The sequence below is a fragment of the Pantherophis guttatus genome, chromosome 1, assembly GCF_059756535.1.
Source record: "Pantherophis guttatus breed Tessera chromosome 1, ASM5975653v1, whole genome shotgun sequence".
Classification (NCBI taxonomy): domain Eukaryota; kingdom Metazoa; phylum Chordata; class Lepidosauria; order Squamata; family Colubridae; genus Pantherophis; species Pantherophis guttatus.
Window position 1 is genome coordinate 63,099,705 of NC_142063.1, and position 72,089 is coordinate 63,171,793.

Sequence of the window (72,089 nt, forward strand, 5' to 3'; positions counted from 1 at the left end):
TTCTCCAAAGTCCTCTGACAATTAACTTCTCCATCACCTTTCCAAAGAAGGGACATTAGATACTGGGTGATAATTGTCCAGTGTGGTGAGGTCCAGTAATGGCTTCTTGAGGAGGGAGTGAAGCAAAGCTCTTTAAGAAGTAGAGGAACAATCTCCTCACTCAAAAAAGAATTGCCAACTGCTATAACCTGCTCATATGATAACCTCTGGGCCACTTCAATCAGCCAGGAAGGGCATGGATCTAAATAATAGGTGGCTGAGTTCACAGTCCTAAGGGACCTCTTCACTTCTTCTGGTCCAACAAGTTCAAAACTTTCCCAGATAACCCTCCTAGACTCCTCCCTAAGCATCTCCTCCAACTCTGCAAAAAGGCCAGCATCTAACTGAGAATGCATCTGAATAACATTATCCAGCAGATGCTGCACAAATGTCTTTCCATGTCCATGTAGGAGATCCTACACACCCCTTTTACCCAAAAGGGCTTGCATGACCCAAAATAGAGCTTTGGGGTGGCAATCTGTGGATGCAGTAACAGCAAAGAATTACTAATGCTTTACCAACTCTACTGCCACAAGTTAGGCCTTAATAGCAGCTCTAACTCATGTTTGGTTAAGTTAATATTTTGATAAACACGATCAATACTCTAGATGTCTCTTCTACCTTTTCATCTCTCTCAGCAACTCTGTGAGCCATGGGGATTGACAAGATTCCTGAGACAGGAGAGGTCTCATGGGTGTGATCTGATCCAAGGCCTCAGCTGCCCTCTTATACCAAGTGGCTTTGGATGAAGCATGCAGCAGACCAACAGGGACAACCTCCACTCCTTTTAAAATTCCTTTGGGACCATCAATTGCCATGGGTGGACCAATCTAATGGGTACAGCCCATTAATATGAATGTTATATGAATATGAATAGTGACACTAGAAAATTCTATAGAAATTGGGGTGCGATCTGGCCATGATAAAGGTGACACTTAAATCTCCCCAATTTCAGATCATATTGCCACTGGCTTAACAGGAACACCAAATCTGGAGTGTGACCACTGTCCTGAGTTGAGCTCTGGATGACCTGGGATAGAGATAGACCCAAGGCTGTCCTGGAAGTCATGAACCCCTGAGACACCTCAGTTCCCATTCTTAGGAAAGGCAGTTTAAAGCCCCCCCCCCAAACCATGATTCTGGGGAACTCTACTGCCAACCCAAAAGTTAAATTATGGAGGATCAGGGAGGCTGCTATGCATGGGGGGGAGGCTGATACAACAGCAACAATCCAAATTAATCCCTAGATCTCTACTTACTGAATACAATCTTACATCTGATGACCTAAGGGGCAGAACCTCTGAAAGCTATAAGAGGTTCTCTGATGACAATCACCACACCTTCACTCCTGTTCTCAGAATCTTGACAGATGCCCCACTTGAAACCATCTGGGAAAATTTCGAAAGGACCACACTCCCAATTTTAGAACCCAAACAGATCTTAGTAATACATGCCTGGTTGGCTGTCTCGTTTATGATCAAATCATGGATGATGTAGACTTTATTACAGATGACCTGGCATTCAGTAGCAGCCCTGGTCTCTGGCTGTTGAAGGTCTGCTGGTATTGGGGCTGACATCAAGGAGATGGAACTCAGAACCATTATGAGACATTGATTCTGTGGTCCCGAAAGCAGTCTACTCCCTGACTTTTGCCATATCTCCCTATGTTTGATATCACCGAGAGGTTATAGCTTGCCACCACCCCACAATTATAACCTCATTCTCCAAAACAAGTCTGGGACTGAGAATGTTCTATGTCCTAACTGTACATATAGGGGGAGAACACTAAGCACCCTGAACAATTTTGCTCCAATGACTCTTAGCATCAGCAAGGCACCCAGTTTTCACTTCCCCACCCACTACCATGCATGTACACACATTAAAACCCATTCAAAACCTCCCTCCCTATAACTCCCATTAGCAAGAAGAGGGCTCTCTTCATTTATCCCCCACCAATTCCTCCTCTGGCTGTCATCCAGAGGGAGGAATCAGATCATTCATCAAGGCACCCAACAGAGCGAGATTTTCTTTTTCTTTCTTTCTTTCTTTCTTTCTTTCTTTCTTTCTTTCTTTCTTTCTTTCTTTCTTTCTTCTTTCTTTCTTTCTTTCTTTCTTTCTTTCTTTCTTCCTTCCTTCCTTCCTTCCTCTCTCTCTCTCTCTTTCTTTCCTTGCTTGCTTGCTTTCCTTCCTTCCTACGTTCCTTCCTTCCTTCTCAGGGCTACCCAGAGGGCAGGCAAAGATGATTGTCATAGGGAGAAATACTCTAGCTACTGTTTTACTCTATTGCCCCTCCCCACAGGTCACTGCTCATGCCTTCTAAGCCCCATTGTCCTACCAAAAAATAGAGGATATGATATAGAAGGGGCATTGCCTGAAGTCCCAAATATCCTGCAGCCACCCACAGATGCCTACTTGCTTTTGGACTTATGATTCTAAGTGTTCCTAGGCTGCAAGGTGGCCTGGATGTTGGACTAAATGCCTCCTGGGTGATGGTAACTTTGCCCAGCAGAATCAAGATCACGGGAAATGATGGTAATGCTCTGTACCACACTGGTGAGGCCATATTTGACAACCAGTTCTGGTCATCACAATACAAAAAGATGCTGAGAGCCTAGAAAAAGTACAGAGAAGACACCAAAAACAATAAGGGGTTTGAGGACTAAATCCTATGAGGAACAGAACTAGGTATATTTAGCGTAATAAAGATAAAGCTGAGGGAAGATATGATAGCAGTTTTCCAGTACTTCAAGGTCTGCCACAGAGCATAAATTTATTCTCCATAGCTACTGAGGATAATAGGTGGAAGCTTATTAGAGGTAGATTCAACATGGAAATGAGGAAGAATTTCATGACAGTAAGAAGTATTAAGCAATGGAACAGCTTGCCTCCCAGAGTTCTTGATGCTCCATTGCTGAAGGTTTAAAAAAAACAATTGGACAACCAACTGTCCCAGATGGTATAAGGATTCCTGCCTCTGGCAGAGAATTGTGCTAGAAGACATCCAAGGTCCTTTCCAGCTTTATGATTCTATGATTCTGTGTATCTGTGATTTTGTGATTCTATGCAACACATTATAGATGACAGGCAAGGACCACAAACATCAATGGAAGTCTGTACATCTGGTAAGAAAACTGCTGATAAGAGTACTGCAACAAAAAACAACGACACACATTACACATAATTGGCTAGCAGATCAAAGTTCTACAATACTTGTAAGTGAAAGATATACTTCATGATTGTCACTGGAGATAATATCTTTAAAGCTGACCTATCTGAGAAAAAAAATATTCCAAAATCCTGCACACATTATATTACAAAAATACAATATGCACACATATTTATACATAATGTACCAAACTGCAATAAAACTAAAACAAGTATGATAATGGAATCTGATTGGGTATTCTTCTTTTAAGGATAGGGGATAGGGTAAATTAAATTCTCAAATTGATTTGAGAAAGAGAAATCTCTTTCTCTCTCTCTCTCTCTTTCACACAGAAACATTAGTTAAGCAATGTGAAGCACTCTTGGAAGCTAGCATTTGTCTCATTAGGAAAAAAATATATGCATCCAGGGATTGAAAATAGTTCACAGGATTCAAACTTGTTTGACCTTAAGTGGCAGCAAAGAAAGAATGGGGGCCAATCTCCATTCTCTTCTCCATTCTCTGTAGAGGATACCACTGTGTTAACATCTGGACAATCTGTCCTATCCTCAGCACAGACAAAGCTAGTACAGTATTAGCAGCTGGTTCACAAATGCAATGAAACAAACCAAGTGGCTTGAAATCCACACTCCCTGATGGGACTCTGAAATGTACAAAAAACAACAAACATATTTATTGAACATTCTACATATCTACTGTAACAAGTGTGATGTAATAAAGAAAATCCCCTCCCTCCAGTTTTCAATCAGGATGAAATGGAGGGATTTAAACTTTGTTCCCTGAGGGAGGGTTTTTTTTTGGCATGGTTGTTTGTTGTTGTTGTTATTGTTGTTGTTGTTGTTAACCAAGACTTCAGGGTATTCTTCCCCCTGTCCATGAATTTTCATCCTGACCTGCTGGATGACCTTGGATTTCATTACTATAATCTCCAGAGCAGTCCTACCATTAGACATGGTGAATTAACTGCCTCCAGCAGATGTTGGAAAAGAATAGCAGTGATAATTCCCCACCCATATCTTATGAGTTCCACAGCTCTTCTTATCTGTGTAGGGAAGTAGGGAGGGGAACTATACTTGCAATGGAGTAAGCTTTATTCTGTCTTTCAATGAAGAGGCAAACTATACTAGGGCACTCATATCTGCCTCAGGTTCCATGGCTTGGCCTGGATAAGTTTGAATAAATCATAGAGATGGAAGAACCATTTGGGCCACAACATCCTACCCCATTGTCAGTGGTGAAATCCAAATTAAAGTATCTCAGACAGATGGTTATTTAACTACTGATTCAACACATTCAGTGAAGCATAGCCCACCACTTCTCTGAGTAATTGTTTTCACTGTCAAATTGTTCCTGCTGTTTGGAAGTTTCTTTTAAATGAGAATCTGACTTTCCGTAACTGAATTATTCTGTAGTGTTAGAGGAGAGAACACATAGCTCAGAGCTGAGATATTGGAATCTTCGTGCTTCCTGATCATGATTTTCTTCTTGCAAATATTTTACTACCAATCTAGGCAACATTTTCAGTGAAGATAACAAAAGGGAGTAGAGATGACACATAAAAAGTCACCAACTTTACTTCCAGTATTGATGATGTTACTATATTGGTAATGAAATTTATGTAAGAAGATAACCAAGATCCCAACATCATTATCTGGGTCCTGTATTCCAAAACAAAAGATTTCTGTCTTGCTCTTCCAAAAGGGAACATACTTTCAGATATTTGGGATCAGTTACCACATTCTCCTTTCAATAGGCTAAAATGAAACATCTCTCTTAATGTGCCTTCATTGGACTGTTCTTAGTTCTTTGACCAGAACTAAATCTCTTGGCCTTCTCTGAATTGTTTCCAAATTTACTAAATCTTTCTTGAAATATGTTGCCCAGAATCACTCTCTGAAATAGGGTCTGACCAAAGCCAAAATAGCTGAAACAGTTTCTTCCCATAATTTAGAAATTATAGTTCTGTTGAGACAGCCTAAAACTCTATTTACCACCTTTGAAGCTACATCATACTTCTACATTCAGTGAGCAATCAACTGCTATTCCAAAATCTTTTACAAAGTACAATCACCAAGGTAGATTTCTATCATCCTCTACAGATGAATTTCCTTGTTGAGGAAGTTTTCTGAGTTAAGAACGTTCACCTTATGTCCATTAAAATTCATTCTGTTACTATCAGCACATTTCTCTAAAATATCTTTCAATTTCATTTGTGTTCTCTAGGTATAAGCTACATCATCAGATTTGTGTTATTTGCAGCTTTGATAAGCATCCCCTCCACCTCTTGATCCAAGTCATTAATGAAAATATTGAAAAGCAGAAGACCCAGGAAAGAGCCCTGTGGGAGCACACTTGATTCCTCTCTCCAAATTGATGAGGAACCACAGATAAACACTCTTTGAGTATGATTTTCAAGCCCCCTAGGTATCCACTTAATTATCGTGCCACCCAGGCAACCTTTAACTAGTTTGATAATCAGTATATCATGGAGTACTGTTGTGAAATGCTTTGCTAAAGTCAAGGGTTATTATCTGCACAGCATTTCCTCAATCTATTAAGGAAGATGCCCATTTTTGTTTTTGTTTTTTAAAAAATTCTGGAATGACCTTAAGAAATCCGTGCTGACTGATGGTAATTATTATTTTGTTTTATGGTGCTTATAAACTGATCTCTTTCTCGTGAATTAAGGCAAATATACATGTCTTGGAATAATGTTGCAAGATCGAGCCTGAGTCGGTCATCGGGACCAAAGATTTATTCTTCCAAGCTTTCAGGCTCATGCTGGAGCCCATCTTCGGGGAACTTCTCTCACTCCAGAAGTTCTCTTTTTGTTTCAACTAGAATCTCCTAAAGCATCAGTGTCTGACTGATTGGTGTGTAATTCTTAGGATCCTTCTTTTTCCAGTTTTGAAAGTAATTCTTAGGATCGCCCTATTTCCATTTCTCCCCAATCTATCCATACTTCACCACTTCTAAATTTCTCAAAGATAATAGGTAAGATTTCAACTAGATCACCAGCTACTTTCTTCAGTAGCCCCAGATGCAATTAATCTCCTCCTAAAAATTTAACACATTCAAAATAGAGAATTCTCTGACAATGTTTCTGTCAATCTTAAACTGCAATCCTGTCCCTTCATCTTGTTCTTTATAATATCCTAGCTTGTGTTTAGTTCTTTTAATTGGAGAAGACTAAGCCCAAGTGGGAACTGAATAGCTTTTGCCTTTGTATTTTGTATAGTCTGTATTTTACTCCTTTTACAGAGCAGCCAGTGTACCGGTTCTTTTTATTGTGAACATATTTGGTGGCTTCCTCTTTCTTTCCGTCTTCTTACTATTTTTATAATCCTTCACTAACCTAAGATTACTCATTCACCAGGGTATGCTTACATCCTGGCTGTCTGGTTCTCTTTTTTGATCTGGTCTTTTTTTTTTTTTTCATTGTCTATATGTGCCTGTTTTTATTCTTTCCATTCCTGCCCAATGGAATTTGGAAGGAATTATTTAAAGCATGCTGGGACTTGTCTATCTGGCAATCTATCACCAGAAGTGAAACAGAACAGGACCACATAGGGGTAGTGGGGAAACTAGGAAAAGAAATACAAGGGGGGTGGGGAATCCTTCAGTGCCTTCTTTCCTTGCAAGAAGCTCAACTCCCATCATTTTAAGTTCCCTTTCCTTCTGATCATCTGAGGCAGAAATAGTATATGCAGCCCATTCTGTGCTTTCCGGCATACAGATATATTCAAATACAGAGAGATACAGCACACAACACAATGGGGGGCAGTGGGGGGGGGGCTAACAGACACCGAGTAGAGCCTTGCACTGACATATAAACAGAGCCAACACATATGAATTCACCCTCATCAATCCCTGGTGAGAAAGTGTGCACATACACATAAACATCAAACAAACAGGTACCCCACACACTCATATGCAACAGCTTACTTGGATACACAAAGGAAAATATCTCAGTCTCCTATGAACTCTGATGAACCTTCTAAATATTAGTGGGTACATTGAATGTATAAGGCTTTTTTCACCTGAATATCAATGAGTAATTTAAACAGGCCCATTTAAGCAAATCTTCCATTTTCTACCATGTACATATTTTATAGCTGAAATCCCTATTTAGGTTTTCATTTTTGTACATCCAGTTTCAATTTAAAGCCCTCCTAACCAAGCTTGCAGCACTTTGCCCCAAAACATTTGCCCCATTTGATTCTTAGTAACATAACACAAACTAGGATAGTTTGTGTTATGTTACATAACACAAACTAGGATCCCAGCAACTAGATTTCTCCCATTGACCCCATTTGTGTAGACAGTTATTGATTTGCAGCATTCTTATTTCCCTTTTAGGTCCTCTTCCATGGACTAGAAAGATGGATGAAAATCCTATCTGTATTCCCATTAGTTCAAGATTTTCAAGCCTGTGTTGATATCATTGATGTTCTTTGCAGGATTTTTAGTCTCATGTGTTAGCAATGAAGGGATAATTGTCAAGGGACCAGATAAATCTTGAAAATTATGTCAACATCCCTGCTCCTTTTCCTTCACTTTATGAATTAATGAGTCTGGTCAGCATACATTTGTTTCAGTTCCTTTTAGAAACGAGTTGTGGGTTATCACAACTCTTCCTTTTCTTTCTTATAGTGCTCAGTTGTATCCTTTTGCCCTGTAGGAATCCATTCTCCTTTCTCATTCGGCAGCATTTCTTTCTCATCTCTGAGCACTCAGAGCTAGTTTAGAGTCTGAAAATTGTTTTTCAGTTCCAAGGATGTAAAATATCTTCTATGCCTCTTGCTTCTAGTTATTACTCTCAACTGTTAGCCTTGCTGCTCTATCTGACTGTTTTCCCTACAGAGAGTTGTGTCTACCGACAGTTTCTGTAATAGATCTTTGTTTGAATTGATAAACTTTTGTTCTTTCTTACCAGCTGAAGTATATCTATTTGCTGCTCCAATCCTTTGACTTTTTGTTTAAGGACTGCTACAAATTTCATTTAGTATAAATATATCCCAGATTGTTTTCAGGCAGAAAAACAAACTTACTATAGGCCTTGCAAATTACATCTGCTGATGTACTTTCACAAGCTAAAGTTGAATTAAACAGAGAAATAAAAGCCTCAGATTTTCAGAGGAGTCAATTACCAAATCTTGAGGGAAAAAATTAGGGATTCCTTTTTAAACTTCCCTGACAAACATTTGCTTGGGTAATTCTTTCCTTACTTAGTGAGTTACTCCCTGGAACCTGGCTGTTTTATATCATTCTTATAGTCTCTGCAAGTCAGAAATTCCTTCATTTTCAGTGTTAGCTTTGAGACACTAAAAATCCAAGACAACTTTCATCTTGAACATTTAATAGATTTTGCTCTATGTTTTGTTTTTTTAAAAAATCCTGATCAACTTGCTCTTTGAATTATCTCTACTCTTAGTCAGTATGAAGAACTAAAGAAATCCTACACCAGGGATGTCAAACTAGATTTCTTCTAGGGCCTGATCAGCATTGTAGTTCTTCTCCATGGGCTGGCGGGGGGGAGGGGGGAAATGGGCCAGCCACCTCCTGTGGCATCCTGCCAGCCAAAATGCCCCATTTCAGCTAGCATTGCAGGAGGCAGTCCAGGCCAAAAATGGGATGCAGGGGGCTGCACACAGCCTCTTGTGCCCCATTTTGGCTGCCAGAGGCTTTGTGGGCTGGTCCTTTGCTATTTCCAGTCTGGCCCCATAGGCCAGATTTAAGCATCCCGCAGTGTGAATCTGGCCCACGGGCCTTGAGTTTGACACCCCTATCCTACAGGATTGTCATGACCAATACACACAGAGAAGCCCACTTTAGCTGTAATATATGACATTCTCATATATCCGTGATGGTGAACCTATGGCACGTATGCCCGAAGCAGCACGCGGAGCCATGTGCAGCATCACCTGTTCCTCTTCTGGGTTTCTGGCACACATGCGCACGTGATGATCAGCTGGCCTTTGTGCGTGTGGCATTGCCAGAAACTGGAAGAGCTGGTCTGTGAGCCGGGAATGGGACTTCCTCGAACTTCAGAATTGGGAATGTCCAGAAAGAAGGAGGACCAATGGGAATTCTCCCTTCTGCAGCGTCACCAGTCTCCGGGCAGAGTCTGCCTTGACTTCTCCCACTGGAGGAGAGAGTTCCGCACAGAGAAGAAGCCCAAGTTGGTTATCCAGGCCAAAATCCCCCCTCCCACTTTCTCCGCTTCTCTCTCTTCACAGAACTGTCTGCCGTCCTTCAGGTGAAGTCCCAAAGGACTCTGCCTGCTCAAGCAGGGAGAATTCTCATTGGTGCTGCCCCTTGTTCTGGCCCCTCCCATCTCAAAAGTCCGAGATAAACACTTTCTCCCCCCAATGCAGAACTGTAGATTCCTCCTCTGGGGCTGAAAGCATCTGGCCAGACACACATGTATGTGAGCATGTGGGCCACCAGCTGATCAGCACGTGCACATGCATGGCAGTAACTGGAAGACTTGGTGGCCAGCGCACATGCACACCGGAAACCAGAAGTACCTTATCCTGCACACAAATGCCTCCTGGACAGTTCCTCTTCCTGGTCGTGGCCCTGATGAGCGTGCATTCATGAAGTGCTCCCTTTTCAGCATCAGGGCCGCGACCAGGACAGCTATCACTGTCATATATGGTTATCTAAGCCAGTTTACTCAATCCAGTTTTCTGGATGCATACAATATACTTATCAATAGATTAACCACAAGAATTTAAGAAAACTCTTGCCCAATCAAGCCACTAGCCCATCTATTTTTGGTATTCTATGTCATATGGTGGCCATCTGGATGTTTTGGGGAAACTTACAAAGCTGGCTTGCAAAACTATACAAACCCGCCCCCCCATAAAATGTTGTCTCCCAACAACCAGAATTTAAGACATACTGCTGTGAAGAACATAACATTTTAGCCATTGGTAGATAAATCCTCCACAAACCTGTCCATTTTAAAATCAAATTGACAAACATTACTGCAGTTATTGGCAATGAATTCCATAATTTAACAATGTAGTTATGTGAAACCAGAATTTCCATCTGACTGCCCTGGACTTCCTATGACTCTACTGATTGGGCTGGGCTTGGATAACACGGTAAACTAAAGTATGTTTGACTAGTTTGTGGCTTGTGCAAAGACAGCCATTATTTCTTAAACCAAAAGCCAAGAATAGGAGGAAAATAAGAGATGTAGATCACTATTTTTGAACAGAAGTGTTTTTTTCCTTTACATCTGACTCTGCATATGAGTTTTTATGGCCATTATCTCATTTCTTTCAGTCCAGGTAGGCTAAGTGCAAAGCAATTTAGTCACATCTCAGAAATGGACAAGTTGTCTAAGAATGCCAATGTGATTTTACATGGTGAAAGTTCATAGAGATGTTATGGAAGGGTGCCATTCATAGCCTTTGTTTCCTTATAATCATCCATATTTCACTTCAAATCCTGCAAGGGCAAATGACATTATTAATGTTTTTTAAACAAACCAGGTGAGTGATATAGCCAAGAAATAAAGTGTTAATGTGGGAAATCATATCTACATACCTGTTTGCATGGTTGAGTCTTCTGAAACTGATTTCAAAAATTGAGTCCTGCAAACACTCATTTATTCAAACAAATGTGTTATTTACTTTCAAAAGGGAGAGAAAAAAGAGAGATGATGGTTATTTAAATTTTCTGTCTGAAAGCATTGTGTAAAGTAAATCTCCCTTGACTTGTTACTGTCAGTTGCCAATCTCATTATTTTAAGCTCAGACTGCTGAACTCCTGCTGTGGCATGATGAGTGCTAGGAGAGATATTAGGAAAATAAAAGGAAGAGTACAAAAGTCAGCAGGAATCCCAATTCGAGAAGCGTTCAGAGAAACTCCATCTGGTCTCTGCAGCCACAGCTTCAAACCCTGATAGTAGGTTTATAGCACCTCTCTGTGGCCTCTTGTTGAGCTGCTACTTTTATTATGAAATGAAAATACGGGATCTTTTCCTTCCTTTTCTTTAGGAAACAATATGTGTCTTTTAAATCCAGAGGGAAGACTCCTAGTCCATTTCAATTTGACTAATTATTTTTGTTTAGGAAGGAAGGAAGGAAGGAAGGAAGGAAGGAAGGAAGGAAGGAAGGAAGGAAGGAAGGAATAAATGTGGCATAGCAAAGCGAGGGAAGAAGATAGTGGGTGTTATGTCGTTGTATAAGTTACTATCATTGGTTAACTGCACACATTAATGAAAGCAGAGAATAAATTTTGGAATCTTTTTTTCAGGAGACAATGAATGTGTTTTTATCATTATATGATGTTTATCTGTACCTTCCTTTAGCTAGCTATACAGTCTGGCATGCTGATATGGAGTAGACTATTCAGGTTGCGTGATAAAGCCTTGAGTAACCTAGGTCTGATAGAAATTGCAGTTAATAGATATATTCTGGAAATGGCCAAATGTACTCCAGAATTCAATATGGAAAGAGTGGTTTCATCACAAAATTTCTAATACTAACCATCATGCTCCAAGTACAAGGTAGACCAAGTACCTTGCTCTAAGGCAGCTTAAATTACTATGACCAGAAGGAAGTTGGATGGCACAATTTGTTGGAAAGAGAAGAACAACTGGGATTCTTGAACACCATGGCCAAGGACGTTCAGTACCTCTGCTAGATTGAAACAGAACACTCCGAATTGGTCCAGCGTGAAACAATGGATTTTTGAACATTATGCTAATCTAATACTGCAATTCAAATTGGAAGACTTCCTGAAACTGTTCCACATTAGGCCACCTCAACTGAATTCAGAAATAAATAGAGTTGACATTTTATATTCAGCTATGGTTTTTTTCAAAAATTACACGTCTAGTTTTGTGTGACATATAAGTATAGCTTACCAACCACAATGGCTAAATCTACTCAACTTTGGATAGTTAGGCTCCATTAAATCTGACACCTAAGAAATGGACAAATATTTGCCATTTCAATCTGCCTACAGAAACAACCTATAGCTCCTCCAAGGACATTTCAGTAACATCTTTGATCCCATATATCCAACTTATTTGTTGCCTGTTCCTACTATCCTTAAACTTGCCAAACATAATATTTTTCACTAAACCATTATGTGCTCAAAGTATATGGCATTCTGTTTGCTTCAGGGAAGCAATCAGTCCTGCTATGGTCCACAACTGACTGATTAGTTCCCCTTGCTGTCCATGGTATTCTTAAAAACTATCTCCAGATCCATAATTCAAGATCATCTATGCCTTTTCTCAGTCTTATTACCTAGTTTTCCTATAACAATCACTCCTTGAGCTATACTCAACTTGTCAATGAAATACCCTTTATTTTCTTGTTTAAGTTTGCAAAGTATTTGCTTCTTTCTTAAGAGTAATCTCCTCTTTAATTCTCTAACACACTTCCAACTTTATTCTTGGGCTCCAGGAAATAAAACTCTCTACAACCAACATTTCTTTACCATCAACTCTATATTATTAAGCATGCAGATTGATATGAACTTGGATTTTTTTTTTTGTTTCCAGTTTCATAACGCGTTCCCTTTAATTCTTCTTTGCTGCTAGCTAATAGTGGTATTATCTGCATACTATCTCAGATTATTAAAAGAATTTTGATTTCAAAATTTCTTTCAGTCCTATCATTTTTATAATGTTTGCCATATAAGTCGCATAAGTACAGAAGCCAAGTGTCACCATGTCCCATTTCCTTTTCTATTGCTATTTTAGATGCGTCACATTTTATATCTCATAAATTTAACATTATTGGAATGAGCATAATTTTTCTGATCTTATGCTGATCTATAATCAGAATAAGATTTGAATTCCAAACTACTCTGTTTTTCAAAATTCAGTTCTTACTGACACATCTTATTCTACAGAATTCATATAACATACTAAGTCAAAAACTAAAGAAATCACAGATTATTCAGCACAAAAAGTGAACTAGGTCAACATGAAGTGATAAAATTGGGAAATAACCTCTAGAAAGGGTTTATTTGAAATTTTTTAAATGGTTTCTAAGAATGCCCTAGGGAATCATGTTAAAAGACAAGGAATACATTAAGTACAGGAAGACTATTATGTTTTGTTCACTCTAGTTCTTCAGACAATGAACACTCCAGAGGTACAAACATTTCACCCAGGGGTTAATTTCCTAGAATTGAGTTACTGGAAGCTTATGTTATTTAATACTATATCATTTATTTATACAGGGTTTTTTTCCCCACTGTGTGTGTGTTTTTTTTAAGAAACTGTAGTTGGTTTTTTGGTGTTGAATTTATTGTATTGTAAGCCACCCAGTTACTTTGGATAGTGAGATGGGTGGCATATAAATTTAATAATGTTGGAGAGAGACTGGCCAAGCCAGAGGGAGGAGTCAAATGAGGAATTAGTCTGGAATCCCTATATAGCCACAAGAAGACAATGTCTGACCTCCCCTTGAATGCCACAGAAACTTATGTAACCTTACTCAGGTGCAAACTGTCAGTCTGAGAAGATTCCTATCCATACTCTTCAGCAATAAAACAGCTAAGCAAACTTTTTACATGTGGATCTGGTTGTTTGCGCCTAACAAACAAACAAATGAGTTTAGGCTGTATACTAGAACATTTTACAATATGAGAATACAGGTGGGATAAATAGATGTCCATTCAAATATTTCTTGTGAGTTATTTATGAATCATTTTTGTAACACAATGAGTTATCTGCAATGCTATATTTTTTCAACCAGTGAAAAAAAGATTTTTTTACAATCAGAAATGTCCCAAATTTCTTTGAAAATTCAATGACAATAGTTTGGATCAGGATAAAATTGTCCTTACTGAGATAATTATTGTGATTTAATGCAGCCCACCCCAACTTGATAGCTTCCAGATGTATTTCTGACTTGGAATTGAAAGAGTTGCAGTTCCAACATACAAAGAAATAAGTGTATGTTAGATTATGTCCAGTACTGGGCTTCTTTGAATTAATGCTTACTTCTTATTAGTACATCTAACCTTTCTTTGTCATATGCCTTTTCAAAAAGAAGATGATACATGGAAGGTATCTCTAAGTAAGCATTACTGCCTCTACTGACATTTACCAGGAACAATTTTTATGGCTTTCAGAATCTGAATTTTACTTACTAGACTTACTGCACAGAAAATAGAGTAGAAATAATATTTGGAATTGTTTAATAATCCTTCCTTCCTTCCTTCTTCTATATAGCGTAAGTACTATCTTGTAATTGTCAAAATTCAAATGTGCTTAATATTGTAAGAAACTGGATCTTTGGGTATGTATAAAAATGATACTCAACAAAGTTAAAATAATTCACTTTAAAAGTTCAGATATTCATTATTAATTTAAAAAGAAAACCTCCTGGAATTTCAAGATTATAAAGTTAAATAGTTCAGAATATGTCAAGGACCATTAACAAAAGTTCTCTCACCTTGAGCTTAAAAAGATTATACAAAAACCTTTGTACAAAGAAAAGGAGCATAGGTCAGTGACCTCAAAGACCCCAAGTCCTTTTTCCAATAATGAAACATTCCTACTGAAAATTCCTGCAATTCAGATGAAAAATTATCATTTTAAATGCTCAGAAGTCCCACTAATTTAGTAGAATTAGTTCTAACTCTTATGAGTTCTTTTTTGCCTGCCATCTCTAGTTTCTTGTTTTTGCAGAGGTCACTCTTCAAGGAGTATAATAAATGACTACTGTAATATGAACAGATAAGAGATTTTTGTATTTATTTTAAAGCTGAAATCAGCTTCTCTATTCTTTGAACTGTAAGCTTCTTTATGAATTTCATCCAGACAATTTATGTTAAAATGACTTATAAAAGCAAAGAGCTGTGATATGACCATAGAATCCAAATGGTATTTACTGTCCATTGGGAATTTTCTGAATGGGATGGGGGATAGAGAGAAGACTTCAGCTTAATAAGTCATTCTAAAAACGGATTGTTGGATAAGCTGTTTGCTAGTTTTATTGGTACCGTACTTCTTTCATCTAGAAACAATGTCCTTGATATGTTCCATATTTTTAGCAAGGACTAGGACTGGAGTCTAATTTTAATTCTCTAAGGCAAGTGAGCGACAATGAGAACTGAGACATTAAGCCAAATGTTGCATCTTCCTTCCCACAGACTGTCCTTGTTGCCCTGGAAATGTGGTATATAAGAAGCTAAACCATTAAGGAGTTATCTCAGCTTGCCAAAGCACAATCTTTCCCTATGTTAAATGGTTTTCTTTTCCCTTAGCAATCTAAATCAAATGCTTAAAAGCAGTTATTGGAGAACGCTAACCAAAATGTAAGTGGGCCATATAAGACAGATTGATGACACCTCAGTGCAGCTGTGCAAATAACCATAAGCAAATGCCCTCATTTGAGGAGACACGCAAAATTTAAAATGTTACTCTGTTCTTTGCAAAAAAAATACTGTGGGAAAAGATTTAATTCTCTTTGTAAACAACTGAGAGAATCTTTGTTTTCCAATCTAAAGTTACAGTGCAGTAGGAAGAAGGTTATCTTCACCTGCTTAAGAGATAGAAATATCAAGTAAGGCAGGACAAAGGTGACAAAAAAGAACTAGAAGTCAATAAAGAGTTAGCTAGAATGGAGCAAGGAAGGATTATTTTGCATCACGGTTGTGAGAAAAAAATAAGTCTCTACTCTTTTAAAGTTTCATGGGAGAAGCAGAGACTTAAAAGAGAACATTGGAAAAATAGGGAACTAATAGAAGAGATGCTTTTCTAGCCACAAGAGGGTGGCACTGGGAGTAAAAAAGATGTAACTAGAACAGATCTAAGAATTTACCTTCATAACCAAGAATGTCAGCCCCCCCCCCCCATCCCAATCAAGAAAGGCACATGGAAGTTCTTGCAAGTAGCAATAGCGATAACATTTAGACTTATATACTGCTTCACAGTGCTTTACAGCCCTCTCTAAGTGGTTTACAGAGTCAGCATATTGCCCCCAACAATCTGGGTCCTCATTTTACCAAACTGGAAAGGTGTTCTGTCCCCAACCACACGCACACACACCAACAGACGTTCAAGAGTTAAAGACCAAACCAGCCAGCAAAATCCTTTTCCTTATGATAACGGAACTTGGCAACAACCTAGTGGCTGCCTGCCAAGAGTTTATTATTTATGAAGAGGAGAGATAACTTCTCCCCTCTCCTGGTACATCAAAAGAAACAGCTCAATAATTACGGAGTCAATCAAGTCCAGAGATAATCCAGCAAAGTCTATAGCAAAAAGTCTGGCAATGCAGAATGGTGTGGAAGCTTTCAGCTTGGTTCGTCACAAGGTTGGACTGGCCACCACGCTCCCTTTTATATCCTGTGGGATGTGGTCCAGTGACTCAGCCTAATCTCGGGCACGCCTTTTCTTCTGTTGCGCGCGCTTATCTCTGCGACGCTGGTGTGGATCCAGCCAAGACTCATTACCCTCATCACTGTCCATCTGTGGCTGCGTGGAGGTGCTTGGCCCCGGCCCTATCTCTTGCCCTTCGGCGGACACCGAAGGCATTGCCAGAGAGGAGGGTCCTGGAGAGGGAGACCTTGCCAACTCCTCTCCTTCACTCTCGGAGTCCTCTCCTGCCGATGACACAGGCTCAGGTAACAGAGCCACAACAAAAGGATGGAAGGCTGAGTCAACCTTGAGCCTGGTGATATTCGAACTGCCAAATTGCAGGCAGCCAGCAGTCAGCAGAAGTAGCCTGCAGTACTGCATTCTAACCACTGCACCACCATGGCTCTTACATAGATTTCTTTATTGTTCCACACCTATAAAAAGAATCTTGCCAAACTAAAGCAGTCTTCTACTTGAACAAGCCTAAACACAGAAAACTATTAGAGGGGGTGTTCTTACTCTCTTTCTCTCATACAAACTATCTGAGTGAGCTGTCTCTTACTCTTCTGGAATGCATTCCTTTTCTCCTGGGAAACCAGACCAATCAGTCCACTGCACAGAGCAAATACAGACTCCAAACCTTTAAGACCAGTCAGCTAAATGAGCTGTTCAGAGTTGCTTAAGATAAGTGGCCATATAGGTCTTTTAAATAAATTAAGAAAACATACAAACATACACACATACATGTGTGCCTCTGTGTACTTCAGGAAAGCAACCTCTTTAATTTCATTTTACATGTCAAACATGTAAACATGTGACTTGGCCAGCAAAAGAGGTGCTGTCTGGTTCCCCTATTAGACTTCATTATAGACAAATGCCTGCATTCTAATTGGCTAAACAAAGGAGATAAAGAAGCATGGGAATACACAAACCAAGAGTCACAGTAAGCACAGGATAAATACCAGGTGTCGAGTGTCAAGTCATCCCTCGACACACAGCCATCCCTGGCGAGGGGCCTCCGAAACGAATGCATCAACAAATCATGGTGGAGGGGGTGTATTGCGTTTAGGTATATTTACAAGGTGATATCAGATGGCAACTGGTATGCGGAAAGAGGGGGATCACGGTTGGTATTTTGAGGCTTACATTACGAGCAGAGAGGCGTAGATGGCATCCCACCCCAGTGCCCGATGTTGACTCCTCGAGCACAACCACAGAGCCGCAGATGATGTCATTATCCTGCGCAGCTCAGAGTACCAGGAAAAGCAGCAAATTCAAAGCTGCGCAGCTGTGAAGGATAGAGGGTGGAGCCGCTCTATAAAACTCCGCGAACAGACTAAGCGAGCGTCTCCGACTTTGTCCTGTATGGGCTTCAGCGCCTGCTGTAAACTGCCACATAAGCTACAATTAAACCAGGCTTTGGAGAAACTTTCTTGTGCATCTGTGGTGTTTGCCTGGTGGAGCACAGGCGGTTCCAGAGGAGCTGATACCAGGCCACTGTTTTGATCAAAGCTGAGTACCAAAGATGCTTTACTGGATCTTTATGAGGGTTCACAGTAGAAATGCCACTTTGCTGGAAGATCCAAAATGCATACTTCCGTATTTCTCCGAAAATAAGACCCTGTCTTGTATTTTTTTTTTGAACACTGAAATAAGCGCTTGGCCTTATTGCCATGCGCTCAAAAGCGCGATTGGGCTTATTATCAGGGGATGTCTTATTTTGGAGAAAACAGAGTAGGAGAATTAATGTGCTCCTCCTAGCTCATTTTCCAGCAGCTTTCTGTAATGGAACCCACCCAAAGAGACATTTAGACTTGGCATCACAATGCTTTACAGCCCTCTCTAAGCGGTTTACAGAGTCAGCCTATTGCCCCCAAGAATCTGGGTCCTCATTTTATTGACCTCGACAGGATGGAAGGCTGGGTCAACCATGAGCCAATCAGGATTGAACTAGCAGTGGGCAGAGTTAGCCTGCAATACTCCATTCTAATCTGACAGCCTGGTGCAGGGGCGGGCATGGAGGGGAAAGAGGGGATGGCTTTGAGTGAGGAGCAGGCACGCACACATGCCTGTGCACAAAGCTTCATTTGTGTGAGCAGCAGGCATGCATGCCCACTGCTCACACATTCACACCAGCCCATTACTCACACGGCACAGTTTTGAATAGACCACAACTCAGTAGTGGGCTGTGATCCACAGGTTGGGGGCCCCTGGTCTAGATAGCCTCTCTCTGCAGTTAGTCACATTTTTCCTACTATCCTAGTGCAGCTGGGGAGGTCTGCACAAAGTAGAGGGGATCAACATATTCTCCAAAGCACCTGAAAGCAGGGCAAGAAGCAATGGATGGAAACTAATCTAGACCTAATACTAGGCTCGAAATTCTCAGTTTGGATAATTTAGAACTGCGTTGCTTGTGGTCAGACCTAGGCACTGCATACAAAATTATATATAGTAATGTTTTACCTGTAAATGACTTTTTCTGTTTTAATTGCAATAATACGCGGGCAAACAACAGCTTTAAACTCAATGTAAATCATTCTAAACTTGTCTGTAAAAAAATATGATTTCTGTAATAGAGTTGTCAAAGTCTTGAATGCCCTGCCTGATTCAGTTGTCTCAGCTACAAATTTTCACAGTTTCAGTCGCAAATTGACTTCTGTGGACCTTACTTCATAGTTAAGTGGTCAGTAGAGGGGGCATGCATAAGTGCACTAACCTGCCTATCAGCCTGTCATTGTATTTTTATTCTCTTATTCTTGTTCTCATTTTTGTTTGACAAATTCAAATAATAAATAAATAAACAAACAAACAAACAAACAAACAAACAAATAAATAATCGAGGAGTGAACCAACCTACAACTAAGAAGACATTTCCTGACAGAACATTTAATCATGAAACAATTTCTATGAGTGCTCCAACACTGTAGGTGTTGGACAATCATTTGTCTGAAATGATATATGGTTTCCTGCTTGATCAGGGGGTTGGATTAGAAGAACTCCAAGGTCCCTTCCAACTCTGTTATTCTGTCTTCTCTGTAATCTTGTAATCCAAAATTTCAGCTGCTGTGACCTAGAGGTGGAGCTCTTGCCTCACAATCAGGAGGTTGTGAGTTCAATCCTAGGTAGAGGCAGATGTAGGGTCTCCTACTTGGGCAGAGTGTTGGACTCGATGACCTGCAAGGTCCCTTCCAACTCTGTTAATCTGTTAATCCTTGGAGAAGACACAGTTGTTTAGGGAGGTGTAGGAAGGTGTTACATGTGTGCTACCACACTCTCCAAAGCATCCTACTTATTCTCCAAAGTGCTACATAAATCTAAAATAATTTCTCTTGGGGGAAAGGAATAAATAAATTGTATAACCAGCAACTCCATTTATTTAGAGCACTTTTGGAAATGTTCCTTAGAACATTAGAGATGAATGAAATAATATGTATGTACATTGGGCTTTTACATAGCTAATATAAAATTGTATTCACTAAGTAAAATCTAAATTTGCCTAGTGTAGCCTTTCTATTGTTATAAGTTCTAATTATACTGTACCTCCATCATTTCTATGGGGGGAGGGTACCTTTGTATAGTTGGACTCAGAAAAAGAAAGTATGTACTAGACATTTCCAAAAACACCATAGCTCTGCTCAGTTCATGTACCTCATTATCAGTATATCTTAATGTTTTGTTCCCAAAATGCTGAAGCAGCATGCAACTTTCCATCTGACCTTTTAGCTACGTCTGCTAATTAAGTGCTCATTGGGGATACTTTTATGACAATATCTTTCCATGTGCAAAGCTAAAGATCTTGGCTGTTCACATATTGATTGTGAGCTATAATCTTCATTTGCCAAAACAGGTTTTTTTGAAGTGTGATTCCCCGCCCCCGCAAGAGTTACGAGGGAAAAAATGGAATTCTCAATAATGACAATTGTCTAGTATCATGGTTAATATTCTGGGTCAAAGCACATAGAAATCAGAATGAAGCATTGTGAGCTCTTATACTGTATTATGTTGTTGGGGGAGTTTTCATACACAGCTGAAATTGCACAGAAGGTGTGGGGAATGAAGGCTGTCTTAATATATCTCAGGGCTATCTTTTGTTCTTTTTCTTAGATTCAAGGACATGACATATAGAGAAATAACTCTAATGCTCTTTCCCATGATTCAAGCAGCCTATATAACAATACCTGTGCTTCAGATTCAGAGACTAAAAAAACCAAGAGGTGTTTGAGAGAATATCTCAATTTGCTCCAGATCATTCCAGAGGCAGTCTTCTTTAATTCAGTGCTTGAACCAGGAATGTGATTGGGAAAAATGGAGCTTTGTTCTGCTATAATCTGACACAAAGGAAAAGGAAGAGACTATTTTCCAGCACAACTGAATCATATTTGCAGGCAAACTAGAATTTTGAGTGAGATAAAGTATAAATTTGTTTTTCGTCCTAGGAGAATTTTTCCACCCAAAACCAAGAGTTCTCTTTTTTCTCAAAGTGAGATTGGGTTACAAATGATGCTACAATCAGAAGAATTACTTTGGTTTAAGGACAGTTCACTCCCTGCTAAAACCAACAACATCCCCACAACTACCATTACCACCATCACATTTTCTTTCAGTGCATTTCTTTTACGTGACTACACATCAAAATTTACCAAAAGGGATTTCCTCAGGAGGTGAAATAGTAGACATTCAGTCTTCCTAATCCTTTCAACTAGGATCTTCAGTTTGTTTCTGTTTAGAACAGTGGTGAAATCCAAGTTTTTTTTACTACCGGTTCTGTGGGCGTGACTTGGTGGACGTGATGGGGCTTGGTGGGTGTGGCAAGGGAAGGATACTGCAAAATCCCCATTCCTTCCCCACTCCTGGGGAAAGGATATTGCAAAATCTCCATTCCCACCCTACTCTGGGGCCAGCCAGAGGTGCTATTTGCTGGTTCTTTGAACTGCTCAAAATTTCCTCTACCAGTTCTCCAGAACCTGTCAGAACCTGCTGGATTTCACCCCTGGTTTGGAAACTGAATCAGTGTCACCTAAATATGCCTCCTGATCAATACACAAAGGGAGAGAGAAGCTGGAATACTCACCACTGGCACTTGTTTTCTCATTGCCATTCACATCTTCAGATAGCATATCTGACTAGCCAAGTTGCATTATAATGGCTTCAGCTGTGGTTTATCTTTGACTTCAACTTAGGCCATAAAAATCATTTACATAATTAATTACACAATTAATTATTCCAGATTTATTTAGAAACGGCAGCAGAATCCATTTCCTGATAGGCAACAAGGTGACTTTCTCAGTACTCATGTTTATTGTTTCCATTAACTTGCCTGAGTAGTTTCAGATCACATTTACAATTGTCCTCATTTCTAAATGGTAAGCATGTCTTTTTTCTGTTGTCTTGAATTCTAAAGATATAGAAACCATTCTTAACTTCAAAAATAATCCTAGGAAAATTCTAGGCATTTTCATTTTTTTTCACAAGAAAAAAATATATTTCATTGTTTAAAATATATATCATATAAACACTATTCTCAAAACATGCTTAACTTGGCCACTGAAAAGGGGGATTTAGCCTGCTATGGGAGTACATTCGACCTAGCATAAAACAGATTCAGTCTTGCTTAAAGTTAGTTAAATTCATTGTGTTATACAAATACCAAATACCAACCTACTATTCTGTATGGACTATCTAGTCCTGCAAGAAAAGGTTCTTGAAAGTAAAAGCCAAAAAGCAAATATCTCCTTATTTTATTTTTATTTACATCCCACATTTATTCTTTTCATAAATAATACATATAATGCTTATTCTTCGTTCTATTTTTCCCCACAACAACCCTGTGAGGTAAAGTGAACCAATAGAGAGAGTATGTGGTTGGCTCAAAGTCATCCAGCTGATTTTTCATGTCTAAGGAGAAACTAGAACTCGCTGCCTCCTGGTTTCTAGCCTGGTGCCTTAACTACTAGATCAAACTGTCTCACAGTGAAGCTGTTGGGACGGAACTAGAGATGCAATGAAGCCTTGCTACTCTTTTTCTGGATTAAGGAATCATGAGATGGATACTAAGCACTTTCCTGGTAAAAGTGGATGAAGGTTCTATTCTCTGAAAAGTGATAAAGCAGATTTTATCAGGTTACCAACCCGGCTTGCTAAATGTTTGATGAGAATATAGCCACAGAGTTGAGGGATGATTAATAAATACATTGAATCAATAAGAGCTTCCAAGCTTAATGAAGTTTTCTACGCACATACAAGGTAGCAGTGCATCAGCATATCAATAATCCAGCAAGCAGCATCACACGCATGAGTAAGCTTCATATGGAATTAAAAGGAATTGCAAATTATCACGCTTAAAACAGAGTACTAAATCATTCAGAATTAATTCTTCTGATACAGCAATCATTTTGTTTTTCCTCTTTGCCCCCAACTTCCTTATTCTGAAGGAATTAAAACTAGAGATGTTTTTAAATGGAGTATAGATTTTATTAATGGGCACCATCCCTCCCACCGCAATACTTGTCCAAGTATTATAAATGTTTTTAAAAAGAATACTTGTTATAAAAAATGATAAGGAGAAATAAAGGATAAGTCATGCTGGTTGGTGCTCTGTTTAAAACTAATTACCATAAGCTGCAGAGTACAGGTAGCCTTGACTCATGACCATTCATTTAGTGACTGCTTAAAGTTACCACAGTGCTGAGAAAAGTAATTTATGACCAATCCTGGCAGTTATGAGTGTCACAACATTTCCACAGTGACATAGTGGTTAGAATGCAGTACTGCAGGTTACTTCTGCTGACTGCCAGCTGCCTGCAATTTGGCAGTTCTGGTCTCAGAATTTCCCATTTTCTTCTATTGAGGAGACATGACAGAAAAAGAAATCTGAAGGAAATGTGTCCCAAATGATGCCCATTTTTTTTTAATCTTTCAAGGTTACACATTCTGCTTTTAAAAGTGAAGATGGAGCCAGAGATCTTTGCTGATGTATGTTATTTGCAACCATTAATTATTTTCTGTAGAGATATGAAAGGTAGTAATCTGCCTTCAAGGATTAACATAAGGATTTTTAAAAATCTGCTTTTGAATCACATTTTATATAATATTTTACTCAATGTGACAAATACGATCAACATATGCCCTTCTAGTCTTCCTAGCTAAACAAACTGCAGAGGTGGAACTGGAAACAGTAAAGGCAAAAAGGCAAAAAATAAGAATAAAAAATAATATAGTTTATACTGATACCATTCCCTATCCCTCTCGACAAGCTTTATCCATGGAAATGATTCTTGCTTCTTCTATGTCCACATACTATTTCAATATTTTCTTACCTTTTTTAGTTCTTACACCTCTCTTTTTGAGGATTTCATCAGTTCCATCCAGTACAACTTTCTCTTCTGTGTCTTCTCACCCTCTCCATTAATTTTTCATGTATGTTTTTAAGAGCCACAGTGGCGCAGTGGTTAGAATGCAGTACTGCAGGCTACTTCTGTTGACTGTCTGCTGCCTGCAATTTGGCAGTTGAAATGTCACAGGCTCAAGGTTGACTCAACCTTCCATCCTTCCGAGGTGGTAAAATAAGGACCCAGCTTGTTGGGGACAATATGCTGACAATATGCTGTAAACTGCTTAGACAGGGCTGTAAAGCACTATGAAGCAGTATATAAGTGCTATTGCTATCTCCACAGCCAAGTGATTGCAATTCAGGTGCTTGGGAATAGGCCTGTATTCACAATGGTCAAAGCCATCCCGAAGTCAAGTGATTCCCATTTACAACCTTCCTAGACAGCTTCCAAATAAACAAAGTCAATGGGGAACACCAAATTTGATTAACACAACAAAAAAGATTGTAAAATCAGGAGCAACTCACTTAGCAGCCACCTTTCTTAGTTATAGACATCCATCAGTACCAGTCTATCACTTGTGGTAATTATGGTAATAAGCTGAGAACTACCCATATTGTTGCTGCTACAAAATCCATAGAATCAAGCTTGACTCCTGATGACTTCATAAACATGTCTATGAATATTCTTATCCCAGAAAACATTTGTCATTGTTGTCTCCAAGAATATTTTTAGACCTTCAGACTAGTCTCAAACCTTGGTATTTCCGAATTCCAATCCAAATATTAATTAGATCTGACCCTGCTTAGCTTCCATATCCAGAAAATGTCAGCCATATACTACTGCCTGCTGAGATTGCTGTAGATATGGATTAATGTTTGTTTTTTTCTGGACAGATTACTTTTGTTTATTTTTATTTCTTATTCCATTCCTTTCCATTTCATTTCATTTTCTGCATTAATTTGTGATTTTAAAAAGAGCCTCTCAATATAGCATTTCAGTTCATGGTGTTCTGTATAAAAACTTATAAAGATTGCCACCTTTAGCCTGAAGAGGTTCTCCTGACTACTAATGTGTACTAATGTTCTTCAGCTTGAGATCACAGGTCCACCTGAATCTCTCAAATATGCATACAACTCCATTATAAAGATAAGCCATTTTGAAAACATGGATTCCATGTTAATCGGTATTTGAAATTGCACTACAGGGATTGGAGCAAAGGTTCAAGATTCTAAATGAAATGCATTAGTTTCTTGATTCGCAATGTTCAATCAAGACAGAACAGAAACAGTTTTAGGTCTAAAGGAACAAAGAGCATAAAGGACAATATATACTGGCAGTACAGTGGAAAAATCAACAGCTCAGAGCCGTGTTTCTCAACCTTGGCCACTTTAAGATGTATGGACTTCTCCTTCTGGCTGGGGAATTCTAGAAATTGAAATTCTACCCAAGTGGCTAAGTTTGAGAAATACTGACCTACAGGTATAACAAATGAATAGAAAAACATTCTTGCAACAATATGAATTTTAAAAATCAGCATAAGAATGGCATAAGAACCCAAGCTAATAAAAGCTAGAAGAATGTAATTATGTTCAATGCTATCACGCCTTCTGCTGCCTGCTACTATTAAATATGTCCAGCCCAATTAATTCAATGTATCCTAAACTGCCTATGTTGTTCTAATAATATATCACTTTACTATTAAGCCCAAATAAATTCATAACTGTTTGATAAGTGTCACTTGAACAGGAGGTCCATGGACTGTGTAGCCTGGTACACTTTTGTCTTCTGTTGTGTCACTATAGCACTTGTTACACAAATATGCAGGGAGACAGCTATTGCAGACTGCTTATCAATTGAACAAAAGGGTTTATGGAAGATTCTTCCAGGATTAAAAGTGGATAGCAGTTAGCAAAAGATGGCAATTGAATTGAGGCTTTCAGTTGATGTAATAAACCTCAAAGGAGGTGGAGGCAAGATGGTACAAGTCAGCAAAACCCACAAATGTAATTACTGTCAAGTAATTGCAAGAAGAACCATGCATTCTTTCCACTATACTGGAAAAGAGAAAGTTCATAGCCTTAAACTATTTATGGCAAGTAATAGACTTTTCATTAGGTCTGAGAAATGAAATAGGTATCTTCAGTCTTTTCAAAACAATCAAAGGAGCAGAAATACAGAACACAAACATTAGTAGGAAGGACTGTGAAATAGATGATTCTTTTCTTATTCCTACACAAAACATTTAGCATTGGTAACTAAAATTAAAGAAGAAAATGCCATGGTCAAAAACAAAACAAATATTACTTTTCCCTTTCTCCTATCCCCTCTTCTTGTTTACTTTTTGAAGGCTACAACAATGCAGTAGGAATTACTTGATATATTTTCTAAAGTCAACAGACTTTTGTTCTGTTCGGTTCTGTTTTCAGTTTTCATCAAAAGGAAGAGTAACAAGGAGGCCACAAGTAGTAGAGAGGGTCGCTCTACTCCAGGGGTGTCAAACTCACGGCGTCCCAGCATCATATTGGTGACATATTGGGACTTTTTTCTCCTTTGGTAAACTGGACGTGGCCAGCGCATGATGCATCTGGCCCGCGGGCCAGGAATTTAACAGCCCTGCTCTAGTCTATTAAGCAAATAAAATAAGTTTTAATTTAACCAGATCTTCACTAGAGAACTAAAATCTGAGAATGATTTTGAGGTCCCTGAGATCCCAGTAAAAAGCAAAGACATTGTCACTACAGTAGCCCTTGCTCAATAACTGGTCACTTAGCAACTGTCCAAAGTTACAGTAGACCTCCCAATAGCTACTTATGGCTCATTTGATTGAAGTTTTTGGTGTATTCTGCCAATTTCTGGTGTTTGATTCCAGTTTCCAGAAAAAATCCCAATTATTAGAGAAAACAGGTTTGCTTAACAACCACCATGTTCATGTGGTGACCCACTTATTGACTGCCATAATATACACTGTAATTCTGGGTTCGGTTATGATTATAATTCAAGGACTACTTGTTCCCTGGCAACACTACAGATAGGACTTGGTTCAGTCAAAGGAAATGGATCCCAAAGATCTAACATCCCACACATAGCATATTGTTTGATAGATGACTTCTTCTCTACTTGTAAATATGGATTTGACTAATTTTTTTTTCTGATTTCCATGTTTACATTAGGATTTTTGTTTTCAGAGATGGTGTCTCAGACTATATTCCATTTTCTTTCTAATGCAATTAATCAGCACCGTTCAAACGTTTAAATTAAGGAAACGTGAACAAAGGTTAGGGGGAAATGTAGGGTTGCTTTTCATTTTCTTTTTAACAAGTAGGGGATAACAGAAACTTAAACAATTGGGAAAGAGAAATGAAAAATTTTCCTGGAAAAAATATATATAAAAAGATCTGGGTGTTTTTCCATCTTAAAAAAAGATAGGCCTTCAGTATCAGAGCTTGTTATGAAGGGAACCCTTTCTAAGGAAATGGAACTGTTGTGTTGGCTGAGGAACTGGAAGAACATTCATTTTGCCATTTTGATTCATAATTTAAAGATTCAGGCAGACCTTGAAACTGTGTAGAAGAAAATCTTTTAAAAATATATGATCTTTCCCAGATATTCACAACTGGACACATATTCATTAATCGTCCTGGCTCCCAAATGATGCCTCCCCCCCCCCTTTTTTTTTTTTTAATCTTTCAAGGTAACCCATTCTGCTTTTAAAAGTGGAGCTGGAGCCAGAGATCTTGGCTGATGTATGTTATTTGCAACCATTAATTATTTTCTGTAGAGATATGAAAGGTAGTAATCTGCCTTCAAGGATTAACGTAAGGATTTTTTAAAAAAATCTTCTTTTGAATCACATTTTATATAATATTTTACTCAATGTGACAAATATGATCAGCATATATGTCCATCATGTTATCCCTTCTAGTCTTCCTTGCTAAACAAACTGCAGAGGTGGAACTGGAAACAGTAAAGGAAAAAAGACATAAAACAAGAAGAAAAAATATAACTTAATGTAATTTATATCAATACCATTCAGTATGCCTTTCTATAAGCTTTATCCATGGAAATTATTCTTGCTTCTTCTATGTCCACATACCATTTCAGATATTTTCTTATGTTCTTTTTAGTTCTTACTCCTCTCTTTTTGAGGATTTCATCAATTCCATCCAGCACAATTTTCTCTTCTGTTTCCTCTCACCCTCTCCATTAATTCTTCATGTATGTATTTTCAGAGTCAATTCTCCTTTGTTTTCTGACAACCGCAGTACAGTATATATCTTTCATACTGGTTACTCATTTTGATATTCAGTTCACATTTTCTTAACACCCATTCATTCTTGACCCTATCTCTTCTTGTTTAATTTCAGGGAGACCTGAAAGAACATGTTAGGCATAGATCTTCATAGAGAGAATCTATCTATGTGGTTTGTAGGACTCGAAAATAACTTGATGGCACATAATCTATCATATCCACCAATTTGGTGCTGTACTGATACTTAGATCAATATAGGTATAACATAAAGGATGAGTGATTACAAACATAGAAAGTTAACAGGCAGGATACAAATCTAGTAAATAAATAAAAATTCCTCCCTCCCAGCAAGATCAGTGAATGGCCAGCAGCATCCCATAAGAACTCAGATAAGTACCAGACAAGGTTAGGTCCAAATTATAGAGGCAATATACTATATATGAAACACTTTTGAATACTTGAAGTTCAGTGGACTAATGTGAACCAGATGACAGTGGTTTTGGGGGGGGGGAGATTAGTGACCCAGCAGTAGCAGAGTTTGCAAAAGATAAATTTGGAGAAATGATTTGCAGTTATGAAATTGGATGTCCTTCAAAAAAAGCATAATAAAGAAATGGAAGGTATCCTAATGAGAAAGCTGCAGGTACAAAGAGAAAAAGCAGCATCCCAAGACCTTATAATTACCAAGTTTGACAACATGCTCCTTTAGTCTCTCTCCCTTCCATATAGAAAGATGGTCCTCTTTTGCTGCTTCCTTTATTCTTCTGATTGCCTATATTTATCATTCAAGAATGGCTGCCAAAAATACTCTCCTCCCCCCTGTCCTCCTCCCGCCACTGCCACTTTAAAAAAGAAAGAGAGAGAAATGGCCAAGAAACTTAGAATTGTTTAGTTTCATTCATCATTTATTTGTTTGGAAGAAGGGAGAAAGAAAATTGCATTTGTTTGGTCCTGTCTTATAACTATGAAAACTGGCAGATTCATAATACATAATCACATGGGTAGCACTCCAAAATACAGTGCCAGTAAACACCATGCAAATTGTTTGTATGTGTGAAGGTTTTATTGCAGCTCCTGAACATTTGTGTCATAACAATTAGGATTTTTGGAGAATTGTTCAAAAATGAGGTAAAAATAGAGTATTATAATGAGTTGCTTTGTTTAGCTAGTATTCTTTATCACAGGAACTTGTCCCAGTTTCCCAAGAAGGAATAGGTATTGTAATGTAGATACTTTAATTCTTGAGCAAAATGAAATACATCTCAACTGCAATTACTTATTGTTTCTGTTAAATTGGGTGAAGGACGACACAGCAAGCCAGGCAGTGAGTGACAACAGCTCTTTATTGTAGGGTGAGAACCCAGCAACTGACCTGGGGAAACAGCTCCCCTTATATACCTTGCAGCTGTGGTGGTCAGCCAATCAGCTGATGGCTAGTTAATTCAAACTTCCTGCCAAAACCTATGTACATAACACTCCTCCCCTCCCAGAAGTCACTTGGGGTGGACATTACCATACGTAGTCCCTCAGGTGACCAGGGCGTGTCCGCACCCTAGTTGACCTGCGCAGTTCAGTCGGAGGTGTGGCATCAAGCGGGTCGGAGGAACTCCGTTTCTCCCTGCTCCGCCAATGGAACCTCTGAGAATTTGTTGTGGGAGGCGACTTCTTCAGCTGGTCGATCTTCCGCGATGGGGCGGCGCTGGATCTCGGAGCCGACAGCTAAATCCTCTGCTTGACTTGGGCTTGAGTTAGTTCTGGAGTTCTGTTGGTAGCTAGGGATCGGTTCATCGAAGATATCTTCTGTGTCAGCAGTTAAACATTTCTGTAACTGATCAATGTACCGGCACCAGATCCTCCCATCTCCCATGTCTACCCGATAAGACTTGGGCCCGGTTACTTCCGTAATTATCCCAGTTTCCCAGAGGGGCCCATTCCCGTAATTTCTTGCGAAGACTGGCATCCCTATTGTGAACTCCCTAAGCTTCCTCTCTGCCCCTCTGAAGTTGTTAGGGGAATAGCTGGGGTGTAGCCTGTCTAGGACTCCTCGGAGCTTCCTCCCCATTAGAAGTTTCGCCGGGCTCCGGCCTATGGCGGTGCATGGTGTGGCGTGTTGGGCCGTTAAGAATTTGTCTATTCTTTCCTGCCAGTCCCCGGGGCCTAGGCGTGAGATGGCTTCCTTAGCTGTTCTCACAAATCTCTCCGCCAATCCATTGCTAGCTGGATGAAATGGGGCGGAGAGTACGTGTCTGATCCCCATCTCCGCCAAGTACCCCTCAAACTGCGTGGCTGTGAACTGGGGCCCGTTGTCTGAAACTAAGGTGTCCAGTAGGCCGTGGGTGAAGAAAAACTGCCTTAGCTCCCTAATGACTGCGTCGGTGGTAGTGGCTTTCATAAGTCTAATCTCCGGCCACTTTGAGAAGGCATCCACGACGACCATAAATACCTGCCCATGGAATGGGCCAGCAAAATCTATGTGGATCCTAGACCAGGGACCCTGAGGCCAATCCCACTCCCTTACTGGTGCTGTCGGGGGGTCTGGTCTAGACTCTTGGCTCTTATCCATGAGAGGCCTCCAGACATAGCTCCTAGCTAACCCTTTCATCCTTACAATCCCGGGGTGCCCCTCATGCAACAGGTTCAACACTTTCTCCCTTAGGCACAAGGGTACAATGACCCAATCGTCCCACAATAGACAACCTCCTTGCATTGTCAGCTCACCTCTTTTGTTAGCAAAGTGTTTGAATTCCCCGCCCTCAGTCTTTTCCGGCCACCCCCTCGTGACCCAACTCGTGACTTTACGAATCACGTGGTCTTTGGTAGAAGCCCTCACCACCTCTGCTGAAATGATGGGTCCCTGTTGTGACTCCGACCCCCGAGCTCATCTTATCGGAGGGAGAAGGCTCCGAAAGTGAAGGAGAGGAGTTGGCCAGGCCTCCCTCTCCAGGACCCTCCTCTCTGGCAATGCCTCAGGTGTCTTCCGAAGGAGAAGAGATTGGCCAGGAGCCAGGTATTGCTGAGCAGTTGCAGTCAGACAGTGACAGAGATAAGTCTTGGCTGGATCCACACCGGCGTCGGAGAGACAAGCGCAAGCAGCAGAAAAGGAGGCATGCCAGAGATTAAGCTGAGTCACTGGACCACGCCCCACAGGGGATAAAAGGGGGTGCGGTGGCCATTCAAGCTCTGTGACGGACAAAACTAAACAACTAGCGAGTCGCATTGTATCTCTGAAACTACGTTATCTGCCTGCCTTGGATTTAATATGGACTGGACTTGACAATTCTGTGGCTTTGTGTATTTGTTTTGGTTCTCTGTGAGTAAAGTTCTTGGCAAGCAGCTACTGGGTTGCCGCCAATCCTGTTATCGAAGGAATTTATTGTCTGCAAGTTTTATTTAACTCCTGGCTGACTGTTTGTGCGCGTGTGTGAGACGGGGACAGAACAGTCCCGAGTCCAAGACGTCAATCAGCAGGACTGGGACTCCGGGTGTGGGGTCCTCTATTTTGTCCGGTAATGGGCAATGGCTGAGAGTGTCGGCGTTGCCCATGCTCACCCCTGGTTGATGTACCAGGCGATATGAGTATGCTGCCAGGAAGATGGCCCAGTGTTTCATCCTGGGAGACAGGGCTGCTGGTGTTGGTCGGTCCCCTGCTATGAGACCCAGGAGGGGGCGATGGTCTGTGATGAGGTCGAAGTCTCTGCCGAACAAGTATTCATGGAACTTCTTGACTCCTGAGACCGCTGCCAGGGCCTCCTTGTCGAGTTGACTGTAGTTCCTTTCGGCGCTCGAAAGAGTCCAGGAGTAGTAGGTGATGGGTGCCTCTAGACTGTTCGGTAGTCTATGGCTCAAGACGGCCCCTACGCCGAATGGGGACACATCACAGACTAGAACAAGGGGAAGCATAGAGTTGTACTGGATTAGAAAACTCTTGGCCGACAGAAGTTTCTTTACGGCTGTAAACGCGGTAGCCTCAGCTTTCCCCCAAACCCATGTGGACTTCTTGGACAACAGTCTGTGCAGGGGCTCCGCTACTGTTGCCTTGTCCTTTAGAAAAATGGCGTAGAAATTCAACAGTCCCAGGAACGCTTGTAGTTCCGCCTTGTCTTTGGGGGTGGGGGCCTCTTGGATCGCCCTAATCTTGCTCTCGGTGGGGTGTATGCCAGTTCCGTCTACCCGATACCCCAAGAATTCCACAGAAGGGACTGTGATCATGCACTTGTTGCATTTGACCCTGAGTCCGGCACTTCTGAACTTCCCTAGAACTTGTCTAAGTGTTTCCCCTAGCTGTTGCTTGTCTTCTGCAGTGATGAGCACGTCATCAAAATATGGGACCACCCCGGGGATACCCTGTAACAGTCGCTCCATGGTGCTCTGAAACAGTCCGGGAGCTATGCTGACTCCGAATTGGAGTCTGGTACACTTGAAGCCACCTCTATGCGTAACTATAGTCTGTGCCTCTGTGGTAGCGCCATCTACAGGCAACTGCTGATACGCCTGCGAAAGATCGAGTTTCACGAATATCTTGCCGGGCCCCAGGGAATGCAGCAGATGGTGTACGATCAGAACCGGGTAAGCACTCTGTTGGAGAGCCTTATTGATTGTACACTTATAGTCCATGCAGATGCGCACAGACCGGTCAGGCTTAACGGGGGTCACTATTGGGGTCTCCCACCGGGCATGATCGACTGGCACTAGCACCCCTTGCTTAATCAATTTGTCCAGTTCCACATCGTCTTGGGCTTTAGGGCGAATGGTACCCTCCTGGGTTTCAACCGGATGGGGGCAATATTGGGGTCAAGGCTGAATGAAATAGAGGTCCCCACATACTTGCCGAGCCGCTCGTTGAACATGTCCTGGAACTCCTGCATCAGATCGTCTTTCAGGGTGCTTCGCACGTTGCGGACTCCGATGAATCCCATGCCCAGGGCCCTGAACCAATCCATGCCCAGGAGGCTTGGGAGCTTCCCGCTGACTAGGGTGAGGGGAAGCTTCTCCTGGAATTCCCCATACTCCACCTGGAACTCGCCGATTCCTTCCACGGGGATGCAGTTCCCCTGGTAATCGCGCAGTCCGAGCCGCTGGTGCAGTAGGTGTTGTTTTTGGACGCTGGGGATGGCCTTCCGTCGCTTGTCCCAGGACATGATGGTTATTGGGGATCCGGTGTCAATCTCCATTATGCACTCATGTCCCTTGATTTCGACCGTCGTGTAGGTCTTCTCCCTTGGGGGTGTGCAGATCCAGCCGATTCGAATGGTGCAGGCTTCGAGGTCCTTGGATTTCACGCTGTTCCTGTGGCCACCCTTCTGATTGGTCTTCTTTCGCTGCGCCATCTCTGATTGGCTAGCGCTGCTCCGTGGCTTGTAGTTGGAAGTCTGCTTGGATCTACAGACTCTAGCGATGTGACCCTTCCAATCACATTGTCGGCAAATGGCGTCTCGGAACTTGCAGGTCTGGTGCGGATGGGGTCCCCCACAGCTGGCACAGGCATCTCGGTGACCTCACCGGTCCTGCCGGTACTGTTTGGTTCTGCAGACCTCTTCATCCGACTCCTCCTCGCTCTCAGTGCCTACGGTCTCTTGATGAACCGGTGCTGGCCTCTGTGCTGTTCTGACGTGTGTCATCCCCTGTAGTCTCTTGGCTGCCTTGGTCGAGGATTCTTGAGCCCTTGCCTCATCCAGTGCGATATGTAATGTTAGATTCGTCTTTGCGAGTAACCTCCTCTGCAAGCAAATATCTCTCACTCTGCAGATTAGTTGCTCTAGGATCATGTCATCTAAGTCTCAGTATTTGCACTGGTTTGCAGCCTTGCGCAGGGCAGCGATGTACTCGCTGATCGATTCCCCCTCCTTCTGAATGCGTTGCCGGAACTCGTACCGCTGGACGTACTTCGATGGCGTCAGGGCGTAGTGGTCCTTCAGCAGTGTCTGGACCGTTTGGCATGAGATGGTGTGGACCGAGTTCGGTTCCGACAGGGCTTCGGCCATGTCGAACACCTTGGGTCCACAATGGCTCAGGAACAGGGCTTTCTTCCGCACATCAGGCAGCCCCTGTAGATCTCTGGCCACCAGGAAGCTGGCGGTACGTAGGCAGCACATCAGGCAGCCCCTGTAGATCTCTGGCCACCAGGAAGCATTCGAAGCGGGACATGTAGGATCCCCACTTCTCTTCTGTTGGGTTGAAAGCCGCTAGTGGTACGTAGGCAGACATCATCAGTAGATTCTCCAGGTACTCTGCTCTCTCTCACCTGGCTGGATTCGGGTTTGCAGCTCTCTTGTCAGCTCGTGGCTTCAGCTCTTTCCGTGGCTTCTGGCCTCAAAATCCCACCTTCGTCGCCAATGTTAAGTTGGGTGAATGAGGACACAGCAAGCCAGGCAGTGAGTGACAACAGCTCTTTATTGTAGGGTGAGAACCCAGCAACTGACCTGGGGAAATAGCTCCCCTTATATACCTTGCAGCTGTGGTGGTCAGCCAATCAGCTGATGGCTAGTTAATTCAAACTTCCCACCAAAACCTATGTACATAACAGTTTCATTTATATCTTGGTTAAAGAAAACATTTGCTTCTATTTATATTAAGGAAAGGATGAAAATAGTTTAGCTTTTTTTTTAAGTAACCTAAATCCCAATTCCAGAGCCTATGTATATAACTTGGTACCTAATTAAATGACTCTTTAAGTTAAATTCTGCTCTCTAAAAAAACTGTAATGCATTCATATCTTTAAAATGTGAGTGGCGGGGGGAAATGTGAAATTTCTAGTAGCAGTTTTTTTTTTCTTTAAAAAGTATCTATCACAAATATAGAACAGTGTTTCTCAATCCTGCAAGATTTAAGATTTGTGGACTTCAACTCCCAAAATTCCCAACCACCATGCTGACTGTGGAATTATGGGAGTTGAAGCCCACGCTTCTTAAAATTCCCAAGGTTGATTTAAACACTGATACAGAATATAATCTAGAAAATGTCTGTGTGCACTTTGAACATTTTCAACCCAAGGGTGCACTTTGTCTTTGTGTTCTGCCAAAAGGGTTGATGGCATAACTAATGACTTGACAACATCATTAGAATACAGATGGAATTACAGTGAGGGGAAAAAAACATATTCATGTATACTGGATGCATCAGAGAACATTCTAGAAGGCTTCAGTCATACAATTTCACCCACCACCTTGACTTTTTTGAACACTTTGGACACCTCTAGCTACAATATTCTACAATATTCTACTATAGAAGAAATAACTGATGAGTAGGAACACTAACCTGCATAGATGGATCTTTTCCTATTGCTACATTTTAGGATTACATTGGCATGGTTTCCTCAGCTCTTGACCAGTGGTTACACTTTAAGATACTGGTTATATCTCCAGTATTTGGAATCATCTAAATAATAAGTTTTAAAGCATGAGGTTAGCAGAAACAATGAAAGAGAAGTGTACACTTCATCTGCAATCATGATTGTTGATATATGTTGTTTATCAGTACTTAAAATAAGGTTTGGGGAGAGTGTTGTTTTTATTTGTTTTTTATTTTGTTTTTTGATAAAGGAACAAGGAAGAAGACATGTTTTGAGCAAGATGGCTAAAATTTTTGAATTTATACACGCACACGCACACACATAAATATATACTGTCTATCACAAGTATATACTGTCTATTTTCAAAGAAAAAAGGGGATTGGTAATTATATATATACTCTGTGTGTGTGTGTGTGTGTGAGTGTGTGTATACACACACACACATATACATACATACACACACATATAATTACCAACCCCCTTTTTTCCTTTCCCCCTTTTTTAAATAATTGCTAATCCTAACAAATTCTGAGGTTGTATTGATCAGATAAATAGATTATAGATAATAGAGGATGGATGGATGGATGGATGGATGGATGGATGGACGGCAGACAGACACAGATAGATATACAGACAGATAGACAGACAGATAAACAGACAGATACAGACAGACAGACGGATACAGAGAGACAGACAGACAGACAGACAGATAGATAGATAGATAGATAGATAGATAGATAGATAGATAGATAGACAGACAGATAGTAGAGGGAGACTGACAGACAGACAGACAGACAAAAGGGTGCCGTCGGTCAAGCAATGTCGACTGACGACCCCCAGGGGGAGAGCCTTCTCTGTGGGGGCACCCGCCCTCTGGAACGAGCTACTCCCAGGAATACAACTGATCCCGGACCTCCGTACTTTCCGCCGAGCGCTGAAGACCTTCTTATTCCAGCAAGCCGGGCTGGCTTAAAATTTTAATGGGCTATTTTATGGGTAAAGGGTTTTAAAAAAATTAGGGAAGCCAAACTGATTTAATTCTGTTTTAATTTATTTTAATTTTTCTACTGTATGTATTTTAATTTTGGCTGTTCACCACCCTGAGTCCTTCGGGAGAAGGGCGGTATACAAATTTAATAAAAGATAAACAAACATAAACAAAGACAGGCAGACAGACAGAAACAGACAGACATAGGCAGACAGGCAGACAGACAGACAGCTAGATAAAGACAGACAGACAGACACATATAGACAGACAGACAGATAAACATTGACAGACAGATAGATAGAACACACATAGACACTGTATATTTCCATGTTTATTTTGTTGATTAGTTTAGCATAATACAACAAAAGATTTATTTATTTTTTTACAAAAAGACCAGAGTTGAGAAAAGCAGCTTATTTTTTGCTAACTCCAAAGAAAAACATTATCAAACAAACCAGCTGTAAATTTCTAGGACTCTTTCCATGAAAGGGATGCTTCAGGTTATGGGACAAAGAGAAATAAATGCTGACTACTGATGAGCTTGGGGAACATTTGCCCCTAAGAATGAAGAAAAGCAAGATGGCGATCTGTGCAAAACAAAGATCAGACATCGATTTTCAGACGCTGTGACATTTTCAACCATTTAACCTATTGCATCTCTCTACTCTGTGTGACATAAATAACATAGGTTATCAGTACAGAGACAGAGAAAGGAAAAGGAAGCACATGAGGCAATTTATAAGATTAGCTGATGTGACCAAACGAGGATCTCCTGAAGGGTTAGTGCTACGTGGAGATCAATGAAACAAGAGGCTTCTGTGTGTGGTAGAGAATTGGATTTGGGCTGATTCAGAGGGCAATCTATAAACATATAGGAGATAATTTGTTTACCTAATCAACATTTCCAAAGCTAAAATGCAGGCCAAAGCATAGTGATACTGAAATCTCTTCATGAATTTCTCAATTTGAAAATAATGCCTACAAAAAATTGTACAAAGTGTATACATTCAGAATGCCCATAAAAAAAGATCTCATGTGGACTTTTGATTGTTAGATGGGTTGGTTAATTATAGGCCATCAAATCACTGTCAAGTCTTAGAGACCACATAGATAGATTTTCTCTATAATAAACTCTCCTTAATCTCATCTTTCATGTCTTCCAATGGTGGGCCCACTATCATTGTAACTGATTACTATAGGTCATCCTCTTCTTTTTTCTTCCACCTTTACCAATATTAGATCTTTCTCCAGAGAGCTAGGTCTTTGCATATTATATCCAAAATAGTATAATTTAAACCTGGTCACTCTAGGTTGATTTTTTTCCCCCAATGATCCATTGTTTGTTTTCTTGGCTATCCACAATATTCTCAGGAATCTTCTCCAACACCATTCTTCAAAAGCATCAATATTCTTCCTATCCTGCGTATACAAAGTCCAAATTTTGATTCCTCAGAGTATTATAAGGAATACTACGGCTTGCACAATTCTCATCTTTGTAAGTATAAACACATCACAGCATCTGAATATCTTTTCCAAGGCCTATCAATTGCTAATCCATGGTGTATTTCTTGATTGCTTGTTCCTTTACTGTTAATCACGAGACACAATTAAGTTGCAGTTGAAGAATGAGTCAAGAAAGAGAAACAGAGCAAAGCCAATATTGACAGGTTTATCCATCATCAGTGATTTGCATGCTCCTAACATATAAAATTTCAAAATTAGAAGTGCAGTGACTAGGGAACTGCGATAAATGAAATAGGTTAGGTTTGCAACATTTAATGTGCGTTGAAGAATAAGAATAATAGGAACCATTATTTGATGCACTATGTCCTCTATATGCAGAAAACTATGCATGTGACACACAACACCTGAAGAAACCATAAAGTGTGTGGAAGAAAGTGAAACACTACAATGTTTAGAAACTAGAGAATCACACACATTAAAGTAAACATTATTTTAAAATGGCCAAAATTAGGATTGGGGGATGTGAAATAACATGATAAGGAAAATGCAGTTGGCATTAGTACTTTATAATTTCTAACCAAAATCAAGTCAACAGTCAAGCAAAACAACAGCAAGAGAATTAACTGTCTTGGCAATGCAAAGAGAGAGAGGAAGAGCAAGACAAGACAAGACAAGACAAGACAAGACAAGACAAGACAAGGCAAGGCAAGACAAGACAAGACAAGACAAGACAAGACAAGACAAGACAAGACAAGACAAGACAAGACAAGACAAGACAAGACAAGACAAGACAAGAAAAAACAAACTTGAACTTGGAACTCTGCTCTATGGTAAAATACATCATTCATGGTAGAAACCTTAAGCTCCTACAGCTTGATATTTAATGATATGTTCCAAATTCCTCACCTAGCATGTCTGTGTTCCCACCCAGCACAAACTTCCTCCAAAGCCAATAGGTACTGCAGTTTCAAGGCATCAAAATATCCGTGATACCATTTTTGTAGACATCATTGCCAAATGAGGCAGTAAATTTGGTTTCAAGACAGTGGAGCAGAGTGGAGAAATGCCATTACGGGGCAGATATGTGCACGATACTATGTTAATTGGTTGATCTAACTTATAAGCCAATGAGGAACAAGAAGAAACCTTACCCAGTTACACAGCATCATGGAAACATGAAGATGACTTTTTGACATTTAATCTAGTTTTATTTTCTCTGTTTGTCAGAGGTTCTCAAAGTGCTCAATAAAGTTCCCATTATTATTGCATTTTGTTTTTAAGTGGACTTGCCAAAGGTTAAACCTGACACTTTCTGAAGAAAAGCATAAAATCTATGTCGTGACTATGACCATTTTTCTACTTAATTTGAATGTCTCTTTATGTCTTCTAAGTCCACAAAGTTTATAGACCTTACACAATTTTGCCAGCTGCTTCAGTTCACTCAGCTCTTATGTATATAAGTCCATGTACTTTTATTTTTGTTGTCCAGCCATCCATCCTTGCACCAATTTTTAAAAACAAAACAAGCAATGTCACTTATCAACCTTCATTTCACAAGGTTGCTGGTTTTTTTTTAATTTAATGCCTCCCTTTTATACATGCTCCTAAATAGAAATCCACTAATTCCACTAGAATTCTAATATGAAATCTCATGGTACACTATTATAAGTACACTGTAATGACCTCTGAGAGGTTTTTATTCTAATTTCCCCAGTAGAGAAAAAAGAAAGATTCTGCACAATTTATTTGTGTATGGCCAATAGACACTCAGCTGCTGGGAACATATTTTGTTGGTGTTTAGTGTGGACATTATTTTAGCAAAATTAATCATGATATCTTGTTTTGCACGTGACTATCATTGATTGAAGGCAGAGGGAGAAAACCCATGCATACCTTCACTAAAAGCCACAGTTACTGAATTGCATCAAATATATATATGCAATACTTGCAAAGCAAGCGTTTCTCCACTAGAGGGAGGTTATATGTACAATCTTTACATTTTGACTATGTACAGAAGAAGCTTACTTGAAACAGATCACAATTATTTCTTAAAGTGAGCTCTTAAAACTACAGTAAGTATGTTCAGGGTCAGTGCCAAATTTAAATGGGCAACACAGACCTACTTCTGGTTGCCCTATTGCTGCTTCACACATACCAACAAATTTCTGGTATGGATTGCTGGTTCTATGATCATTGTCTCAGGTGTCCACCACCACCTGGGTGTCCAATAATAAAGATTCTGGTCTCATCATTTGCTGTTGCATCACTCTGTACAGACTGCCCACTGCAATATTTCAGCTGTTTGTTTGTTAGTTTGTTTGTTTGTTCAATTTATACATAGTTTATCTCACCTTTGTGACTTTGGGCAGTTTACAATTGAAAAAGAGTAGCAAAACAAAACAAAACCCTTTCAATACAAACTGTTAAAATGATTAAAAATAATTAAAAACCATACAGTGCAGACACTGGAAAAGCATAGACATTTAACAAGAGTACAGCCATTTCATAGGCTCCATTATATTATAACATCTACCCCATTGCAATTCTATGGCTCCATAGTATGGTGATTTTATTATGGTTTTATCTTAATTTAATATACACTGCTCAAAAAAATAAAGGGAACACAAGCAGAAGACATCCAAGATCTGAATGAATGAAATAGCCTTATTAAATACTTTGTTCTTTACATACAATAGTTTATACACTGCTCAAACAACTAAAAGGAACAGAAAACTACTGTATGTAAAAACAAAGTATTTAATAAGGCTATTTCATTCATTCAGATCTCGGATGTCTTCTGCTTGTGTTCCCTTTATTTTTTTGAGCAGTATATTATGCCCGCATTGCATTGCATTGCATTGCATTGCATTGCATTGCATTGCATTGCATTGCATTGCATTGCATTGCATTGCATTGCATTGCATTGCATTGCATTGCATTGCATATATGTATATATGCTGACACTTGATTTAAACTAAATTTGTATATTACTGATTGCGTGACCCCTGTAGACACCATACAATCAATCAATCTATCTATCAATCAATCAATCAATCAATAAGCAAGCAAGCAAGCAAGCTCCATGCTCCATGCCCTAATTCCCAGGGGAGATGGCAAAGCCAGTCTTCAGAAGGGCAGCAAAGTCAGACCCAGCCTGACCTTGAAAGGAATGATGTTCCATAGGGCAAGTGGAGCAGCAGAAAAGCCCTTCCCTTTTGACCCCATCAGCTGACACTCGCTAATCGACAGAACCCATAAGACTCTTCTGCCAGCCTAGTGGGATAGGTAGCTGTCACCAGGGAGAGGCAGCTCCTTAAATTTCACCCCGTGCTATGCAGAGCTTTATAGTTTATCACTAGCACCATGAATTGAACCCAGAAGCAAACTGGTAACGAATGTAGCTTGCAGAACAGATCTGTTATAGGTGCAGATCCAGAGGAATATTATGATTGATGGTTGGGAGGTCAAGAAGAAAACAAATTGATGCGCTATCCTCATCCCCCAGCCCACCAGAGGTCATCAAAGAGTATAACCAATGCTGTGTTATTACACTGGATACCACCTTAGTTTTCAGTCTCTAAGACACTTTAAAAGAAATACTTTAACACAGCACACAATTCTCAATCATATCTGGAATGTATTCAAAAGATCCTTACATTCACAAGATTACTGTGAACATCTTCCTCTTTCTTTCTCAGAAAGCACCATCGTAACCCCACCCTTCAGTCTTTAGAAGCTTAATAGAAAAGCAGCATTTTAACAGCCTTCCTAAAATCTGCCATGGGACATTCTCTTCTTAGGAGATGCAAAAGAGGAGAGCCATCCTATCAAATAATTAGTTTTGAATTTCTTCCTTTGTTATCTCTCCATTTGCCCTCACTGCTAGATCATATAAGATGGGCAAATTCCACCTAGGCCAAAAAATACTCAGGCCTGAGGCTTAGAGGGTTTTATAACGAGCATCTTGAATTGTATCCAGAAAAAAAGACCTGACAGATGTAGCACCTCCCTCAACTGAGGTGTTATATGGATGAAACGACTCTCACAATCAGTTAAAAGAGAAAGACAGAAGCAAGAGATTATTTTTTCAGCAATGTGCATGCCAGTGGTGGGATTCAAATTATTTTATTACCGGTTCTGTGGGTGTGGTTTGGTGGACGTGGTTTGGTGGGTGTGGCAGGGGAAGGATACTGTAAAATCTCCATTCCCTCTCCACTCCAGGGAAAGGTTATTGCAAAATCCCCATTACCTCCCAATCAGCTGGGACTCAGGAGGCAGAATATAGATGGGTGTGGGGCAGTGGTGGGATTCAGGTAATTTAACAACCAGTTCTCTGCCCTAATGATTTCTTCCAACAACCAGTGTGCCAAAGTGCTCAGAAAGTTAACAACCGGTTCTCCCGAAGTGATGAGAACTGGCTGAATCCCACCACTGGTGTGGGGCCAGTCAGAGGTGGTATTTACCGGTTCTCTGAACTACTCAAAATTTCTGCTACCGGTTCTGCAGAACTGGTCAGAACCTGCTGAATACCACCTCTGGTGCATGCCATGTGTGAAGAGTGCTTTGTATGTGCTGTGATGGCTGAAAATTCTCTTGAATCATCCAAGTGCAGTTTCAGATTCTTAATCAATTTATCCTTTGTGCTTCTATTGTCTGCAGGACTTGCTGTAACTGCTGCCCAAACTGGCTGCGTGTTGATTGACTAAAAGAGGTGTCTGCCTATTCAGCTTAAAATAGATTTTAGTTTTATGAAGGGCAGCTCTGCGAATGTTTTAAATAAGTAAATAAAAAGACATTTGCCTCAACTATGTTGAGCCCACTGGCTGAGGCAGGAGGACCAATGACCTTAATGACTGAGTAATAATTGAACAGTACCAGATATGAATCAAATTATACGGAAATTAAACTCAAATGAAAATGAAACATTTTAGTAATTAACACGTGGTTCCAATTTAATTCAATTAGCACTGCTGTGTGTATACAGGGTATCCATTTGGAATTCCATAGACACAAATACCCTTTCCAAAGCTCATCTTTTAATGTAGAGTGCACATATCCTTGAGTCAAGGTAAGGAATAGAATAGAATAGAATAGAATAGAATAGAATAGAATAGAATAGAATAGAATAGAATAGAATAGAACAGGAGCCTTGGTAGTACAGTGGTCTAAAGCACCCTGTTATTAAGACCAGCTGCCTGCAATTACTGCAGATTCGAATCTCGCCAGGCTCAAGGTTGACTCAGCCTTCCATCCTTTCTAAGGTAGGTAAATTGAGGACCCAGATTGTGGGGGCAATAAGCTGACTTTGTATAAATATACAAAAGGATGAAGGCTATTGCTTAGCGCATTGTAAGCTGCCCTGAGTCTCCGGAGAAGGGCGGCATATAAATCAAATTTAAAAAAAAAAAAACAGAACAGAACAGAACAGAATAGCAGAGTTGGAAGGGACCTTGGAGGTCTTCTAGTCCAACCCATGCTCAGGCAGGAAACCCTATACCATTTTAGACAAATGGTTATTCAATTTCTTTTTAAAAAACTTCTAGTATTGCAGCATTCACAACTTTTGGAGGCAAGTTGTTCCACTGATTAATTGTTCTCACTGTCAGGAAATTTCTCCTTAGTTCTAAGTTGCTTCTCTCCTTGATTAGCTTCCACCCGTTGCTTCTTGTCCTACCCTCAGGTGCTCTGGAGAATAGCTTGACTCCCTCTTCTTTGTGGCAACCCCTGAGATATTGGAACACTGCTATCCTGTCTCCCCTGGTCCTTCTTTTCATTAAACTACACATACCCAGTTCCTGCAGCCATTCTTCATATGTTTTAGTTTCCAGTTCAGTGGTGGAATTCAATTTTTTTTTACTACCGGTTCTATGGGCATGGCTTGGTGGGCGTGGCTTGGCGGGCATGGCAGGGGAAGGATACTGCAAAATCTCCATTCCCACCCCACTCCAGGGGAAGGATAATACAAAATCTCCATTCCCACCCCACCCCAACCAGTTCTCTGAACTAATCAAAATTTCCACTACCGGTTCTCCAGAACCTGTCAGAACCTGCTGAATAGCACCCCTGCTCTAGTCCCCTAATCATCTTTGTTGCTCTTCTCTGCACTCCTCCTAAAGTCTCAACATCTTTTTTACATCGTACGACCATAACCGGATATAGTATTCCAAGTGCAGTCTTACCAAAGCATTATAAAGTCTTTCCAAGGAACACAGATGCCTCTGCTCAATTTTATCTTCCTTTTCTTCCCTGGGACGTGAAGCTGATGAGGAGAAGGATAATGTACTGACATCTTTTCCAAAGATTTCCTACATTTGGGACCAATGATGTTCAGGGCAGTGGTGAAATCCATTTTTTTTTTACTACCGGTTCTGTGGGCGTGGCTTGGTGGGCATGATGTGGCTTGGTGGGCGTGGCTTGGTGGGCGTGAAAGGGGAAGGATACTGCAAAATCTCCATTCCCACCCCACTCTGGGACCAGCCAGAGGTGGCATTTTCCAGTTCTCTGAACTACTCAAAATTTCTGCTACTGGTTCTCCAGTACCTGTCAGAACCTGCTGGATTTCACCCCTGGCTCAGGGCATAATTTTCAGGGGCAGGCCATTTTCATTGCTCTTGTAACCTTCCTACAAGTTGCTCAAAGTTGAATCTAAGGTTTTTTCTACTACTTTGCAAAGGAAGTTTCTTTAAACCCTTTCTGGTTCCTTCAATGTGGTTAACAAATATAGCACTACTAATAGAATAGAATAGAATTCTTTATTGGCCAAGAGTGATTGGACACACAAGAAATTTGTCTTGGTGCATACAAGATCCAATAACCTGAGAAACAGAAAAAGGGAAATCAAAATCGCCCTATGATATGTAATCTTGGCACACTGAGGTATAAATATGGAAGGTATCCTGAAGAGTTTGAAAAATGTAATCTCTGCCTCTGAGATTCTTTAGGAGGAAGAATTCGGCATTATTTCCTGACAGATTTAAATTCCAGATTTTAGCTTTTATTTGCCGATATGTTGTGGAATAAAGATGTTTCTCCACAAGAGGGAGCTAAAACCCTTTCTTTAGCAATATTGAAGCTCTTTCTGAATAAAAAAAAGTCATACTTCCTTCTTAATCCAAGTCCAAAGTTATGGACAATCTTAAGTATTGTCTCCTTGACAGGCAGAAATCAAGCAGAAACATGAAGGACATAGCAAATTTTACACTTTTAAAGAAATGGGTGAATTTAGTGTAGTTTCAGTAAGCCCAGATCTGACACTGAAAGATCAGTCCATCTCTCAAGTAAAACAAGGATGCCCACCTGTAGATCTGTGTAAATGGTTAATGTTCCAAATTGATGTGAACCAGTTCAGTTGCTTTCAGTGCAAGCAGGCCTGCAGCTTAAAGATCCAGATCAAATTTGGTTAGCATGGAATTTCAGTTCAAATTGAGTCAGGTCTCTATATCCAATTGATTTTCTAAATTGATTAGATCTTGCAGGAGTAACTAAGAGCCCATTTGAATTGAACTGAACACAGTTTGCAAACCCCTCTGTGCTTCTTAGTCAAATGAAGTGCAGTGTGAAGTGATCAATAGGCATGGATGGTGCTTGAAAAGCATCTTTTGTTGTTAGCCAAATTCAGTTTATAAAAATATACTATTCCTCTCTGAATAGATTTAGAAGTTTATCCTTCTATCATAATAACATGGTAAAAAAATAGTTTGAGATTATTATTTTTTATGACAGCTCCATGCATTTCTTTTTTTAAAAAAAGTAGTATTTTTGTAATGAGAGCCAGTTTGGTTTAGACAGTAAGGCATAGGCTAAAAATTAGGAGTCTGTGAGTTCTAGTCTTGATTTAGGCACAAGGTAACCCTTGGGCCAGTCACTCTCTTTCAACCCTAGGAAGAAGGCAATGGCAAACCACTTCCAAAATCTTTCCAAGAAAACTGCAAGGACTTGTCAAGGAAGTCACCAAGAATTAACACTGATAGATATATACAGACACAGACATCTGTCTGTCTGTCTTCTATCATCTCTTCTAAATATAAGAATCCACTCATCCTTTGTTTCAGAAATCTACCTAAGACTTCAACTTCTAGACCTTCCCCAATTAATCTTCCACAGCTCAACCACAGGAATCACAGTTCTAAAGTTTGGAAGGACCTCAGGTTGGGAAATCTGTAAATCAGTGCTGGGTTGCCCCCCGGTTTGGACCGGTTCTATAGAACCGGTAGTAAAACCGGCGGGAGGCTCCGCCCACTGACCCGGACATCATCATAAGTGATCTGCACATGTGCGAGTGAAGCAAGCATGTGCACACAGACACGATGCAAACCGGAAGTAAAGGTAAGTAGAACCCACCCCTGCTGTAAATGTATACCTGGCTGAATATTAACCACCAAAAATAGTATGGAGTTTACATAAACCTTAAAAACTGTGTTGTAATAATCTGCAGAATCAAGATCCTATACTGCTGATTATATAAAAGGATGATAGAAGGTGGGTATTGATTAAAACGTTCTTCTGTACATAGGAGAAGCGTTTGCCAGAGTTTGATGTGTAGCAAGAAAGCAAGATAAAGGGAGAGATCAGAAAGATGTACATAAGCATTTTAAAAGAGAATTTGGAATGTTGGCGCTTTTCAGTAATGCTTTAAAGACTTTGTGTCATATTCAAATTCTAACAAACATCCGTTCCAAAACGTAGTAGAAATGAGAATATTAAAATGAAGAAAGTACTGCACGTACAACAAATAATGGTCAAATTGGTTGAAAACAAGCTGACTAGTTAAAAACAAATAAAATATACATTCATTCATTCATTTATTTGTGTAATAAATAATCAGTAATATGTAATAGTAACAGTAATAAGACTTTTTCATTATCATCAATTATTCCAGACCAGTTTGTATGATGGAGGAGGAGGAGGAGGAGGAGGAGGAGGAGGAGGAGGAGGAGGAGGAGGAGGAGGAAGAGGAGGAGGAGGAGGAGGAGGAGGAGGAAGACAACACTGGTGATTGTTATTTTAAATGGATTTACTATCACATGAAAGAACCTGAATTCCTGCTAACTGCCCATTTGTTCTCCCAATGCTAGTGTGCCAAACCTGTCATGGGACCAACATTTTAAAAGCAATTTATTTTTGGTTGCATTTTTAAAAGCAATTTACTTTTAGTTCTGAAACAACCTGCAGGGTCCTTTTTTTTTTTCTTTTTCAGATTAAAAGGAAGGCTTGACCTTTAAAGCAAATTAGCATGCAGTACATTCTGTGATAAAGGCAGAAAGGGAAGTCTAGCATTCCGTAGTTCCCTGGGAAGCTAGTTAGAAGAAACATCTCAGAAAAGTTCACCAGACCAGACGCAACCATATTGTGTAATGCTATCTAATTTTTTTCCTTAAAATAAATATCTGGCATTCATGATAGGTTTTGTAGACGTCATTCTGGCATCCTTCCTAATCTTTTTATTGCTCTGAGTTAGAAGCAAAGGGATACCAAATGCAATAAATTCCTAAGGCATTTATTAAGTTTTGAAGATCTCAATGGTTGTGGGAGAAAACAGCTGCAAAAACCTTTCCAAACTTTATCAAGACAGAATTAAGGAGGAGAAGCTATTTCAAGGAATTATCTTTTGGTGAGCTATTACTTCAATCTCTGATCATAAATGCATGCCAATATACAGATACTACTAATTTTGAGAATTAATAGGCACAGATAGAACTTGCTTCTTAAAAAATTATTGGGTCTAACTGCAAAACTGCAAGCTCAATCTAATCAGCGTAGTAACTACAGTTCCACCCCTTCTGCCAAATAACCTTCTAGCTTTCTAAAATATGTACCACAATAAATTGTGAAGTATTTCCTTTCTCCATTCCTTGACCATGCTGTGATTATGTATCCAAATATTGATAAAAGATACATTTCAGCAAAGACGATTAAGGGCATTAGTTCAAATATTTACCAGAATTCCAGAAATAGCAAGATTGTACAGTACCTGGAATGACAAAACATAGCCAAAGGAACCTGGAACATTTTGATTAGCTAAGTGAGTAACTCCAGAGACTGCAATCATGATAAAAATATATCTCCCTTCCCAGGAGCCTGCACATAAGTGATTTCACCTTTAAAGAAAATTACTCACTTCTCAGTTCCTTAAATGTTTCCAGTGACAAATCAGAGGAAGATCAAATTAGTGAGTGGGATAGAAAAACTCTTTATATGGACTGAGCATTGCACTGTTTGGTTTTCTGGGATAATATCACATTTCCCTGAAATCTTTCTTCCCCAATTCAAAAGTGTTCATCTCCCACTGATCTTATCTATTAGGAATGTTTATGGACAGTTTTAAAATGCTTCCCACCAGAAGCACCACCATTCAGTTGGTGGCACATAACAACCGGTTATTTATTTATTTATTCAATTTGTATGTCGCCCCTCTCCGTTGGTTCGCCCCAACACCAAAAATCCCTTCTGCGCATGTGCTTTGCTCATGTGTACACTTGCACTCATGTGTGCAACTTAAAAACGCAGCTAAATAGGACAGCATAGTGCTGGGGCAGGCGTGCGGGCTCACAACTACCAATTCCCCCGAACGGGTCCAAACTGACAGCAGCCCACCACTGCTTCCCACCGAGTTATTTCAATGAAAATACTCAGAAACAAGAACCTTTAGGTTATAAGATGCTCACCCAAAAGTCCAGGGTGGTTACCGAAAAGGGAGTTGCCCTCTGTCATTTTTATTAGCACCTGTATTTAATTTCTGTTAGACTAAAACAGGCACAACTGCACAAACTGCAACCCTGATTTTCATCTTCAGCCAAAAATGGGGTGTGGAGCGCAAGGGGGAGTGAAGGATCCTTATGTACATTCCAGAGCAGTTAGGCACATTTGCAGATGTGAAATAGCATTTTCACAAATTGTTATGCAAACTTAAGTGCACAAATGTGACTCATGGGCTGGCAGTGGCACCCATGTCAGGATAATCATATTTTATACCAAGTTTTGGTATCAGCCACTGAGACAAACTAGGACCCCAGATTATATGCCTGCATAATATATAATCATGCATGGGCAAATGCCATCACTGCATTATTAGAAATACCTTGAAGTTGTGCTAAACTCTTAGTATTTGTGTTTGTGTGTGTGTGCATACATCATTTTATTAACAGTGTTACTGGTTCCCTTTACTTTGTTTTAGCATGTTTTTCAACTTCTTAGTCAACAGTCCTTGCTCAGGCCAACCCAATTTAGCTTCTAATATGAGCTCAGATCAAGAGGGTGTTGTAATGTATGGGTGTAGTATATGTGCAGATTCAAGCAAGGTGGCCTTTTGCAACTGACAGATGGGATTTTATCAATGCACTTATTTTCCAAGTGCCATCCAAAATGTTTGGCATGGCAGCCCAGTGTGCGCAATCTCACAATATTTTAATCTGCTGATTTTTTTTTTACTACTGAATTTTTTCAATTCAGTTTCCCCACCAATTTTTCATTGCCAGCACATGATAATTTTCACACATGTTCCAATCAGTCATTTTGATGATTGTGTCATGTCCTTGTTTATAATTACTTAGCGTTGTTGTTGTGGTTGGTCACACGATCAGACATTTAAATTGGATTTGCCATTTTTATCCACCTAGAGAGTCCTTCCCGAGAATTTAGAACGGAGAGATGTTCTGTCATCATGTTGGAGGTATTGTCGCAGTTTGTAAGCTGTTCTAAATAAAACTGCCTTTTGCAGTTGTCTCACTGTGATTCTGTCAATACCAATGGTGTGCCAGATGTTTTGGTACTATCTTTGCTTTCTTTTGCCACAGTTGTTCTACTCATATTTGCAGGTCTTTATATTTTGTGATTTTCTCCAGTTCTTTCTCCTTTTTCTGCTGTTTCCAAGTATTGTGATGTCTACCATCCAGACTTTTTGTTTTTTCTTATCAATAATTCTAAGTCTGGGGTGTTATGCAGATGTATTTGTCAGTGGTGGGATTCAACTAATTTAACAATTGGTTCTCTGCCCTAATGATTTTTTCCAACAACCAGTTCACCAAACTGCTCAGAAAGTTAACAACCGGTTCTCCCGAAGTGGTGTGAACTGGCTGAATCCCACCACTGGTATTTGTCTATTTAAAGTCTAAAGTAATTATGACTATTTTCATTGTTATGAAAATAATAGCACATCTACCATGACAACCTTCTGAAAACAGATGAAAATGAAGCTGTTCCAGAGGGTGTTTTAGCAATAGCATTAGCACTTACGCTTATATACCGCTTCACAGTGTTTTACAGCCCTCTCTAAGCAGTTTACAGAATCAGCATATTGCCCCATATTGCCTCATTTTACTGACCTTTGGAGGATAGAAGGCTGAGTCAACCTTGAGCTGGCGAGACTTGAACTGTCGAACTGCTGGCAGCCAGCAGCCAGCAGAAGTAGCCTGCAGTACTGCATTCTAACCACTGTGCCACCAAAGTTCAGATTAGTTAGAACAACATAGGAACTGCTTTGTTGTATGCCTTTTTTCCTAATTTATTGATTTATTGATTTATTTATGCCACTGTGGCAATCATAACTCCCGATAACTACAAAGTCAAGTCCCTGCAGTTTTCTTGGCAACATCTTTCAGAGTAGATTGCCATTTTCTTCCTAAAATAAGAATAATTAAGCAAAAGTCACATAGCTGATTTCATGCCTAAGGCAAGACTAGAAATCACAGTCCTCATTTTAGTATATTGCTATACCAACCACATTTTATTTCCTGTAAAAACATTTTTAATAATATCTGATAATGATAAGTCTACTTGGACAACCCAATGAAATGGCAGTACCTAAGGATAGAAGTACATTTTTTAAAAAATAAAAATAGAAAACTAGCATACCAAGAAGAAAAATAGCAACACATTTGGGATCTGAAAGGTGAGATGGTTCATCTTGTAGGGGAACATTTATTGGTTGTAGGATTTTTAAAATTTGTTTGTGTTGATTAAATGTTATTTTTTATTGTTGAAGTTGAATCTTTTTAACCTGAATAATCAGATCTCGGATGTCTTCTGCTTGTGTTCCCTTTATTTTTTTGAACAGTATATATGCCACTTAATGATATATAAACCTATTAAAAAAATTGAAAGTACATCTTATATAGTCAGTGACATCTGCAAGGGTGTCAACAAAATCGAGATGGAGCTATGCTCATGCAATCAAAATGATGCTTCTTTTTTATATCTGTTGCAAGAGCAACATAAAATAGAATAGAATTCTTTATTGGCCAAGTGTCTTTGGTGTATATGCTGTCTGTGTACATAAGGAGAATAAAATACATTCATCAAGAATAAAAAGATACAACACATAGTGATAGTCAAGATTACTAATAAGCTATCAAATCGTACTAGGAAACAAATAAAAACAATATAATTGAAAGATACAAGCAACATCATTATAGTAATAAGTGGGAAGAGATAGATACTAGTAAGGAAGAGAACAACAACAACAACAACAACAACAACAACAACAACAACAGTATAAACATTTAAAACTGGTGGGGCTTCAATCCCAAAGTCATGGATACTACTTTGATGTTTTTTAACATCCTTGCCAATGGATGAGGCTGAAAGTGATCTTGACAATTTCAGCACCTAACAACCTATTGACTGCTAAATTAAGGATTGCCTTTCTTTTTTTTTTTTTAATCTTTACCTGTGAGGTTGCTAATCCCAAATTCTTGCTTTCTGGCCAATCTTCTAGTAGGATGCAATTGCCTAGGTTCACAGAGGCCTATTCCTTTCGTGTATTTCCTTAAATAAATCTTCTTTGTGTTATAGTTATATAACCTCACTATTCATCGCTCAGGATAGATAGCCTCCTAACTAGAAAATTCATCCCCATGTACAAAGGGCTTCTCTCCAATCCCAAAAACTGGCTATTTGCAGACGTTTGATTACAGGGAACCATTTCAAAAAAAAAATGTGACCTTCACTTTCTCAACCTACAGTATTTTAATCTTTTTTTTTCTTTTTTGCAAAGTAAGAGATCAGAGAGATCTCTGATCAAGGCATTGATCATGTCTACAAAGTGGTACTTTCAACATTGTTCTAAGCACTGTGTGCTCCCGAGCTGTTCACGGCCTTGTCTTCTCTTTCACCTTCTTCTTTACATTAGCAGAGAAGAGCAATTAATTGTTTGAACTTTTGCTTTTCCAAAGAAAGGTATAACAAAGTGATGCCTTACAACATATATTTTTCCCTTTGTGGTCAAATTCGTGCATATAAATTGCCTATTTATATTCACCTATTTATAATGCCTACATTATTCATTATTGTAGGTGATTAACCTGAACAAGGGAAATGAGTCAAACTTTCCTCAGAGCCCAAAGTTCCCAAAATAACTTTCTGATTGCTCAGAACATACTATGACCATTTTTTTCTTGTATAATAACATAGATTAATAGAGTCTTTCTTCATATGAATAATAATCAGAAGAGGGTTTTCCCGCTTTCCTCCATGCTTTCCCAGGACTGTTTAGGATCCAATTATGTTTAGCAAGAGGAACATGTTCTTTATGACTGGACTGGAATCAAAAATTACATATGGAATCCATGCATTATGGGGAGAACTGGCAATTTTTGCTGAACTTGTCTCTTCTTAGCATTGCCATTGTGGAAAATGAGATTTACAAGATTTCAGTCTCCCGATACAGGGAGGGTTACCGTCAGGCCAGGATCATTATGTATAATGCCAAGACTCCACTCAACAAAATAAGCAGAACTACTCAAAAATCAGGACAGAAGAAAGTCAAGACCTATTCTCTATCATTCCAGAGAACAGAACATGGAACAATGGCATTAAACTGATTTACTGATTATATGTCATCAAATCCTTTTTGACTCCCAGTAAGCACACAGATAAAAGGAACATGGTGGCTCAGTGGCTAAGACGATGAGCTTGTCGATCAAAAGGTCGGCAGTTCAGCGGTTTGAATCCCTAGTGTCGTGTAATGGGGTGAGCTCCCATTACTTGTCCCAGCTTCTGCCAACCTAGCAGTTCGAAAGCACATAAAAAATGCAAGTAGAAAAATAGGGACCACCTTTGGTGGGAAGATAACAGCATTTTGTGCGCCTTTGGTGTTTAGTCATGCCAGCCACATGACCATGGAGACGTCTTTGGACAGCGCTGGCTCTTTGGCTTTGAAACGGAGATGAGCACAGCCCCTTAGAGTCAGGAACGACTAACATATATATGTGAGGGGAACCTTTTATCTTTACCTTAAGCACATAGATAAATTTTCTCTCTGATGAGCTGTCCCTGACCTAATCCCAACAGTGCCCTCATCTTCACTGCAACTGAGTCCATCCACCATCCTCCTCTTCTCTTCCCTTCCACCTTTCTCAGTATTAGAACCTTCTCTAGAGAGCTGGGTCTTTGCATAATGTGCCTGAAGGAGGACAATTTGAGCCTGATCTTGTGTGCTTCTAGGTCAATTCGTGCAACAATTCATAGGTTTCTTTCTTGGCTGTCCATGGTATTCTCAGGATACTTCTTCAACGCTAATATTCAAAGGTATCAATACTCTTCCTAACCTACTGCTCCAAAGTCCAATTTTCATTCATGATTTGTTTTGATTGTCAGACAAATGTTTCCTTCTTTTCCTAATCATTGGGCAGATGCTATTATAAATACCTTCTGCTGACAGTTTTTTTTTTCCTTTAATCTTTTTTATTTCAACTTGTATTTTAACATATGTGATTTTCTTAATGGTGTTTAAACTTTTGTTCTTTTCATTTTGGGTGGTAAGTTTTTTTTTTGAAGATTTGATCTTTTTTCAGGCCACTGCAGGACCATGATTGGTGTTTATAACGAAATGCCTTTGGAACTATTACTTTTGTGGTGCAGATAAAAGAGAGTTTATCTAAAAAGGTTCTTATTTTTATTTTTACCTCTTTCAATTTGTTCTGATGTTATAACTCTCCTAATGAAATTAGAGAGAAAGGAGGATTGGCAGTAAATAATTTTTACTATTTTCTGATTTCATCTTTTTTATTTATTGGGAACAGTATTATTAGAGCTCTACTGTGAATCATTCAAATCAAGAAAATTGCCTTTATCTTTTATGAGGCTTATATAACACTGCTTTTAAAATCCAGTAAGGTTCTAAATTTTGTACAAGATATAGATCTATTTTGCTAGATAAAGTTGGTATTAAAATATTAACTTCTCTATTGGCTAAGAAAATGCAGAGTGTTTCCATCAACATAAATCTCACTCTGGATTTATTAAAACTATTGAATTATTGGCAAATTCATGTTACTGAAAAAGAAGAATATTTGTAGCTCATGGCTGAAATAAGGGGTCCTCAGTGCTCTCTGAGCTCATAGAGCACCAAGGACTCCTCAAACACATGTTAAGAATCCAAAAGCTGCAAATGGGTTCTGAGCTATCTACAAAGAGCTGAACATCAATCCCCAAACTTTAAAAAAAATACAACTGGATTTAATTCCAATATATTCTTCCTTATCTTTTTATAATAACAGAGTTGGAAGGGACCTTGGAGGTTTTCTAGTCCAACCCCCTGCTTAGGCAGGAAACCCTATACCATTTCAGACAAATGGTTATCCAACATTTTCTTAAAATCTTCCAGTGTTGAGCATTCAAACTTCTGGAGGCAAGTTGTTCCACTAATTAATTGTTCTGTCAGGAAATTTCTCCTTAGTTCTAAGTTGCTTCTCTCCTTGATTAGTTTCCACCCATTGCTTCTTGTGCTACCCTCAGGTGCTTTGGAGAATAACTTGACTCCCTCTTCTTTGTGGCAGCCCCTGAGATATCGGAACACTGCTATCATGTCTCCCCTAGTCCTTCATTTCATCAAACTAGACATACTAGTTCCTGCAACCGTTCTTCATATGTTTTATCCTCCGGTCCCCTAATCATCTTTGTTGCTCTTCTCTGTACTCTAGAGTCTCCACATCTTTTCTACATTGTAGTGACCAAACCCAAATACAGTATTGAACCTATACAATATTTTAAGACAACTGATTGCTTTCTTTGGAGTTATATAATATGGAACAACAGAGCTAAGTCAGTGTCATCAGTTAAACATAATTATACTGATTATTGCTGAGGTTACATCACTTAGGAGCTGCCCTAACACTGAAATCCATGTCTAGATGGATTCATTTGAACTTGTCCACATGGAACAATGCAGATTGATCACAATAAACAATGTTCTAGTTCCCACCCATGGAGGAAATAGCAAGTATGTCCCAATCTGTATGCAAACCTATTGAGGGGCCACCATCACTGACAACTTGATTCTCTTTTTAGCCTGCAATATAAAAGTAAGGGAACCCAGTCATTAGTCTGTTCTCCTTTCCTTTGAATAGCCAGATTGCATTTTCCTTTCGTATTTCTCTCTGATGATTACTGCTTCAGCGTTTCTGTCAAGATTAATTCCCATTCTCCACTTCCACAATTTTCTGATAGATGTTTTAACGATAAGCCACAACCCATTAGAGACTAAACGCAAGTTCTTTTGTCAAAAGAATTTAGTGAAAGCAGGAATCAAAGAAAAGCTGAGCCACAATAAAAATTATTCTCAATATGTTACTCTTTTACTAATGAGTGTGTGCAGCAGTCACAGTTTTAAATCTATATTTTTTCTTTGATGTTTACCACTAATTGTTCCATTAATACTACATCTCCCCACGCTTGAAGAAAAGCTAAATACTTTCATATCCCTATGACAAATTCCAAGGAACTGATGAACCTGTATGCATCCTTCTTTTGCATCTGCTCACTATCACCCACAAACAAAACATCCTGTTTATTTTCCATTATTTCATCTCTTCATTCATACATCTACGCAAAAACATAATTAGATTCCAAAAGCAACATTTAATTAGATTGCTTGCTGCTTCTCTCCAGATAAACAATATTTTTAATTTCCTCTGATTTGCATAGGTGTCTACTGGCTTCTTTCTTAATGTAAACTCATTTAAGAGATACTCAGACTTTTTTCCTGTAAAATCTAATTAGGTAGAGCAGAAAATTTTCCCCTGGTAAGCCATTCAAAAATTTACCTTTATCTGTACGAGAGCATTCATTTAGCCTTTAAATGAATATCCAGTACTTTTTTTAAAATGTTTTTGTGTAAAACTCTTTGGCTTTTACCTTTTTAGATGAGCACAAACTCATTTCTACCAAAGTTGATTTATTTGTATATTTCAGTCATCACAACAGTGATGATCCTCAGGCCCACATTTCAAATAAACTGGAAATCAGCAACGGCCAACTAATCTTTGCATTGGACCACAGCCAGCCAATCACGCTGTTGCATTATTTAGAGGGATGGGAAACTATGCCCATTTTATGACTTGTGGACTTCAACTCCCAGAATTCCTGAGTCAGCCGTGCTGGCTCAGGAATTCTGGGCGCTGAAGTCCACAAATCATAAAGGGACCATATTTTCTCACCTCTGATTTAGAGAAAAGCACTTTATTGAAATGGGTATCTGTTGCTTTCATTCTTTATTCATTTATCCATATTATGTTTACCTAATTAGAAACATAGTGCCATGTTCCAAATAAATTCTTGGTTTCTCTTTTTTATCCTTATTAAATAGTACAACGGGTGTCAAACTCGCCACATCACGTTGCTGTCATGTGACTTTCGCAACATTTTTCCCATTTGCAGAGCTGGGGTGGGCATGGCCTGCATGTGATGCCCAGAGGTCACCATTTTGACAGCCCTGAAATAGTAATTAACCAAACTCTGACAACCTGGGCATTTTCAAAATTTAAAAAAAACCATACAATAAAGAACAGTAATCTAAATAATCTGAAAAAGAACAATATGTAACAAGGAATTTGTATGAGTATATTTATAATTATGAAAAGATATGACAACTTTTAAGCAGCCATATGCAGTATTTCATATTCAATACAAAAATATATATCCATTGATAATTTAATATTGTTTTGTTAATGAAAATGGTGAACAAAAATAAGAAAATTGTCTTTTCACGAAAGGATTCTTCGAGGCATTTGCTGTTGTGTTAACAATACTGACCTTGGAAGAAAGGGCAAAGAGACTCAGACAAAGGAACTGACAGATGAAAACAGCTGAGCCCACAGTAGCACTGTGGGAGGGCAAAAGACTCAGAATAGACACTCTCAGAAACATCTGCACCTCTATAACTGTCTGGTTTGTTTCTGCAACCCAACGAGACAGACACAGACTTTAGAGGATAATTAGAACTGCAGAAAAAACAATTACTACCAACCTGCCTTCCATTGAGGACCTGTATACTGCACGAGTCAAAAAGAGGGCTGTGAAAATATTTACAGACCCCTCGCATCCTGGACATAAACTGCTTCAACTCCTACCCTCAAAACGACATTATAGAGCACTGCACACCAGAACAACTAGACACAACAGTTTTTTCCCAAATACCATCACTCTGCTAAATAAATAATTCCCTCAACACTGTCAAACTATTCACATTAGTCTGAATTACTATTAATCTTCTCATCGTTCCTATCACCCATCTCCTCCCACTTATGACTGTATGACTGTAACTTGTTGCTGTATCCTTATGATTTATTTTGATTGTTTCCTAGTATCAGTGGTGGGTTGCTCCCGGTTCGGCCCAGTTCTACCAAATAGGTAGTAACTTTAGGAAATAGTTCTCCGAACCGGTAGTAACAGCAGCCAGGCCACGCCCCCGAACCGGTTCCCCGGTCGCTGCTTGCTCGCCCACCCGAAGCTGACCAGAGCAAAGAAACCTCTCAGCCGCCTGGCCACAGGGTGCCAAAAAGTCCTTCAGCCAGTGAGAAGAAAGCTGCGCATGCGCGAAGATGGCGGCAGCAACTGGAGGTCTTTCCAGCGCTGTGCACCAGTGGCTGGGTGGAAAAGAAGCCTCTCGGCTTCCAAGTTCAGCAGCAGGCTCAGTCCCTTCACACAGGATCACTTTTCTCCACACCAGACAAAGATCAAAAGACACTGAGCAGCCTTTAATTACAACGTCGCCTAGACGAGGTAAAAGAAAACAAACCACTGACGGAAGGAGCCCACTGAAGCTGCCGGCGTTGCAGCTGCCCCCCCACTCCCCGCAGCTTGGAGCTCCAAGCGGAAGAGGTCCTCAGCTGTTGCAAAGAAGGGGCAGCTCTGGGTGAGCCATGCCCGCTTCTTTCTCTGTGAGAGCTGCTTTGCAAACAAGATGAAACGCGACTCTCAAAGAGAATGAAGCGGGCATGACACACCCAGAGCTGCCACTTCTTCGCAACAGCCAAGGACAGAAGAGTTCGCTCAGGAGCGACACCAGCAAGGAAGGCAGCTGGGTTGGAGGGAGGCATAGCCCGAGCTCTCTGGGATGGGTAAACAAGTGTGGGGAGGTGAAGGGGAGCGGACTTGGCCCTCCGCATGTTGCATCCCCCTCCCAGCCTTTGCCCACGCCTCTGTGCCACCAGCATCTCCCAAAGCCGCCACCATTGGAGCCGTGATAGGGACTGGGGCAGCCCAGTAGCAGCCATGAGCCATGCTTTCCTCTAAGTGCTGTGGGCCGCAGAGGGAAACAGATGCTTCTTTCTGTGAGACTTGGAGGAAAGTGCAGCTCATGGCTGCTAAAGCACCTCAATCAGCTACAGGCCAGACAAACTGAGGAACTGTAGGGAGCCTCCCGTGTGTTGCATCCCCCTCCTAGCCTTCACCTGCACCTCCATGCCACCAGCATCTCCCAAAGCCGCCACCATTGGAGCTGCAACAGGGATGGGGGCAGCCCAGTAAGCTGGGTGCCCAAAAATGGTGCAGAGGTGCGGGGGGAAGGCTGGGAGGGGGTGCAACACACGGGAGACTCCCTGCAGTTTCTTGGCTCATCTGGTATGGAGCTGAGTCCACTGCCCTGAGATGGTGGAGTGGGTTGCTCCGGCTGCAACCACAAGGAAGGCCCGTCAGAGGTGAGAAGGGGTGCTTTTCAGCCAGGAAGGGCAATGGTGGGAGAGTCAAGACGACCACCGCCACCTCACGAGTCCCGACCTGGATATGGGGCCTGAGTGTCAAAAAAAAGTTTCAAAAAGTCCCCAAAATTTTAGCCACCTTTTCGGTGGGCGTGGCTTGGGGGGGGTCATGTGACTGCATGAGTGATGTCACGTTGGCCATGCACAATCAGTCATGCCCCCCCAGCAACACCCACCGAACCAGTAGTAAAAAATTTTAGAACCCATCACTGCCTACTATGATTTGATTGCTTATTTGTATCCTATGACTATCATTAAATGTTGTAGTTTATGATTCTTAACGAATGTATCTTTTCCTGTTATGTACACCGAGAGCATATGCACCAAAAACAAATTCCTTGTGTGTCCAATCACACTTGGCCAATAAAGAATTCTATCTATCTATCTATCTATCTATCTATCTATCTATCTATCTATCTATCTATCTATCTGCAAGATAGCAACCAAGCTCAAAGAGCACCAAGGGCCCCTCACTGCAACTTTTGAGCTACAAATATTCTCCTTTGTTGAAACCCTCCCTAGTTTCTTAGACTGTAATGGAGATGGCAATGGAGAGAGAAGAACTTTCAGACTTACAAGATTCTGTTAATGTAGCACTAAAATAAAAGAGAATTAACTTATCTGGTCATTTTCCTGTCTGGTCTACCCCATCAGCCAGGCAATCTGGTACTGATTAACCACAACAAATCATTTTGAACCATTTAATGAGCTTTAGAGGAAATGACTAATTATACAAATATGAGCAATTTTTCTAATTTCCTCAAACTTTCAATCAAAAGCTAAAAGAACTAAATGATTTATAATCATGGGGGATAGTATCAATTGAATTTAGACTGCTCCAACATAGTCTAGGAAAACTTTGATAAATATAATTTTAAAGGGAGAGTGTAACATCTATGAATTATGTTTATACTCTATTTTTGCTAAGCCACTATGAATGAAGTTTCATACCATGAAATGTTTGAGGCTGATGTATCAAGTTCAAATCCTAAGGTTCCCTCCAATGGTTTTGAAAGATTGTTAAAAGAACATGTTCCATCTGATAATGAAATAACTATACTCATGTCTTTTGAAATGTTTTCAGCTGCGTAAATTAAAGTCCACAGATTGTAAAATTAGGAGTATTATTTCATAATTCTACCTTACACTGTTGAAGCAGAAATGGGAAAATCAAGGAGCTTTAATTCCAATTATTTTACCAAACCGTCTTACCATTTTGGGCTAAACATGCTGATCCTCTCACATAAATGGCTGCAAGGATAACTTTGGAGACCAGGTCCCAAGCCCCTTGCAGTAGAACCTTAATAAATAAATGCAATTCCCAGAGAGTAGTAAATTAATGTGCATACAGACACCGATGTCAGCATGCTCATTCACTCATTCTTCCTGGATGAATGTTCTATGGATGTTCCAAAATACACAAGCCTGACATAACCCTTTGTACAACTGTACCGTCACCAGGGGCCCCAATGCAAACATAGCTAAAGAAATTGAGTGATTCTAATAATATATATAAGAACCAGTTTGGTTTCTGGTTAAAGGCACTGGCCTAGAAACTAGAAGACTGTGAGTTCTAGTTCCACGTTGGACATAAATGCAACTGACTGACTTTGAGCTAGTCTTTCTGTCTCTTAGCCCTAGGAAAAAGGCAATAGTAAGCTGCTTCCAGAATATTTTGCAAATTGCCCGGGCATTCACCAACAGTCACTCACTTGACTCGAAAGCACAAAACAAAAATAAGAGTATAGTGTTGTTTCCCAGGCAAATTTGTAAAGCCTATACATTTTGATCTCTATTATCTTTCATGAGGCAAAGTTAATATCCTGTTCCCGGAGATGACAAATAGAATTGCATGACACATTTAAAAGAGTTCATTTCACACTTTCAGTCTCTGCAGGAAACTATAAAATCTATCTTTATTGTGACTGAAGAAATACACAGTAAAAGCAAATCCGTTGCGTGTAACAACTGCAAGTCAATTGCTTTCAATATTTGTTTTTATAGTTTAGTGATTGATTCTTACTTGACCACTTTATAACAATTCTCTGGTACTATTTGTTAGTTATGAAACTTGAAATTTAAACTTTATTATAGCCAAAGATCAGCATAGAACAATACAATATAAAAATCAGATCACGAAGTCCAGGAAAATGTACAAAAACAGGTAGGGTATAGTGAAACCTGCCACAGTAGGTTCTAAAAATGAAAATCATAAAAAGTCAAGCTATAGGAATATATAATAGGTAAACAAATTCTTAGATAAACATAAAATGAATAAAATATGCCAGACAATGCATAAAACAGAAAAATATTACTGTATTAAATAAATGAATCTCCAAACCCCTGAGTAAAAACAAAAAGCATATATGTGAATAGTAATTAATTATTCCCAAAAAGTGATTCCAAGGAGCTTAGAAGTAAAAAGGAGGGGAAAGCAAAAACAGTTATTGGTAACATTTTAGAGGAACCAACTTATTTCAGAACTTATATGCCACCAGACAAAATTTTGCCATATTATAAGTGGCTGTGGGCAAAATTTGCAGAAAAATACTCGGGATGACCTGGAAATGGAAGTGGTTGATATAAATGCCTTCTATATGGCTATAAAATCAAGAATCAAGTAGCACAAATGTATCTACCCTGCCATCCAAATAGTCATCCCGGATAAGAAATTCCCTATCATCCATCCATTCATTCATTCATCCATCCATCCATCCATCCATCCATCCATCCATCCATCCATCTATCCATCCATCATCTGTCTGTCTGTCTGTTTGTCTATCTAGCTCCCCTTTAGCAACACTGAAGAGTCTCATTCGTCATCTTCAGGCTGGTGCTCGTGAGTGTGGGTCTGGTGTCATTCGTCGTGTTAGGGACTCGTTTGTCAATAAGGGCGGGTTTCCAAATGGCTGGTAGGCGGGAGGTATCATCTCGTTTGTTCATGCTGTGTGGGCGTTTTTCTATCTCGATGGCTTCTCTGATTATTCTGTTGTTAAAGTGTTCAGTTTTGGCGATAGTTCTGGTCTTTTTAAAGTCAATATCATGTCCTGTGGCTTTAAGGTGTTGGACCAGGGAAGAAGTTGGTTCCTCTTTTCTGACTGAGTTCTTGTGTTCTTCTATGCGTGCACTTATTCGTCTGTTGGTTTGTCCGATGTATGTGGTGGGGCAGGCGGTGCATGGGATTTCATATACTCCTTGATTTTCTAACTCAATTTTGTCTTTGGGGTTCCTTAGGATGGTGGATATTTTTCGGTTTGTGCAGAATGCTGTCTTGATGTTATGTTTGTGGAGGATTTTGCGAATGACACCAGACCCACACCCACGAGTGCCACACCTGATGTCACCATCACACATCCACGCAGAAAGCAGACTCAAACCCACACTGATAATGAGCCACGACCAAGGACCAGAAGCCAGACCGCAGCTGCATCATTAGCCACTTTAAACCCCTCCAATCCATACATGAAGCAGACTGACACCCACCATGAAGAGCTCGCACGGCCACAAACACGAAGCCAAACAACAACAACGCAGCTCACCAGCTCAAATCCCCCTGCAACTCAGACTAAGCTAAGCACAGCCAAGCCCCTAACCAATCAGAACACACCTCCATCCAATCAGAACACAGCCAAGTTCCCACCCAATCAGCTCACACCCCCACTAGCAGTTAAAAGGAAGAGACAGCTGCGATCTCACATTGCTCCTGGAAGCACGAAGCCGAGAACACCAGCCTGAAGATGACGAATGAGACTTCGTCGAAACGTCACCAAGACACTTCCAATTTTACGTGGGAGAAGACCCGAATAACCAAAGACCTACATATATATATATATATATATGTATGTATGTATGTATGTATGTATGTATATGTATATGTATATGTATATATATGTATATATATGTATATATATGTATATATATGTATATATATATATATATATATGTATATATATGTATATATATGTATATATATGTATATATATATATATATATATGTATATATATGTATATATATGTATATATATGTGTATAGATATATATGTGTATATATATATATATATATATATATATATATATATATATATATATATATATATATATATATATATAACGAGCTTGTCTAAATCAGCTTGGCACTCCACATACATAATATAATTAATATATTGTTTATAAGTGGCATTCCCTGATCATGGCTTATTTTTGGTAGTTTTTAAAATGGGAGACTTTTCAGAGCTGTAGAACTGATTCTGAAGCATTGTTCAAAAGTTGTAAATATTTCCATCTCCTCTTTTTAGTGATGAGATTAATAGGTCAACCATTAATGCAGAGAGAAGAAAGGAGGTAACAAAGAGCTTAATCTTTCGTATACACCTAACAACTGTAAGTAACTGCACTGTCTTTATTACAAATGCACATGTAGGAGGAACTGAAGGGTGGAGTCAAAAAGAGGATCAGCCTAGAATCCCTATATACTCAAAAAAGAACTAAGTCCAACCTCCCTTGAATTCTGTTGACCCTTATCTAACTCCAAGCAGGTGCTAACTATTAGTTGAGAAGATTCCTGTGCATAGGCATGATTAGCAATATATTAGCTTAATTGAACCGCCACTGGTGGATCTGATGTTTCACACCATACAGCATAGCCAAGCCCCATTGCACTCTATTTTCAGATTGTGCTGGTAACTCCTATTAAAGAGATTTTTTTAAAGAAAAGCTGAATATTCAAAATATCCGTTGATGTAATGATTATAACTGTGCACATTGATTTATGGACCTTGTTGATGTAATAAACACAATAAGTATTGTGCTGTGTTCAACAGGCCATAAAATAACAATTGAATTTGAGAGAGAAGAGAAAAAGAGAAGATGTGTTTATAACTTGAAAATTAAAATGAATTATTTTTATTATCTTAGGAAATAACATTAATCTTTATTTCACATGTTTCCAAGACAACAAATGTTGCATACACACTTCATTGACTTTTAAAAATATAACACACTATAATACATTTCCTTGTGTTAAATTAGTTGACCTCCATTAAACATCAGGGATAGGCAAGTGTTTTTATATATTATAAATGTAACAATAAAAGATACTGAAGAATTGAAAGAAAAATGCAATAGGTATTAGATAAAATATCAAGAAAGGATGAAGGACTCTTAGTGGCTGTTTGGAATGCAAAACATGATGCAGAGAAATCTGGAATTACACAACATTTTGTCAGAGTATGCACAGTAATGAAGGCGGTATGTAGGTTATTAGAGTTTTTCAGAAAGAATTGTTTATTATCTGCTTCAAACTTTATAGAAGCAAATTCTTCTCAGGGATATTTCTGTATTTTTTAAAAAATCAGAATTACTGCATACTACATTAAAGAAGGTGAAGAATATTTCTATCGGCCAAGACACTTCAACTACAGATTGTGGAAAAGACTGAATTATTTATGTCAATTACCCAAGCTAATTATACAAAATTAAAAAAGGTAAGTGTGCCAAAAAAAAGGGGGGGGACCAGGAATACGTGCAGGCAGAATTTAAGAACAATGTAAGGAACAGATTCAATATATATTTAACTTATGCAAAAAAGAACTTGAGCTTTTTAAAAGGAAATTGTTTGAGTGACTTTCAAAACAACCTTCTATGACTTCGCAATCAAGAATATCAAGAAAAAGAAGAAAATAACAAGAAAATGGGGGGGGGACCCAGTGGTTATGCATTGCTGAGCCAGTAGATCATAATCTAATTATTTGATACACTGATGTTTTGCCAACAATTGTGGCTGGTATCTTCAGATCTTGTTTAAATAATTAGAACATGGTCTATTAACCTGGAAGCTCATCACCATGGCACTATTGCTGGCTGTGAAAAATACGTATATCAACAAATCCTACATCCAACAAGTGTTTGGACTAGATGATCTCAAACATTTGTTCCAATTTTGTGATTCTAAAATCAGAGAAATTACAGAAAAGGGTCTCAAAATGTACTCAAACGTAATCTCAGAAGATCCCTAATAGAACAAAATGAGGTTAAAGGTTGATTAAAACACTATATTCCAATCTTTTACAACTAGGATTACAAAATGTGGAAATATTTTCAGAGAAAGAGTATACTCATGAGCACAATTTTGAAATGTGAGATATGACATACCATAAACCAGTTGTCAATAGGAAAACATCAAATCCAAATGAAACATCAACTGAACTGTGTAAAGCTACAGGAGAAAATATAGCTGTCTGAACTCTACCCCATTTGTGGTCCTTGGAACTGACTGAGCTTGATGGTTTTCTTGCAAACATTTCATTACCAAACTAGCTAACATCATCAGAGCTATGTTACTTAGTTTAGTAATGAAACATCTTCAAGAAAACCAGTGAACTCAGAGAGCTCTGAAGTCTCCATAGTTCAACAATGAGCTACAAATATTGTCTTCTACTTGTTCCCTATTTACCTGTCTTCGCAGCACAAACATCTGGCCAAATCTTTTCTGACTGGGTCTCCATTAGATTGTCCTTATCTCATCTTCATAGGTAAAATGACAACCTAGGTATGTATAAAATCAGTTTGATTTTGCCATCCAGTATTTCAGACATGTCAGAGGATTGCAGTGACTTGACAACAGGGAACAGAAACAAGATAGGAATTGGCAATGGAGACATCAGATTTCCTGCCAATATAGTTTTCAAGGATGGGTAAATAACATTAGCTCGGTGATGAGGAAACTTGCATGTCAACATTATGGGGAAAGACTGCAGCCAAGACAGAAATCAGAGTATAGAAAGAAAGGAAATGCAAGGAAATAGAGTTGGTAAATTATAGACTTCTTGAACTACACAGCAACACTTTGCTTAACAGGTAACAGTAAAGACCCATACATGAAAAAAATTATGCAAGATCAATAGACACAAGATTAGAATGCAAACATAAGGAGGAAATTTACTTTTGTTTTACTACAATAACTATAGCAAGACTACTTCTCGTGCTACAATAGGAATATATTTGTTTCTTTTAATCAAAATTAATTCCTCACAATAAATCACATACTATCACATTTTGCTTGCATTATAAGAGTTCTCTATTTTCCTTCTGTTATAAACATTTTACTAAGATACACAAAAATCATTTACTAGCTTTAATGTTTCATCATTTATATATACCTCCATTCTCTTTCATATTCTTTGACGCCCATTACTTACTGTATCCTACTGTCTTTCAAATAACACAGTACAATACAACTCTACTTGACCCCAGAATACAATACAACTCTAATTGACCCCAGAATTATGGTTGTAAGTGTTGGTCATTAACGTCATCTGATTTTACAACCTCTTTTGCAGTGGTCATTAAATAAATTCCATGGTTATTAAATGAATCCATTGTCTGTAATGAAAAACTAGAAGTAAATGCCTGTTTCATGCAAAAGAAATCACAAATCATGGTCATGAATGTCCAAGATATGATCATGTGACCAGGGGGGCAGTTGTGATAACTTTGAATCCAGATTATAAGTAGCCCCAGGGAGGGCCATCATATCTTCAAATGCTCACTAATGGCTGCACCCTAATCTGTCATAGGTTGAGGTATATGTTGCAATATTTTTAGGATCAGACTCAATAATAATAATTAGAATTAGAGGTTCAAATATAGTTCTCTTTAATCATAGTAGGCGTTCTATATTCACTGAATATTCACAGATAGAAGCGAGGAAAAATGGCGAAGGTGGCTCCTTATATATACAAAGGGTGGAGCCAAGAGTGGGAGTGGTGAATTATGAATACATTAAGAAACAAAGAATAAGTTAACCCCTGATATCCCATATATACATTATTTACACATTAGGGAATAAGGCATTTACATCTGACAAATCGCCCTCTAAATGCCGGTTCGCTATACAACACCAATTACATTCAGATTCAGGACAATATAAGACATACAATTTGGAAGTTAAGTATTTGTGCTGTTTAGAAGGTAAAGGCTTCGTCAATATGTCAGCTAATTGTTCAGAGGTATCGCAATGTACTGCTTTGATAAATCCATCTTGGGACAATTGTCTCACATGCTTAAATTTTATATCTATATGCCTAGATCTTTGTCCAATGGCATCGGACCTAGATATTTCAATGGCCGCTTTATTGTCCTCATGCATAACAAAAGGCAAAGCAGGTTTTTTCCAAACATCTGAAATTAAATCATTAAACCATACAAGGTTATTTGCAGCTTTGGATAAACAAACATATTCCGCTTCTGTGGTTGAAGTGGCTACCAATTCTTGTTTACCAGTGTACCAGTAAACTGGACAGTCATTTAACAGGAAAACATAACCAGAAGTACTTTTTCTGCATGATGTATCTCCAGCCCAATCCGCATCTGCGTAACATGTAAGTCTTGGTTCTTTGTTATCACTAGGCTCTAATACTAGACAAAAGTCTAATGTATTTTTCAGGTATCTTAAAATTCTTTTGACAGCTTCCCAGTGGTACATTGTTGGATTACTAACGTGCCTTGATAATAAATTGAGTGGTAATGCAATATCTGGCCTGGTCCAATTGGATATATAAAGAAGTGAACCTATGACTGATCTATAGAATGTATTATCCTTGAATTCAGGGGAAGATTCATCAGTATTTCTGAGGAAATCAGTTTGCATAGGAGTGTCACAGGGTTTGGCATTGTTTAAATTGCATTTGTTTAGAAGTTCAATAATCTTATCTTTCTGGGTAAGTTTGAAACCCCTTCTAGTTTTGTTAATTTGTACACCAAGGTATTTGTTTATTTTACCTAGAGATTTTAACGAGAAATGTTCATTTAACTTGTTTACAAAGATTTCTCTTCTCTCTCTGTGTTTTCCTATATATAAAATATCATCTACGTAAATCAATACAAACTCAACGTGATCATCACTCTTTTTGACAAAGAAACAGTTATCAGCAGTGGTAGCGTTGAAATCCATGGTTTTAAGTACTTTTACCAAGCAATCGTACCATCTTTTGCCAGATTGCTTTAACCCGTATAAACTCTTGTTCAATAGCCAAATTTCATTTTTATTAGTGTATTGACTGTGAGGTGCTCTTACGTATATTTCCTTATCTAGTTTTGCGTGTAGGTACGCAGTCTGTATGTCATATTGAAATACATCAAGATTGAGAGTGGATGCTACTACTAGAGCTGTTTTCACACTCTCTGTCCTTACTGTGGGGGAGTATGTGTCAGTATAGTCCTCCGGATATTTTTGTGCATAACCTTGTGCAACCAATCTAGCTTTGTATAAGGTATTGCCTCCTTCTAGATTCTTAATTTTATAAATCCACCTGGTACCAATAATTGTTTTATCCTTGGGTGCAATCGCAGGTGTGAATACATTTAATCCTTGCAAACTCTCCATCTCTTTTTTCATAGCTAGTTCCCATTTTTCTTTTTCTTCACGAGGTAGTTTTAATACTTCCTCATATGTATTAGGTGTTATTTGTTCACCATCCATGTGCATTATGTAATCTTTGTATTTATTTGGTATTTGATTTCTGTTGTTCCTAATAGCTCTTTCTGGTTTGCTATGGTAGTCATGTAAATATCTTGCTTCCTTTTTTGTTAATGTGTCTGTCTTTATTTTGTGTTGGCTATTTGTCCATGTTTTGGTTTTTCTTTTACTTTTGTTAATATTTTGATTTTCTATCGTCCCTTCCTCACGAGATTTGGTATCCTTGCATTTACTTGGAAATATTTCATTAAGATGTAATTTAGACCAGTTGGCCTGTTCATGGAACACAGCTGTTCTGGAAACTATAAATTTATTATTATTATCAATGAATCTGTACCCTTTGGTGCCAGTTTCATATCCCATAAATCTTAATCTTCTGGATACGTTTTCTCCTTTTCTCCTCAATTGTTTGGGTATGTGTACGTCTGCAGTGACCCCAAATATGTGCATGTGTGCTAATTTTGGTTTCCTATTATACATCACCTCATATGGTGTCTTATTCACAATACTGGACCAGGTTCTATTTTGAGTGTAATTTGAATAATGTAGGGCTTCTGACCAAAATTGTTTGCCTAAACCAGCATCCTCTAATGTGCATCTAATCATGGTTTGTAATGTGGAATTCTTTCTCTCTGCAATCCCGTTTTGGAACGCAGAAAATGGACTAGACGTGTAATGTAACATTCCTCTATCCTTTAACCATTGGGAGAATTCCTTAGACATGAATTCACATCCCCTATCTGTCATAATTTGTTTTATTCTGATATTATGTTGTGTTTCTATGCGTTTGTAAAATTCCTTAAATTTTTGAAAGGTTTCATCCTTGTGTTTTAATGTGTAAACAAAACCATAGCGACTGTAATCGTCTACTATTGTTAGGAAGTAACGTTTTCTATAAGTGATTGATGGAGTTAATGGACCAACTAAGTCCATGTGTACTAAGTCAAAAATTTTGTTAGTTGATCTGGTGGATTTTTTTGGTCTGGGACTAGTCTTTAATTTAGTAGATTTACATACTGAGCATTCCAAATAATTTTCACAATTTTTTATTTTGACACCTTCTGCGTGTTCAGTCATTTTTTGTACTACAGGAAAACTTGCATGTCCTAACTTCCTATGTAAGATATGAGCACACTCGTCATGAATTGGTTTACCTATTTTTGGTTTCTTCTCATTGTGTGTATCTGTGTGATCATGAGATATTTTACATTCATCATTGTCACTGTTACTAATATTTTCATCATCTGCCTCAATGCAATCTTCCATATTTGAATCAATGTTATGTAACCATCTTTCTTTTGTTATCAGATAGGGTAGGCCTCCTTTAATCATCACAGTGCCTACATTTGTTTTATTCTTTTCTAAAGTTGCTTTTCCCTTTGAGAAAACTATATTGATGTCAGAATCTCTGCTTAATTTTATGACACTTAGTATGTTATGAGTTATTTCTGGTATTAACAATACCCCCTCTATTTTTCCTAGACCAGGCAAGGTCACATTCCCTCTGCCTAGTACTTGAACTTTTTCTTGATTAGCTACCTTTATTACAAATTTATCTTCTGTAAATGAAGACAATATATTTTTGTTATTAGTGGTGTGATTAGTTGCTCCTGAATCAATAAGCCAATTATTGTTCTCATTTGGTTGCGTTTTGGTGCTATCTTGTTTATTTAGTCCATTCAATGAACCAGATTTTCTCTCTTTTGAATTTTCCCTGCCCCCTCTACTTTCTCTGTAATTTGGTGGGCTTCTATATTTATGTCTATCTGTGGAAGACTGTCTATAATTGTATCTATTCCTATATTCTGACCTGTGTCTTTCTTTTAAAATTTTGGGACAATCTCTTCTATTGTGTTCTCTGGACCCACAATTGTGGCATTTAAAGATTTCATTATATTTTTCTTGGAAAGCTACCTTCCTAAAAGGTTTGTATTCTGTGTGATTGCTATAACGATTTTTTCTTGAATTGTCTTCTGCTATCAATTTGTTAGACAGACTTTCTACTGATAAATATCCTAGATTGATGGTGTCTAAGTGTGACATAAAACTATCCCATGATGAATCAAGTGAGTTAATAATGACACTTTTCATTGTTTGATCTGAAATCACTTCCCCCCTCAAATGCAGTTCAGCTCTTATTTTGTTTAAAGATATTAAATGCTCACTTATGGAAACCCCTGGTTTTACTCTGGAAGAAAAGAAGTCCTTAGACATTCTTGTGGTGGTAGCTACACTATCGCTGTGAAACAAATTAAACATGCATTGAATTATTTCTGAGACAGTTAGATTTGGTTTGATGCTATGATACATTGCAGGAGACACGCTAGATATTATTAAGAAAAATGCCTTATGGTGTAAACAATCTATTTTTAAAGTCCAAGGTCTTCTTGGGGGACTAGTGATAAAGAATAGTAAATTTTCTTTCATAAAGACAACCTGGAGCTGTTGATACCATTCTTGTAAATTAATGCCATCAACTCTAAGTTTTGGGAAGTCACTGGGTAAGTTACCCACATTATTTTGTCCATTACTTACAACCTGAGGCAGTCCGTGGTCTCGCAAGTGTAGAAAATTGCAAAACGGCATGGGGATGCTCGCAACGAGTCTGCGCGGTTCTCTGGCCAGTTCAAGTCTTTCCGGACCGTCTACGTAGTTTCGCACATGCGCGTTGTTCATTTCTTCTTTGACTTCGTCGTGGAAGGTTCTCTCCGTCGCAGCTCGCTCGCTCCGTTCCTCTTCAGATGAGTCGGTCTCTGGCTCGGTCTTAGGAGTTCTGATGGCGGCGACTGTTCTTCTCTTTCTTTTGGGTGCGTTGGCACTTGCTTCGGTCTGCGGTGTAGGTCGGAATCGACACGGCTCTCTGGGCTCGGGCGTCGTTGTTCTCGAAGTCAGGATGGGAGCGTGCAGGTCTTGAAGTATCGGCTTGTCTGCTTGCTTCTTCGTTGGCGCTTTGGAAATTTTTAATTTTGGCCCGAATGCGGCAAAAAGCGTCTTCATTGCTGACTTTACTTGTGATTTCGTTAAATCGTTTTCATTTTCTGATTCTGGCTCTTCCGAAGAGTTTGAATCCTCCTTTTCACTTTCGTTGTCTGATAACGTTTTTCGCGCCAGAAATTTTGAACTGAGCATTTTGATTGGCTCTGCTTCGCTCACTTTGGAGGCTTGTTGAAACCAAGATGGCTGCCATTCAAAATTTCACGCGGGATCACATCTTTTCTTTTTCGTAACGACTTTCTCTGTAGTCATATCACTCACAGTTTTTTGTTCTTTGGGTTTCTCTTTAGCGATGTTTTTCTCTCTCGCTGCTCCGCTGTTCTTCAGCATTTCTTGGAGGTTCGCGATGAGGCTTTCATCATTCTTCTGGCTTTTCAAAATCTTTAGTATCTCTGACCTGAGTTCGTTATTTTCTATTTCGATTTCTTCCTGGCCATCATTTTCATTTATTAGTTCTTCTTCTTCAGTGGTGTATTCTTCGGATTCTCTCGAAATCGCGTTTGTGGATTCGTTGATTATTTCTTGTTCAGTTTCTATTTCTTTGCTGTAGGCCCTGGTGTTGGGCCTATCTCTCTTAGACATTTTTAGTTATTTATTGAGTCAATTAACCATCCTCTGCTACCAGTTTGTTGCAATATTTTTAGGATCAGACTCAATAATAATAATTAGAATTAGAGGTTCAAATATAGTTCTCTTTAATCATAGTAGGCGTTCTATATTCACTGAATATTCACAGATAGAAGCGAGGAAAAATGGCGAAGGTGGCTCCTTATATATA